Genomic DNA, 72,089 nt, shown 5'->3' on the forward strand with positions numbered 1-72,089 from the left:
CCCCTTAGAAGCTGAGTCCTAACGAAGCGGTCCTGGTCGTCGGAGCTGTAGCCGCAGAGCTGCACCTTTCTTGACAGTCTTGCATGGAAATTAACAGCGGATTCTCCGTCTTCCTGACGCATGTTTAGAAAGCTCTCATGCTCCGCAGCTGGGTCAGTCATGGACTTCAAGTAGCGATCAATGTTGTTCTTGAAGATCTCGTAGCAATTGTCACTGTCCGGTTCTGGGCGCAGCTTGGCGGCCCGAACGACGCCTTTTAGCTCCTCGCCCATGGACAACAGGAGCAACTCAACACGTCGTTTTGGATTTTTCACATTCGATAGCGATGATGCTAGTTCAAAGTCTTCGATGAAGCACATCCATGCCTCCCACATTTTGGAGGCTGGTACGTTTTTGGGGAATGGGGTGATGCTGTCCCAACGGATATTGCCTTCAGTAGCAGTAATATCAGATGACCCACGCGGTGCGCTGGCCAGAACGGTCGACGAATTTCCTGGATGACTATCATTACGATTACGCAGTACTTGGATGACGCTTTCAAGTTCCTTCAACTTGTTTGCCAGTTCCAGTTGGTTATCCGGTGCATCCAGATTACGAGATTCTTCGGACTGTCGTTCTTCGATGATGGGTCCAGGGCAAGCACTTACATACAACCCGCTTATACCTTCCGCACTAGCTAGTTCATCGGTGTCGTCGTCAGAGGAAATCGACGGAGCACGCACATACTTTCCCGATGTAGACATCTTAATTTTGGCAATCGAATTCCAGAAAATCTGAGAGTAACAATAAAGCAATACTAATTAAATTCACGTATTCATATTATTCTAACCACGCTGGCGTGTGCAACGTCAAGATGTACCATCAACTATTTCCGACTTGTAGCAACATTAGAAGTTCTTGAAATTATGTTTCAACTTTCGCGTAATTGATTGCCCATTCTTGGAGAAAAATACGTTTATGCAATTCAGTATCATAATTTATATTTTATATAACTCATTTCAGTATCATAATGACCAACTTTTCGGTACCGGTTCATAATGCAACTGAAATGAGTTGCATAATGAAAAATAGTTGCATAATGTTCATAATGCAACTCATTTGAGTTGCATTAAGAACATTATGCAACTCAAATGAGTTGCATTATGAAGAATAACATTGCATAAAATTTTGTATGGAACTCGTTGCAAAACTCGATTTTTTCAGCACTCTTCGCATTTATCCAACTCGGCAAGCCTCGTTGGATAAATGTACGACTCGTGCTGAAAAAATCAACTTTTTGCAACTCGTCACATAAATAACTATTATCTTGTTTTCCTAAATCAACAACTTCCAGCGTCCTTAAAACATGCTTCTCTTCCGTGGAATTCTTTAAGTTAAATAATGCAACGTTCCTCAAATCCGTACTTAAAACACGCTATTTTCTTCGGTCCTCAAAACACGTTTATTTCTGCGGTCCTCAAAACACGCTCATTTTTGCGGTCCTCAAAACACGCATTTCTTCTATGGTCGAAAAACAATGTCCCAGCGGTCCTCAAATCTCGCTTTCGTATCCCGTAATCAAATTTGTCAGCGGTGCTCTAAACGCGGTATTATTCCGTTTCCCCGAATCAACTTTTTCAAATAGCTTTTTTTTTGCCTGTTTTAATTCTTCCCATACACCTGCACGTCTAACTTTCCCAACACACGGACCCACGCGCACTTTTTAATTTACTTTTTCCAAGCGTAACGCTGGCGTTCCGCTATTCCGTACTCACGCGCCAAACCAAACACTATTTTCTCAACAACCACTTTGGTAGACATCTTGATTTTTGCACCCGCCGCGATTTCTCCGCCAATTGACCTGCGTAATGAGTGATTTCCTTCAAAACTGAGTTCAATTCCTGTTCGTTTTGTTTTCGCTAGGAGCGAAAAACCTGTCACGGTAGCCAAATGTGAAGATCAATCCTGCCATTAGGAAATCACCCATTGCGCTGGCCGTAATATCCCAACGGACGCGTCTTACCTGCCGGCTGCTCGCTCACACAATGAATGCTGCTCTCGGTTGGGTAGCTGTGGAACAGGCTGTGGAACAGGGTTGAGTGTGGGCTGAGTCGATATAAAGAACACACAGCATAGAGTGGCGCACGACAGATCGACTCGCGCCACACAGGATGCAGCTGCTTGCAGAGCATGTACTGTAGTAGCGTACTCCAACCATCGGGGTTCTCACCAATCTTGGTGAGCATCTGAAGGTTCTTTTCAACCCATTTACGAGTGTGCTCAACGTCTCGAAGCTTTCTTGACGAAGTGACTCAAGAGAGAACAAAGAATCAAGGTGAGTCATCATCAACAGTTTCTTATTCTCGAATGCATTTTCTAATGCCTCCCACGCAATGGCATAATTGGCGGAGGTCATCTCAATCGCGGCAATCTGCTGTAGTGCTTCGCCGGTGACGGATGTGCGTAGATAAGTAAACTTATCCATATCGGAGAGGCTGTTATCGTTGTGGATCAGGTTCTTGTAAGTGTCTCGAAATGTCACCCAATCCATCATCCTCCCACTCAAGGTGGCCAGTTTCAACTCGGGTAGTTTCACTTTGGATTGCTGCACAGCCGCCGGTTGGTGGTGTTGAGGCTGCTGCACACGGCTCGGGCCAGCTTGAAGCATACTGAACAGTGCCTTCTTCAACTGGTACACTTCATTCTCGAAATCCTTCAGAATCCTCGCATTATCACGATCATGCTGCCGCTGTAGCTTAACGATACGTTGCAGTTTTGTTTCCTCCGTCTCTTCGGTATCCGTGGAAATCTCATCATCTGCTGCGTCGTCGGTTAGCAGCTCGATTCGCATCCGCACATCGGTGAATTTCTGCCAAATTTCATCTAGCTTGGCAAGGCGTAGGTCGACGTCATGCCTATCCGCACCGGCTTGGTGGGATTGCACGAACTCCTTCAGGTTCTCAAGAGAAATTCGCACGGACCGCTCCTGCTTGCACAGAAGGCGGTAATCATCACTCACTGGCACAATTAATCACTGTTAAGTCACACTTGTGGGGCAGCAGGGACGGATGTCCTGGGGCCTGACGCACCCCCCCGCTTGCGAGTCAGCCGCGTAGTTGCCGGCTAAGAATAGGACTACTAACCCCAATTCAAGGTGTCAAGCGACCCGTGCCGAGGAATGAGTGATCGAGGGGGTGAAAAAGATGCTCGATCTTTAACGGAGCCTGTGGGGTACCTGGGCACCCCCCACAGTATGCTGTCCCTTACCGCGTTAATGCAGAGCTCTGGCGTGGTGGACATTATTTCTCGTGCAACTCGTGGGAATAAGTATGAGCAAAAATTCAAAAACAAATAACTTAGGTGGAAGTAGTGGTGCGATCAACCCCTTCGCAAGAAGCGGGTTGATGAGGTCTCCGACAAGGAGAAGCGAGGAGTCAGGTGCTGGTAGCTTACGTAGCTCAAGCGTGGGAGCTCCTGTCCACTCCACGGCAAGCCAGCCGGTGGAGGTCATGGACGGAGCGTGGCTGCTGAGGGCCATCAGCCAAGAAGTTGGAAAAGGACGGCCCGCATTAGAGGTTGCTGAGCACCAGCTTGGCAAAATCATCGACTTTGCGACAACTAAGTCGAATATAAGCAAGGACCTGAAAACGGCCTTGCTTAGACTTAGAGTGTCTGTCGATGAGGCCAAGCAGGAGCACGCGGTCGCGTTGCTGGCTGCTGCAGCGGCGGAACCCGCAAAGGAGAATGTGTCGAAGTTTACACAAACAGAGGCCTTCTCCTTCGCAGGTAGTCCGAGGAGTGTGGAAGCGAATGCTCGTGACAAACGTGACAAGCATTCGCAGAAGCGGGCGAGGCAGCCGTCAGGTGAGGAGCTGTCTGGCGGCGCCCGCAAGGCCAGGCGTATAATAACCCCGAAAGCCGGTGGTAACGCCGGAAAGTCGGACCCCAGCCAGGGTTCCCGGAATGCTGGGAAGGGTGGGCATGAAAAGGCTGGCCCGTCCCGGAATGATGGGAACAAGGGGTTGCGACCAATGGTGGGCCCTCAGCAGCCACAGAGCAGGGCGATCCAAGGAGAAGACCCTCCTTGGACAAAGGTAGAGCGGAAGAATAAGAAGAAGGTGAATCCGCAGGTAGAAGTGCAGGACGCCAAGCCAAGGCGTAGGAAGGCAGGTGCCAGGCGTGAGAAAGGCGACGCTATCGTCATCAAGACGGAACAGTCCAAGTACTCGGACGTCTTGAAGACGATGCGAAGCGACGCCAAGCTTGAGGGTCTTGGAGCCGACGTACGCAGTATTAGACGTACTCGTACGGGCGAGATGATCCTGGAGCTGAAGCGCCAGAAGGAGCACAAGGGCGCCGCCTATAAAAGGCTAGCAGAAGAGGTCCTTGGTGAAGGTGTGCAGGTGAGGGCTCTGACACATGAGGCGACTCTGAAGGTCAAAGACATTGACGAGATCACCGAAGTGGAAGAGCTCGTCACGGCACTGCGGCAACAGTGCGATGTGCAGGTGGCCGCCGCAGCCGTTAAGCTACGGAGAGGGCCAGCAGGGACACAGATAGCTTTGGTTCAGCTACCTGTGGCGGATGTTAAAAAGTCCGTTAAAGTAGGGAGTATTAAGATGGGCTGGTGTGTATGTCACCTGACATTCCACGAGCCACCTGAGGTTTGCTTCAGGTGTCTGGAACCAGGACACAAGTCGTGGGACTGCAAAGGCCCCGACAGGCGCGAACTGTGTAGGCGATGCGGCGCTGAAGGTCATAAGGCCCAAAGCTGCACGAGTCCGCCCATCTGCATGATCTGTACCGGGAAAACCTCGAAAAACAGACATCCGATGGGTGGTCCAGGGTGCCCGGCCTTTAAGAAAGCCGCAGTGAACAACAAATCACAGTGCAGGTAACGCAGCTGAACCTGAACCACTGTGATGCGGCTCAGCAACTGCTTTGTCAGGCGGTTTCTGAGTGGGAGACGGATATCGCCATCATTTCGAACCCATACCGAGTACCCGCCGGCAACGGCAACTGGGCCTCGGATGGGACCAGGAAAATGGCGGCGATATGGACGACGGGTAAATACCCCGTGCAGGAGTTGGTGTCTACTACCTACGAGGGCTTCGTGGTCGCCAAAGTAAACGGGGTCTTCTTCTGTAGCTGTTATGCGCCTCCGCGGTGGCCGATCGAGCGGTTCACGCAAATGCTGGACCGCTTAACGACCGTGCTAACAGGGCGAAGGCCGGTGGTAATAGCGGGTGACTTTAATGCCTGGGCTGTGGAATGGGGAAGCAGTTTCACGAACCAGCGGGGTCAGATCCTGCTAGAAACACTGGCCATCTTAGATGTCGACTTGGCTAACGTCGGTACCAAGAGTACCTATAGTCGAAACGGAGCGGAGTCAATTATTGACGTGACCTTTTGTAGTCCTGGCCTAACAAGTAGTCCGAACTGGAGAGTAGATGATGGCTTCACTCACAGCGACCACCTGGCGGTTCGCTACAGTATCGACTACAACAACAGCAGACAGCGGATAGAAGAAGAGGCGGCTAGGCCAAGGCCAAGCCCTCGTAGGTGGAAGACATCATACTTCGACGAAGAGGTATTTAGGGAAGCGCTCCGCCGTGAGCGGAACTTAATCGGTTTAGACGGCGACGAGCTGGTAGCGGTGCTCTCACGTGCGTGTGATGCGACCATGCCTAGGCGAGTCCACCCTAGAAATGGGAGGCCACCGGCTTACTGGTGGACCGACGCGATTGCGGACCTGCGCCGCGCCTGCCTACGGGCTAGGCGGCGGATGCAGCGAGCACGATCAGAGGAAGAGCGAAACGAACGGCGGGTGGTGTTCGCCGCTGCAAAAGCCGCGCTCAAGACCGAGATAAGAGCAAGCAAAAAGGCCTGCTTTGAGGGTCTCTGTCAGAGTGCCAATACGAACCCGTGGGGTGATGCCTACAGGATCGTTATGGCCAAGACGAGAGGTGTGATGGCTCCTACAGAGCAATCTCCAGAGATGTTGGAGGGGATCATTGGAGGACTTTTTCCGCGTCATGATCCTAGTCCTTGGCCTCCTTTCGTAGGACAGCCGGGGACTGGGGCTGGCGATGAGGAAAGGGTCACCGATGTGGAACTTGCGGGGATAGCTAAGTCCCTTAGCGTAGGTAAGGCCTCAGGTCCGGACGGAGTTCCGAACCTGGCCTTAAAAGTAGCTATTGCAAAAGCTCCCGAGATGTTCAGGTCTGCTATGCAGAAATGCCTGGACGAGGGATTTTTCCCAGAAGCTTGGAAGAGGCAGAGCCTGGTACTATTGCCAAAGGCGGGGAAACCACCCGGAGACCCGTCGGCATATAGACCAATATGCTTGATTGACACGGCGGGGAAGGTGCTCGAAAAGATCATCCTCAATAGAATGTTGCGGTTCACGGAGGGCGTAAATGGTCTTTCGAGCAACCAGTATGGCTTCCGGAAGACGCTGGATGTAAGGAATGCATTTAATAGCGCCAGTTGGGCTGCTATTGCCGATGCGCTCCTGCGTCTGGGGATACCGGAGTACTTGTACAAGATTCTCGGAAGCTACTTCCAGAATCGCGTACTAGTTTACGACACGGAGGTGGGTCGGAAGTGCTTTCACATAACCTCAGGAGTCCCGCAAGGTTCCATCCTGGGTCCGGTGTTATGGAATGTCATGTACGACGAGGTGTTGAGGTTAGAGTACCCAGTGGGAGTGGTGATTGTTGGATTTGCCGACGATATTACGCTCGAAGTCTACGGTGAAACGATCGAGGAGGTGAAGCTGACTACCGACCACTCGATCAAGGTTGTGGAGGCGTGGATGCGGTCCAGAAAACTGGAGCTGGCTCACCACAAGACAGAGGTGACGGTTGTTAACAACATGCAGTCGGCGCAGCAGACGGAGATCAGTGTAGGAGAGTGCACTATCCTGTCGAAGCGCTCCGTCAAGCACTTGGGCGTGATGATCGACGATAAGCTTACCTTCGGTAGCCATGTCGATTATGCCTGTAAAAGAGCCTCCACAGCTATTGCGGCACTGTCCCGGATGATGTCCAATAGCTCAGCGGTGTACGCCAGTAAGCGCAAGCTTCTGGCTAGTGTTGCTACGTCCATACTTAGGTATGGCGGTCCGGCGTGGGGTACCGCGCTAAGTACTGAATGCTACCGACGGAAGCTGGAAAGTACTTACAGGCTTATGTGTCTGAGGGTTGCAAGCGCGTACCGTACCGTGTCACACGACGCTCTCTGTGTCATTACTGGTATGGTGCCCATCAGCATTCTTATCAGTGAGGACATGGAGTGCTTCGAAATGCGCGGCACAAGAGGCATACGCAAGACTGTCAGGATGGCCTCTATGGTCAAATGGCAGCGCGCGTGGGACAGTTCCACCAAAGGAAGGTGGACCCATAGGTTGATACCGAGGGTAGATAGTTGGATTAATAGGCGCCATGGGGAAGTTACATTCCACCTGACACAGGTCCTTACAGGTCATGGTTGCTTCCGACAGTATCTACACCGTTTCGGGCATGCGGATTCTCCCGAATGCCCAGTGTGCAATGGTTTAGAGGAAACGGCGGAACACGTTTTGTTCGTGTGCCCGCGTTTTCGCACAATGCGTGACCGCATGCTTGCCACATGCGGGGAGGACACAACTCCGGACAACTTGGTCCAGAGAATGTGTATGGATGAGATTAGCTGGAATGCCGTTTCAACGGCTATCACCCATATCGTCTGGGAGCTACAGAGGAGGTGGCGCGTGGACTCGGAGAATGGCTAGTCCAGATGCAGTACAAGAGGTGGTCCAGGGGTTCGAAGTCGGCTTCGTAGGTCATACCGGTGCCCTGCGGTCGAGATCGACCCTTACAGCGATTAAGTGGCCGCGGAGAGGAAGTCCCGGTAGCGGTGCTGTCGTGGCGTCAGTCTACTGGGTTGGATCTGAGCCCGCGGTTGGAAAGGGGTCCCCGGCAAGGGTCGGGGTAGGTGAGACCCTGCTGTCTGCAACCTACGGGTGCATCTGATAGGGCCTGAAGGGTAGTGATACCCTTCCTTACGGGCAGGTCAGATCGGGTTGCACGTGGGCATCAGTTCTTGATGTCCGCTCAGCAGTAGGGCGCGGGCGGGGTTGACCCTGCCCGCCTTCCGAGGACAAAGGGAGTGGCGAGGACCACTCGGGAAACTGGCTAAGCGCCAGCATGCTATCGTGATGGACTCTCCAGAGCGAGTCATCGATGTTCGTTGCTGCTAGGCTACGGCAGCTAACCTTGAGGGTGCGATATGCACTAGCCCCTCTCTGAACCAATACCTTCTTGGTTGTTCCGGAGAGACGTAAGGTTTGGCGACCATAGGAATGTGTTTTAGTGGGTCGAGGAAAGAGTAGTCCTGGCTTCTACCGGCATTGTAGAAGACGGCCTTAACCCCACACTACCCTAACCTTCCTGTTAGGGTGTCTGATGAGCAGATTTATCCCCCTATGGTTTAGAAGGAAAAAAAATAAGTCACACTTGCACTTATCCACTTCACCTCACTCGATCGCGACACTCGAATCGACCACGCGGATTGACTGGACAATAGAAGCTCTTGACTGGGAATTGAACAAAGCAAACCAACCTAGAAAGCGGACAAAGCCAACAGACACGGTGGACTGGGCAGGGCTCAACTCAGCTAGAAATAATTTGGACGACACACGTGTTTCATGCAAGCAATAAGGGGAATCTTTATTAACATTCCAATTTTGATTCACTTTGGCCCATTTCTCATCGGCGGCGATCACACATGCAATAATCGCGCCACAGACAAACCTGCCCTCAGTACTTATCCTGATCTCTGGCAAATCCGTCCGGTCTCCGCAGGAAACTCCGATGACTTCGGGAACCGCCGCAGGAACGACATCAAGCGATGAACGATGGCAGCCACACTCGATGAGGACACCCGTGTCCTATTGTTCTCCCTTGTGGAGAATGATCAGCGACCACGCGGTACACCACGAATCACGAAAAAAAAGTCCACTAATCTTCCGCGTTTCCCGACGATCCGGTTCGATTCGGACCAAAATGTGTTCACTTAGTCTTAAGCACTGATTCCAGGTCTTCGGATTCAAGGAATTACGAAAAAAAAAACTCGCGGACTTTGTGGGTCGGACTGAACTTCGTTTTATTGGAACTGAGTTATTCACGTTCACAAGAGTACAATGAAGAATACACGCGACGTAATGTAAACGCGGTCTGGACGTGCGAGAGGTTTATTTGAGACTAATTTATTACAAGTTTCTGGCCTGCCTGCCGACCGTGTGCGATGTTTTTTGACCATCGTATCGCTACCCGCGGTCGGCCCTATCATCGTTCGGGAGGCGATCGATATGATACGGGATAGACTATTTGCTTCAGTTAGAGTAGTGCGACTGTATCTTTTGCTCGGACACTAGCGTAAAGCTAGTGATCTTGTAGTAATGGTAGTTGCAATGCAAATTAATGACCTAACTTGGCGATCGGCGCAAACACATGGGTTTGATTCACTTTTATGTATGTCCACTTCCAGTGGGACACCCTGAACCGGTTCCGGAAAATTTACATGGTTCACTTTTATATTTGACCAATTCCGGCGGGACACCTGAAACCGGTTGTAGAACACTACCGCGGTGGTCTCTAAAGTAATCTGAGCTGATTTTCTTGAAAACCGTTCATCAGCTTATAAAAAAAAACGCGATTTGATGAAGCGCATGCATGTAGTTCGGTTCCCTTCTACATTTGACCACATCCGGAGGGACACCGGGAACCGATTCCGGGACACTACCAGTTATCCCAAGCATGATCTGAGATATTTTTTTTTCGGTAACCGTTCATCAGGATACCTTAAAAGCCGTTTGAAAAGTCGCGAATATTTTTTTGGTTCTCTTTTACATTCAGTGAGACACCTAGAACCGATTCCGGAACACTACCAGTAGTTTCTAATGTGGGCTTAGCTTATTTTCTTGCTGATCGTACAAGTTATCGAAAAGACCACGATTTGATGTGTCGCATGTATGAAGTAGGCCACTTCCGGCGGGACATCAGGAAACTGTTCCGGGATGCTACCGGTTCAGATATGATCTGAGAATATTTTCCTGCTTACCGTTCCTCAGGTTATAGAAAAAGCGGCGATTTGATGTGTCGCATGCATGGGTTTGGTTCACTTTTATATTTCGCCACTTCCGGCGGGACCTCCAGAACCGATTCCGGAATACTACCGGATCAGATATGGTCTAAGACCATTTTCCTGTTTACCATTCATCAGGTAATAGGAATAGCGGTGATTTGATGTGTCGCATGCATGGGTTTGTTTCACTTTTATATTTGGCTACTTCCAGCGGGACACCCGGAACCGGTTCCGGTATGCTACTGGTTTAGATATGGTCTGAGACTATTTTCCTGTCTACCATTCATCAGGTTAGACAAAAAGCTGCGATTTGATGTGTCGCATGCATGGGTTTGGTTCACTTTTATATTTCGCCACTTCCGGCGGGACACTCGGAACCGGTTCTGCAACACTAGCGGTTCAGATATAGGCTGCGACTATTTTCTAGCTAACCATTCATCAAGTTATCGAAAATGCCGCAATTTGATGTGCAGCATGTATGGGTGTGTTGCAATTTCATGTCTGGCCACTTCCAGGGGTACCGGTCCGGAACACCTATATGGCCATAACTCCGGAACGGCTGGACAGACCCTAACCATTTCCAATAGGAAACAATGGGACAATATTTCGCGTCGATTGAAACCAAAAGCGTTGAAATCGGATGATATTTACACCACGAGCTCGCTGCACTCTACGGTAAGCCCAACATCCTGAAAGGGCTAAAATATAAACGACTCATAAGAAAGTGAACATTCTTCATAAATAATTCCAAAAGTCCCAGTGAAAAAACAGGGGTGTAAGCAGTAATAAATAACAAAATTTCCATAAACAAATAAAAAAAGCATAAGTAAATCAAAAGTTTCCATAAATAATTGATTTTTGAGCAATTAAAAACGTCAAAATTGCAATGAATAATTCAACTGTTGCAATAAAAAAAGCCAATTTTCCCACCAAAAAACTTCGAATTTTCCATAAATAAATTCGATTTTTCCATAATAAATTAAAAAAGTCACAATAAAAAAATATCGAAAAAGCAATAAATAATTCAAAAAGTGCAATAAACAAGAAAATAAATTATCAATAAATGTCAAAAAACGAGCAATAAACGTAAATGCATTTTGAGCCAAAAAATTATATAGACCATGCGGCGAAGCCGCATAGAGGATTGAGAAACTGAGGCGGCAGAAAGCCGGCGAAGTTTCCGAAATCCGATTCACCGCAACTGCATCGATTCGGTTCTAGGCAAACCACAGATCCAAGAATTTGCCCGGTATAATGCAAACATAGATGTTATCACTTTTTTAAGTCCGACGAGCGATAGCGAGTTCGGACAGCAAGCAATTGCTCGGTAAATTGCAATCATAGTTACGCAAGCTTTTCAGTCGTTTCAGTCATATAAGTGCGATTCAGCATTTCACTGTCTCATACTTTGGGGTGATACACAAATTACATCACGCAAAAATCGACCATTTTCAACCCCCCCTCCCCCCTATGACACTTTTTTTGTATAAGACCTCAAAAAAATGTGTATGGGTCGTCACGTTATGCAAACCACCCCCCCCCCTCCCCCTAGAAGCGTGACGTAATATGTGCATGGCCCCTTTCCTGCATTTGTTTTTCATGGGTAATTTCGTCATTTTTCATTGCATTTTTTGAATTTTTTATTGCTTTTACGATATTTTTTTATTGTGATTTTTCTAATTTATTATGGAAAAATCGGATTTATTTATGGAAAATTCAAAGTTATTTGGTGGGAAAAATGGCTTTTTTTATTGCAACAGTTGAATTATTCATTGCATTTTTGACGATTTTAATTGCTCAAAAATCAATTATTTATGGAAACTTTTGATTTATTTATGCTTTTTTTTATTTGTTTATGGAACTTTTGTTATTTATTACTGCTTACGCCCCAGTTTCTTCACTGGGACTTTTCGAATTATTTATGGGAAATTTTGTATTTATTATGGAACGTTTAATTGTCTGCCATCCTGAAAGTGGCTAAAGCTGGACGGATGCGGTGGACAGGGCATATTGCAATAATGCCGGACAGCAACCCTGCAAAGTTGGCGTTTGCTAACCATCCGGTTGGTACAAGAAGGTGTGGAGCGCAGAGAACACGATGGGCGGACCAGATGGAGCGTGATCTGGCGAGCGTTGGGCGTGACCGACGTTGGAGAGCTGCAGCTGCAAATCGAGTATTATGGCGCCAAATTGTCTATTCAGTGTTATCATGAATTTGATGTTGAACTAAATAAATGAAATGAAATAAATGATGGCTGTTTAGTGGAGTTTTAGGTTCTAAAACCATACAATAATGGCGACCAGAATATCCAAGATGGCGGCTGTTTAATGAAATTCTTGGCCCTAAAACCATGTAATATGGGTATAGGGGCTGTTCATAAACCACGTAGACCAAATTTTGGCCATCTCAGAACCCCCCTCCCCCCTCGTAGACTTTTGTCCATACAAAAATTTTGAAATTTGTATGGAGCGTAGACTTTGGCTAGACCCCCCCTCCCCCCAAGAAGTCCACGTGGTTTATGAATGGCCCCAATATTTGGTATGAGGAAAATATCCGGAGCCCAAAAATGGCGGCCAGGATATCCAAGATGGCGGTTCTAAAATCAAGATGGCGGCTGTTTAATGACGTTTTAGGCTCTAGACCATGCAATATGGGTATATTTGGTATGGAGAAGATGGCAGGAGCTAAAAAAATAGCGACCAGAATATCGAAGATGGTTTAAATCCAAAATAGCTGCTCAAAATTCAAGATAGTGGCTTTTTCTTAAGATTTTGAGGCTGAAATGGATTCTTGTTAAACGTACACTCTTAGAAAAAATCATGTAAATTTAAGTTCACTTGGATGCACATAAAAGGAGCGGCCCGTTTAACACAAATTTACGTCTTCTATCACAAATAAAGTCGAGCTAGCAATCGCTAGAGCCGAAGCGAGAGATAAAACATATGTAAGTAAAATAATGACCTGGATTTGAACTCTCGTCAGCTGATTGAGAGGCACATACTATACCTCTCGGCTGTACCACCAAGTTGTGAGATAAACGATAAATGTAAAACTGTTTCTGACACATTCTACCGTGACGTTACAACGTTTCTACGCATTCGTCGTCAGATTTTTCACTATAATTCATAAAAACGACTGTAAAACTCAAAATATTTTGTCATATTCAGATTCCTTGTAAAATTTCCGATATGTTTGACCTGTTTAACATTTTGTTTTCATTAGAAAAACTTTTTAAAATGCGTATTTGTAGCGTGACGTTACAACGCGCTAGAATTCGATCCCCTTTACCGTGCAACCAACATCTTGAAAAATTTGCTCGGATTTTTATTTTAAACTGAAAATTTCTCCCACCATTGAAATTTATTGGTTTGTTCTTCAATGCAGTGAAATAAAACATATGCATTTCGGATTCGTTTTTGGATAATCGACTTTTACATTTCGTGACGTTACAACGCCCGTTCAGTTTCAAACAGGGTTCTGCTCGCGTTGTAACGTCACGAATATGCACATCATTTTAGAATCAGAATTATCAGCCAAAATTGCCCGAATTTGTGAATATATTATTGCATTATTTTCACTGCGCCAAGAGCAACTTTATTCTATTGAAAATCCGTTTTGTTATAAATGGCTCGGAGGGCCAAGTTATTGCTATCAGCAGTATGAAAACCCCTTCATGAAGGTTAATGGTACCCATCTTCGGCCTAGTACCACCCATATTCATGTACAGGGGATACTCAAAATAACTGGAACAGGTTAAATTTTCACTTTTCAAAAAATGCTCAACTAGCTGTAACTTTTCGAAAAGGGCATCAAATATTCTCAAATTTTGACTGTAATTTCATCAACTAGTTGTGTATCTGTGGTCCAATTTTGGAAAAGATCGGGTTATTCTATACGAAGTTATAAAGGTTCTAGAAAATGGTATAATTATTCGATAGCCTACTTTGAGCTGTTATATCTCCGGAATCAATGAACCGAATGCAATCAAATTTTGATCATTTATGACTTATATAATGAGCTATTAAAAACATTTGACTAAACTTAAAATTCTTTACACGAAAGAAAATTATAACGATTAGATTATTTTTCTAATATAACACCAATTTATCCAAAACTTCATCACCGTTTCAAAATTCGAGATAGTAATTATAGTTCATTTAAATTCCCTCTTATTGACTTAAATATATCTATATTTCAAAAGAAAGCAACCAAATAGCCGGCATTAAATTGAAAAAGTAATGGGATGCATATGAAAAATGGATAAATTAACTAAAAAAACATAGAATAAATGAAATCGCTATAACTTTTTTTCTTATTAATAATTTCAAATTAAGTCAACTGTTTTTCAAAGTTCATTATATAAGTCATAAATGATCAAAATTTCTTTGCATTCGGTTCAATGAATCCGGAGATATAACAGCTCAAAGTTGGCTATCGGATAATTCTACCTTTTTCTAGAATCTTCATAACTTCGTATAGAATGGCCCGATCTTTTCCAAAATTGAACCACTGATACACAACTAGTTGATGAACTTACAGTCAAAATTTGAGAATATTTGTTGCCCTTTTCGAAAAGTTACAGCGAGTTGAACATTTTTTGAAAAGTGAAAAATTTACCTGTCCCAGTTATTTTGAGTATCCCCTGTAATATTGTCCCAAAGACTAAACCGTTGATATTCATTACTTCGCACCGCCAGATATTTAGATTTTGCAGCATAAAACTAATCACGTCGTCGAATTAAACATTTTTTCTATAATTTATGCAATGTCATTGATTCAATTAAAAACACTTTAAGATGTGCGAGCAGTTATTGAACCAAAGACATACCTGAGGATCTGCATACTACTTAGGGGCATCAATTTCTGTGATTCCAGAGACAAATAGACCTAATTCTGACAAAAAAATCCATCCTCATAATTACTTAGAGAGTAAGTGTCTTTGGCAAAGTTGTTTGATAAATCAAAAACTTATAGCTGATTTACTATTGGATGTGAGATTCAGACACACTGGGCGACGCTAATTAAAAGTTTACAATAGTTTAGAATTTCTCAAAAAGTTCTCAACAAATTTTGACTAGTTGAGAAACTTTTTTTGGCAAAATCTTTGGGCACTTTATAAGAAGTCACATGTTGAATATTTTTTGAATAAATATAAAGAGCATGATTTTTCTAAATTTTAACTGCCACTAGTCAGTTAGAAACTTGAACCAAACGGCTTTGAAACTGGAAATTTTTGACAAGATAAACAACTTTTCCAAAGACATCAACATTTTAAAAGTCTAAAGTCTAAGTAATTAGAGTCCTTAGATATATGAGTTTCAATTTCGTAGGTGTTACAACTGTATGTCGGTGATTCTCGTTATATCAAAAATAGATGTAACACTGACGTAATATCCATCCCATATATTTCAAGATCCTAACTTCCTAACGACAAAATTGTTTGGCTGGTCAAGAACTTTCAATTGATGGGCCGTATGATTTCAAATCCTTCCACTAGGAGGCGCTAGAGGGCATACACATTTTTAGTTTTACTTATCTCAGGATCGTGATTAATTGGGAGAATGGTTGCTTCATTAAGGACAAGGTATTTGGAGTACATTGCTCAAAATTTCTAGAGCACCGTTTTTTAGAACCGTTGAACGGATTTGGATTAAAACGCATCACGCTGTTGACAACCACTGAACAATTAGCGTGATGCATTTTCATCCAAATGCGTTCAACAATTCCAAAAAACGGTGCTCTAGAAATATTGAGCTATGTACTCTAAATACCTTGTCCTTAAAGCGCTCCATCTTTGTTTAAAGCTAACCAATCAAGTCCAAAACCCAGATAACAAGATGAGGAACTATCAGTCAAAATTTGAGAATTTTTGATATATTTTATAAAAAGTTACGGCTTTTTGAATGTGTTTTGGGTAATTAATAAAATTGGCATGCTTTTGAAAATTTGCAGAAATTAATACCATACAGCTATTAAACTGAAAGTCCTTAATCTACCAAACAACTTTAAGGACAAGGTATTTAGAGTACATAGCTCAATATTTCTAGAGCACCGTTTTTTGGAATTGTTGAACGCATTTGGATGAAAATGCATCACGCTAATTGTTCAGTGGTTGTCAACAGCGTGATGCGTTTTAATCCAAATCCGTTCAACGGTTCTAAAAAACGGTGCTCTAGAAATTTTGAGCAATGTACTCCAAATACCTTGTCCTTAAGCAGAATCATATTTTTGACTGTTGTTCTATTAACTCTTGTATCTAAGGAATAAGTGAATCAAATCAAATTAAATTTTGAAAGTTAAGAATTATATATTGATCTTTGATTACAATTTGATTTGAATACAAGATGTCCAAAGTGAAAAAAGTTCCAGCTTGTAGAATACTTTTCAAGAAATTCTAATCCCTTGCCTGCTTTTGTAAAATGGAAACTAACGCCTTCTAATGGCAAAATCTTGCATCTATTGGTAAATCAACTGCAAGTCCTTTACTTACCAATCAACTTTGCCGAAGAAATCTTATTTCTATGTAATAGGGATTCTGAGATGTATGAAATTTAAAATTTGTAAGTTCTCTAGCGCCGCCTGTTGGTGGAACTTTAAATCAAACTATCCATCAACTGTAAGTCTTTGACCAACTTAATAACTTTGTAATTTCGTCAGTGTTTCGTCTGTTAGCCACTGATATCACAGAAATTTTCGGTTTGAGTGGTATTTGATTACGATTAAAAAATTTTACAATATCGTAGTACAATCACCGACGAACCGACGTGACAGTGGTGTTTCAACTGTCAACTGTCCCCCTCAATTTAACGGTCGACCAGCAAAGCGAGCGAACCCTTCTGTCAAATCAACGCAGACACGAACCTCTTCCTATTTGAACACACGGGGGTTTGGGGTCAACCTAGCAAATCAGCGCGAACCATTATAGAGGTGGCGGTAGTGTTCGGCTATTTTTCATCATGGCGTCGCGGACAACAAATTTGAATTTGTTTGTTCTAGCTGTCACGTCGGTTCGTCGGTGGTACAATTACATGGTAGATTTTGGCCAAACACCATCTCCCCCGTCCTTTTTTTTTTTTTTTTTAAACCCTCCACTGACCCCCATACCAAAGAGCTCTCACATCGAGCCCCCTGGTAATGGACACTTGCTAAAAAAAAAGTTAATATTCGCGGAGATAAGTAATACTAATAAAGTGAAATCCCAGTGGAACTTAGTTCCTTTGAAGGGATTCACATAGCAGTAAAAAAAATTAAGACTACAAAAAACAACTAAATATTTACTTAATTCGTGATAACGAGTGTGGCTACAGTATTCAAATGACTAAATTAAAATAACTAAAATAACTAAAATGTAGGGAAAAACTAGCAGGAGCCAGAAAAACCTACATATGCTAATTGGTTGACACGTTAAAATATATGTTCATTTACCTTCTGTGATATGTACTGTTTCAGTTTGCTTTTGAATAATATGCAGTTATGAATTACTTTTAAATCGCTAGGAAGTGCGTTAAACTTTGATGGACCATAATGTTTAATACGTGTGAGACCTATATTCGTGTATGCTCTACTTTTCACTAATTCGTTTGCATGTCTAGTATTCTGTAGAGTAGCCCTTGTTGAGAATATTATGTTTTTGCGAAAACTATGGTTGAATAAAGAATTATGTACATACATGATTGTTTGACAATCGCGCAACCCTAGAATAGGAATTATTTTGTGATGTTGACTTGTGTAAAGTAAGGTTGTCGGATACAAGTGAGGAAGATTGAAGATTACTTTTACACATCTGTTCTGCAACGTCTGCACTCTTTTTAATTTTGACTTAGCGGCATGACCCCAAACAATAATTAAATACTGAATTATGGAATGAATGCATGCATTATAAAATTGTAGCAAAACTTCGTTGGGCACGAAAGATCGCACTCTTTTCATAAGACCACATAAGGATGAGATTTTGTTAGAAACATGCTTAATATGAGTGTCCCAAGTAAGACATGAATCTATGTGCAAACCTAAGTATTTAAAAGATAGCACTTTTTCAATATGAAAGCTATTAATACATGGATCAGAGTGTTGAGGAATGGATTTGCGTAAAGAATGAAAAACCATATATTTTGTTTTGCTGAGATTTAAAGAGAGATGATTGCCATTGAAAAACTCCAGGAGGGTAGCCAGATCTGATTCAATGTCTTTTATTATGGATTGTATTCTAAAATGAGGGTAGAAAAGAGCTGTGTCGTCTGCAAAGAGTCTAGGGGTTCCATAAAGTTTCAAATTGCCTAAATCATTAATGAAAATTAAAAATAAAAGGGGACCAATGTTACTCCCTTGAGGAACTCCAATATCAATGGTGCGTAAGCTGCTTCGAACACCATTTAGAACAACAAATTGTTTTCGTTCTGAGAGATAACTTTTGATCAGGTCATTGGCCAAACCTCTTATGCCATACCGCTCGAGTTTTTTAAGCAAAATGTCATGGTTGATGGTATCAAATGCCTTCTTTAGGTCAATAAACAATCCCCCACTATCTTTTTTTGATCAATTTTACAAATCAGATCATCTATCAACTCAAATGTATTTGACATTAAGCAATTCTTTCGATTCTCTAAGCTCTTTGAGCAGTTCCAATGATAAAGGACTTAACTCGTCACGCAAGGTCACTGTTGTTGCTTTCCCATTCACCGCCAATTTTGAATCAATCACAGTAGACATTAGATTCCCATACTGCTTTTTCTTATTGAACACGACTTCTTTTGATTCCTTATCAGCGAACACAATTCTGATAGGAATCACAGCATTGCTGGCTTTGTTATTAGCAAACATTCGCTCAGCAGAAATGACTAATCCACAGTTTTCACGCAGTCCTAAAGAAAGAAGAAATTTATCAACCAGTAGAGGTACGCTTTCATCTGGAGCAGTAGGAATACCCCACACCACCGCATTATTGCCCAAGGCAGCTTTATCGGTCTTATCGACATTGGCTTCTAATTTATAAACCGTACCCTGTAAAAGATTTTGCGATTTTTTCAAGTTTTCGATTTCGGCTTTCATTCTCTCGTTCTCATGTTTCAGTTCATTAAAATCAGTTACAATGTCATCGAATTTGGATGACAAAAAATCTTGAGAGTTTTCGATAGCGGTAGTGATTTGTGTCATTTTAGTTGTAACCGTTTGCATTTCCTTGGCAACAGAGGCTGAAATAGTATTTTTCATCTCTGCAGCAAGGGAGGACATCAATGAACGACTGCTGTTTTGCATCGTCACAATTCGTTGGTAAGTTGCAGAGCAGTCAGAAGAGCAAAAGTAGTCAGTTTCCTTCATTCGACGTCTGGCAGAACCGATAAGATTTTTGCACTTAAAGTGGGCACTCGAAAAGCAGTACATACACGTTAACACCTCCGAGGCATTGGTCTCAGTTTTCTTGCAAATACTACATAAAGTTTCATCGTCACTGTCCATTTTGGCTTATTACGGAAAAAACAAGCTGAAACTTAATTTGATAAAGAGAAACAGAATGGTAAATAAACAACATACACTATGAGGCAACACGCACTAAGACCAAGCCCACTCATGGGCTCCATTAAGCGTTTTAACGTTAAGTAGAACCCCGAGCAAAGAAGCGAACCGCACCGGTCGCTGCTAAGTAGGGCTCGAAAGCGAAAAGTTTACGTACGGTTCGTAGCAGGGCTTAGATTATAGAGACACGCAAAGTACGGTCTCTATCTGTAGGCTCGTGCGCTCTCTCGCGTTTAGCTCTCTGGGTAGCGTAAAGAGGAGACGAAAGAACATGAGTATGGATTTGTTGCCAGGTAGGGTAAGTGTACCAATTATGGCTATAGTACCAATTATTGGCCATAGTTAATTTTCACCCTTTAACGATGTAAATCAACAAGAAAAATTTTGTGAACAACAGACCACGTTCACAAAAGATAGTCGCACTCATTTTAACTCCACATTTTCCTCAAATCATGGTAGAAATAAATCATTTTCCTTAAAATTTCGGCTTCCTTGCACCCTTTTTCGCCATAGTGTACCAGTTATGGCTAACCCCATAAGGAATGCATGCAAATAGTGCGAAAAGGAACCGAAGTTAAGAAATGTATCCATAACTGGTACAGGGTTCCTATCATTGGCTCACGCTGTAATCAATACTAAAAGTATTTTTGGCTCCATCTCTATATTTTTCATGTAAAGTATGGAAACTAAGCTGTCTTTTAACTTATTGATGACATTCGTTGGTCTTCTCGTTATTTTTGTATAAATAGCTTTCCTTAGGTAGTGCCATAATTGGTACACCCACCCTATATAGTTTCTAGAGAATGATTTTCTTGTTTTGTATAGGTAAGAATTTATTTTAGTTTTCATCAAATATTTAAAAAAATTATTTTTACTTGCTTTGAAATTTTCAACCAAATAATATCATAGATCGTTACACGAATAACACAACAAATTGTCTGACATACAATTGTGATAGAGTGACAATACAAACGCAGAAAAATAATTGACAAGCTTTGCTTAAGTATGTTATGAATAAAGTTTTCCCTTCTTCGCCAATTTTAGGATCGTGCATATCAAAAATGTAATGATTTTCTCTTAAAAATAGTTACGATTGTTCATAATCGCACCTTTAGTTTTTGATTCGGCCAATCGTTACGAAACTAATATTTGAAGAAATGTATAGTGATTCAGTGAGTTTGGCTATTTTAACACGTACATGTTTGAGCCGGGGTTTCTAAAGTCTAAAGTTTGGTTTCGCACATTTAGAAAAATGTCCAAATGAATAACTCGCGAAGTTCGTTCCGACAAGTTCCAAAATTTTCGTCATCCGTCGCAGATTCCGGTGAGAAGATGTGCGTATTTTCTAACCCGAAAAGATACCGTTTGACGGTAATAAGTGACCACAAGGTTTTCTTTCTTCACTTTCCGGGCTGAGATCCCCCGCTTTTAAAGAGCTGTGCCTCGCGTTTCATTTTGTCGTGTATATTTCGAAAAAGGCAAAGGAGTTTTGGTTTGATTGCTGTTTTTGAAAATGGTGGTCGTCAGTGGGTGGTTTATTAAATATAAATTTAAAATTATAAATTAAATAAACGAGACATTAGGAAGAAAGTGTGCGAAATGGGTAACTTCACCCTTGTAGAAACAATAGGGCAAAGCAGAAAAAAAATCTGCGAAGACCCCATGTGAATGTGATCATACAGAATAGGAGGTTCGACATTAGATCTATAAAAACAACCCAACAATTGGGGAGATCTTTCCAATATTGCACATTTATTCATAGCTCTATTATACACATTTTCATATAATTAAAACATATTCATTAACATGTAATCTGGATCGTTTGGTACAATATGTCCACGCAGCCTTCCTCCACTGTAAATTCGAGAAGTACCTTGCCGAAAGAAAATATTATGTACTCCAAGTATTTCGAAGAATCATCTTTGCGCGTAAATACAACGCAGTAGACCTGGCCGCTTTGATGCATGTGTCATATCTCTGATATGCTGCAAGCATCAATATTGACTAGAAAAGTAACACGATTGCTTTCCAGGGTGATTTCGCATACTGGTTGCGTATGTATGAGATTAGATAAGAGTAGTTAAAATTTTTCAAAGATGCTTTGACTGTACCTAACTCTATTCAGATATCATAGAAACATTACAGTTATTTTTTTTTTTTTTGTAAAAACAAACTTCAATCATACCGATAAAAATCTAAAAAAATGTAGTCGAGCTGTCAAGTTTCATCAATTAAAATAGGCGGTGTGCAGGGCTGCCATATTGTAGGTTCCTCGTTGTAGAAAAAGCAAGCAAAATATTCATATACCAGCATCCAAAAGATCGCAATATATATTACGATTTCCAATTGATGCTTTGTAACTAAAAGGTTGTGACTGAGTATAGAATTAGCTGATGTTAAAATAAACGTTAATGAAGAAAGGTTGCGCAAACTTATCGCAGATTGTTAGAAGACAGCTTCTACTATGACCAGGATTTGCCCGTGTAGCTGCCGGCTTAGAATAACACTACGGACCACCTGTTCCGGTGGTAAAAGTATACCAAACAGGTAACCCCAATCCAAGGTGTCAGGCGACCCGTGCTGAGGGATGAATGGTTGAGGGGGTTTAAAATATGCTCGATCTTTAACGGAGCCCGTAGCGTGGGTAGATCGCCTTTTTGGGTTGCGTTGCGGTGAAAGATCTACCAAGCCGAACCCTAGTCCTAACTGCTTCCAACTAGTGGAACAGCATAACTTAGTAATCAAAGGAAAACACTTTGGTCCTTATTACATTTTACACCTTGTTGAAAGTGATAGGTCTCGGTTTTAGGTGTGGCCGAGATAGACCTTGAAACAGGGACAAATGGATTAGTATTCCTAATATTTTATTCGGTGTTCACTAGTTTGGTAAGGACTAGGGTTCCGATGCATGGTCAATATCGGTATCATTTCTTGACTTTATCGTTAGGGGATCCGATTTTGACTGAAAAAGGAGCGTGTTCAAAGCGGAACCTATCAATCAGAATCCTCCCTTGCGATCAAGTTGAAAATGACTACTGTAATAAAACCGAATACTTTATAACTTCTCAATGGTGATAAAGTAATACGACATGCACTATACAAATGACACGGGATATGCCACAATAGATCAAATATTGGTCGCAGTGGTTTATGTTCCGAACAGAGAAAAAAAAAATGACCAGGATTCAAGAACCTTGACCTACGCGAAGTTGTAAAGGAGACAACTACGTTATAAATGTGTTGAAAATGCAAGGGATGTAATTATTCAATTAACCTTATTATTAAAAAAGATGCTCAAAATCTCAAATTCAGATCAATTTCTTGCGAGAAACGCAACATGGATATCGAAGAGATGGATATTATTTTAGATAAAAATTCAACCTACAAGTGATACAGTAAGCAACAAACAATTAATTTAAAAAAAGATTGCTTGAATTCCGGGATTAAATACAATCATACATTATTGAGAAAATTATATCTTTAAACGCACCAAAACTGGAACAAATCTTCAAGGGAATTATTTATTTGAGTTCAATTTTTACTAACAGTTTTCAGTCTTATCCAAAACCCCTTCTTTCAAAATATGAGCACAGATTATTATGCTGAATAAGATTTGCAATAACACCACAGAAATACACAAAATATTGCGATGATTTACAGAAGTGCAAAAAACCGATGGTACGGATAGAATAGAGACCACCGGTGCGCAAAGGCGACCGATCATTATTTTACTCACATGGAAACGAACGACCGGTGCGAAAATGGGTGAATAACGAAATTAAAAATCGTTAACGACGTGCTGTTGCGTATGTAGTATGAAGCCCACGAGTGGGCTTGGTCTAATACAACTAAGCAAAAGCCACAACAAAATTTACAATGAACAAGATTAGTCAATGGTAATGAAGTACTAGAATAAAACCATATGCAATCGCCAAACTCCCAGTAGAATCCAATCAAAACAGTCCTTATTGGTTTGAGTGAGTAAATGGATTTACAGCTGCAATGTCAGGAGATGCTATGTATGAGATCAGATCCAGTGGGTACTCAGTAAAACGAATGTTGAAGTCTGTTTTCGGGCCTACCAGACTAAACTCACTCAACCACAACAGAAGCGAGTTGTTCGTCTAGTAACCGTTTGGGCGGCAGTGTGTATCACAAGTGCAATGCTTCGATCGCGGGAGCGAGACCACAATATGTATCAACCAAGTTTCGATCAATTGTTTTTACGCTTGTCAAAAGGCCGTTTGGGCGGCAGGGGATAGCACGATAAAAACTATCAAAAGAAGCAGCGATAACACAGAGTGTATCTATAGGCGTACTCACAGTTTACTTCTACTTAGTTCGTAATAATTTTCACCAAACGGGCTCTTTCACTCCAACACAGCAGCAACAGCACAACAACAACAGCAACCACCAGCAACGTACAAGTAGTACAAATGGTACACGAAAATGGACCTTTTATTCTTGGATACGAATGGGTTGACCAGGATTTTTATTTGGTTCTGTAGGGTAATTCTAATAACTTTTCACCATATACACTATTCTAGTTGAAGCACAAAACGTTATCACTATCATGAAAAGCAAATTAAAAATTTAAAGAGGAAATGATTCACTACTTATTAACAATAATTTACGGACGGATTAAAACTTATGTCAACCAGAACAACAGTGTTCCCAATTACGTCCTTGAAAAGTCTACGTAGTTTATGAACGGGCAATGGTACGCAATTTATAAACGATATCTTGAAAAAGAGCTCATACACAACGAGAACGAAACTGTTTTGAATATAGAACTACGTTTGTCCAATTCAGAAGCCGTCCAAGCCAGAAAGATTTGGTCTTTTCCACAGAACTTTTTTCGTGACGTTACAACGCAAACTTCAACCAGGTGAAACTCAGGATTCCGTGAACCGATTTACTTTCTTTTAGTCTCATTTGAAAGATCTTTTCGAGTACAAAGAGCATATAAAATTTCATATATGTAACGTTTTCCGTATTTGAATAAAATTTGAAAATGTTGATTTTTCGTGACGTTACAACGCAATAAAAACCCATACTATGATCAGCCATATTTCAGAATTGTAATGTCTTCCGATTAAAAATCTTTTTATGCTAAAAAATCTTCATACCTACATTTATCTACAAATGATCGAAGACTTTTGAAAAATCAGTGTGTTGGTGTTTAAAATACGACAGTTTGGATGAAAAGTGTGCCTAAAAGACTTAAAATCACGATTTTAATGTTAATCTTTATCGTCGTTCAATTTATATTTATTGTCACACTAATATCATGTCGAATACATTTTTGGATGCCAAAAGTAATGTAGAATGTGATAAAAATGTCAAATATGCCATAACTGAACTTTGAAAAATTGCTATTGATGATACGGGGCCCGTAGAATGTGTCTTCTACGTGTCTGGTCAGATGAGTTTGTTGACATCTTGTGCAACCAACTCGAACTTACATGATGGATGTAAAATTGAGTCAAATTTGCCATTCAGTCATGAAATGTTTACGTACGTTGATGGTTTACGTCACGTGTAAATTCCTAATTTTTCAAGAGTGTATGAAAGTGCGACATTCATCAACATTTCACTTGAGTTTTGTTGAAATGGGTTTTGGAAGGCACGAGGAAGGTGTGATCACCGCTAGGTGAATTAATTAGGTTTTTTTGAAAAACGAATACAGTAATGTTCCGATTTTATCACGGCGTCCTCGCTTCAGTCCTTTACTTTTCATTCATTTGCTATTAGATTTGAGAGCAACTGTTTCCCCTCTTCTTTAAGGTGAATGTTGATGGCGCGTTTTGCAATGTTAAAACTATCAAATATGCGTATAGATTTTGTAGAATATTTAAAAGCATTTTTGAAAAAGGGCGTGATAAAATCGGAACAATACTGTAATAAAAATATTGTAACAATAAAGAAAGAAAAAAATGGCAAGCAGATAGCAAACGAATGGTATCTGGAATATCTACACTACATTTATTCTTTTTTTTTTGCATCGCTGAGCCAGAACCGACATACTAAAACCGCTCAATCATCCATTTGATATTTCCGACGTACATATAATTATGTATATGTACCCGTACATTTTTATGCAAATATCACCTCCCTTCTGAAAACCCAGCTGATATTCTCCGCTCCTTCCAATGCGTTCTCACCATTCGATCCTCAACACTTTGCTACCCGGCGAAATCTCTCAGTTCTTGCGATTTATTCAGGGGGAATTCCTTGGATTGGCGCCACAACGTCACGCCGGAGTATTAATTCGGGTTATCGCCGAATTTGAACCCATGCGAAATTTTTGTTTTCATTTTGTTTGTCTCTTCAGAAGCGCCAGCGATTGTGTACTCATCATCAGAGCAAGGATTACCTCTATGGCTGCATATTAATACCGGGACCGGAAAGGAATGAATCCTCGAATTCTGTACAAGAAACATTTCAACCCTCGAGCGATCGCGCTGTTGTATTTTGTACAGCACGTTGAAAAAATCTCGCTTTTTGTACTCTGCATTACCGCGCAAGTTACGGTTAACGTTCCGTTAAATTCCTAAAAACCCAAATTAATCCACCTAGCGGTGATAGTGCCTTTCTCGTCGAATATGTTCTCACAATCTCTCCGTCGACGTAAGTCAAAGTGTTCCTGAATCCTGATATTTTTCATCATTGACTTAAAACTTATTGATAGAACATAGTCCGACGTTATGTTCATGGTATAGGCAGAGCTGCATAATATCAGACTTCTCGGTTGACTGATTGAGCACCTTCACTAGCACTGTCTGGAGGCTGACCAATATCAAGACGATACTGACAAGCTAAGATATGTTTCTTCACACAATCACAGATCACTTTGCGGTCTTCAGCATAGTTTTTTTTTGCACATTTTAGGCTATTTTTTATTGACCGTTGAAAGCAAGAACGATAGGTAGTGAGTATAGTGAGACGTCTGTTTGTATGTGAGTTTAGTTTGTCAAGATTTTGCCCTCTTGCACATATTTATCGCCTGCATTGATTTTATTTACTTTCGTAGTTCCGGAGAAGCACCAAACGCTGGTTGTGCAACCCTACCGGTAGTCTCTAATGTTGTATGAGCCTATATTCAAGTTAACCGTTCCTCTGGTTATTAAAAAGACCCTGATGTGATGTGTTGCATGGTACATTTGATTAATTTCGATGCGGTACCGTAACAGGTCTCCCAAATATAGTTTGATACTATTTCATTGCTAACGTTCATTGGGTTACCTATAAAACCACGATTTGATTTATCTCATGCATGGGTTGGGTATGAATCAATTTTACATTTGACCACTTCCAGTGGGACACCCAGAACTGGTTTCGGGACACTACCGGTTGCTAAAATATGGTCTGAGGCTATGTTCTTACGAATCGATCATCGTGTTATTAAAAAAGCTGCTATTTGATGTACAGTCATACCCCGCGTATTCATTACTCTTTAATACGACACATTCTAATTCGGACCCCTCTCATTCAACATTTGTCGAGTTAAGAAATGATCAAATGTCACAGTATAATACACTGTAAATACGAATGATCCGATATTGTGCTATTACTCACACCCGCAGTGGCTCCTCGTGCAATTGCTACTTCCGGAAGTTCAGATTTGGTGCATCCCGACACCTGATCCGTTTGGTGATCAACCGCAGTGAACTTTGGAAGCCAACAATCGTAAAACGAACAAGCTATCAATTCGTACCACCACAATATCTGTAGGATTTGTGTTCAAAAACAAATCCTACAATAGAGTAAGATTATTGAATTTCTAGTTTACCCAGGTAAATTGACAGCAATTATTGTCGAACTAGCGTGATTTTATGGTACCACACGCATGGGTTTGATTCAATTTCACATTTTACCACTTTCAAGGCAATTTCGGTTCACATTTTACCACTTACCGATTGTCCCTGATGTGGTCTTAGACTAGTTTCATGCAAATTGTTAATAAGTTTTCCAAAAAGTCGAGAATTGACGGTTTGGTTTCGTTCTACATTTGACCAGTTCCGGTGGGGGACCTGGAACCGGTTTCGGCACACTATTGGTTTTCCAAAGTGTGGTCTATGATTGCTTTTCTTGTTAACCGTAGATCAGGATATCTAAAAAGTCATTTAATTTGTCGAATTTATGGGTTTGGTTCTCCTTTACATTTGACCACTTCCGATGGGGCACCCGTAATCGATTGTGGAACACTACCGGTTGTCCCAAATATGGCCGGAAACTCATATTTCAAGATACCTAAACATCCGCGATTTGATGTGTAGCATGCAAAGGTTTGGTTCATTTTTTTATTTGGTCATTTGCGGTGGGACACGCGGAACCGGTTCCGGGTCATTACCGGTTCAGATATGTACTGAGAATATTTTCCTGCCTACCGTTCATCAGGATATGAAAAAAGCCACTATTTGATATATCGCATGCATGAGTTTGGTTAACTTTTATACTTGACCACCTCCAGCGGGACATTTGGGTCAGGTTCCGGAACACTACTCGTTCCGATATGGTATGAGAATGCTTTCCTGCTTATTGTTCATCAGGTTGTCGAAAAAACCGCGGTTTGATATGTCGCATGCATGGTTTTAGTTCAATTTTATATTTGGCCACTTCCGGCGAGACACCCGGAACCGATTCCGGAACACAACCGCTTCAAATATGGTCTGAGAATATTTTCCTGCTTATCGTTCATCAGGATGTCAAAAAAGCCACTATTTGACATGTCGCATGCATGGGTTTGGTTAACTTTTATACTTGGCCACCTCTGGCGGGACATCTGGAACTGGTTCCGATATGGTCTGAGAATTTTTTCCTTCTCACTGTTCATCGGATTATAGAAAAAAAACCGAGGTTTGATATGTCGCATGCATGGGTTTAGTTCACATTTATGTTTGGCCACTTCCGGCGGGACACCCGGAACCGGTTCCGGGACACTACCGGTTCAGATATGGTCTGAGACCATTTTTCTGCTTACCGTTCATCAAGTTGTCGAAAATGCCGTTGTTTGATGTGTCGCATGCATGGGTTTGTTGCGTTTTCATATCTGGTCCCTTCCTGGGGTACCGGTCCGGAACGCCTAAATGGCCATAACTCCAGAACGACTGGACCGATCCGAACCATTTTCAATAGGAAACAGTGGGACCAGATTCCGCGTCGAATGAACCGTCGGTCATTAAAATCGGTTGAGGTTTAGTTCAAAAAAGTTATGTGAGTTTTTTTTATCCACACACATTGCACACATACACACACACATACTTCGACACGAACACCTACTATGATAAAGTGTCGTAAATAATAATAAATAATAATAAGATAATAAACACACACATACACACACACATACACACATACAGACATCACCTCAACTCGTCGAGCTGAGTTGATTGGTATATGTGACTCGACCCTCCGGGCCTCCTATCAAAATGTCAATTTTGGAGTGAACATACACTAAATCCTTTTTTTACGCGATGGATGCGTCCGCGCAAAAAAAGATCGTGTAAAAAAAGTTCGCGTAACTTCGTGAAATCGCGTAAAAAAAATCAAAGGGAAATCTTTTTTTACGCGATTTGCCCTCCGCAAATAACCAAAATCGCGTAAAAAAAAGTCGCGTAACTTCGAGAAAATCACGTAAAAAAATCGTGCAAAATAAAATCGCGTTAAAAAAAGTCCTGTAAAAAAAGGATTTAGTGTATAGCCTTTCCAGTACACTTGGTGTACGAGAAAGGCAAAAAATGGTAATTGAAAAACTTATAAGCATTTTCCAACAGGAACAAGAAAAATACAGGAGATACCTTACTTCTTTCTTTTAATGTATTGCTCCCTTGTTTAATTATAAATCAACTCTTAAAAAAATGAGCAGTTTGCTTTTAATTCAATGCCTGTGTTATCAAAACAAAACAAAACAAAACTGTTATCAAATTGAGTTTTGTTTTTATTTCGGCGAAATCGTTTAAAACTAAATCTGGTGTAGGGTGCTGAACCACTTGGGCAGTGGCTGATGTTTTGGGAACATTTCCGCTAGAAATCAGTCAATATCAAACCAATCGACTTGAATTTTTGTACACGACTAGATGCTATACGTATCTCACCACGCACAACAATCGATGTGAATTGGTTCAAAATTGACTGAGTTACAGCGGAAAAGTGCCAACAATAGAAACCCTGCCGAGATGGTTGTACGATGTGGACATCGATTAAAAATAATCGGGGGAATCCCAAAGTTCTCCTCTCGCAAGCAACTCTACGAAAGCTGAGTCACTGATTTGATGAGGGCTTGCCTTCCGCATGGCATGAAGCGTAATAATAAATAAATAAAACAAATCATGCACTCTCCGAGCGAAAGTGATCAGAGTTGAAGAAACAGCCTTTCAGAACGTTTCGTGCATCTGGACCGGAAAACGGGAGCGATGGTTCAAGTGTACAAAGTGACTGTTCTACTGCTATTAGTGCTTGTTTTGCAATGTGAGAAACAGTCTTCCGGATTTATTTGCGTGTCAGTGCTAACGTTAGTTTCGACTTCCGTCCAGGTTTTGCTAGGAATTGCTCCAAGGACGAAGTTTGCGTACCGGTGCGGTACTGTCCGCACGTTCAGGATGCCATCCAATCGGAAGCAGTTTACCGAAATCGAACTTGGAATGAGTATCGATGGTGCCATCAATCCGGCCAAGAGCTACGGGTTTGCTGCGACCAGGAAAGCACCAGTGCTGGGAAGCGATGTCTCACAGCAGCGGGACAACCGCAGCAAGGACGATGCGTAGATCCCGAACACTGTGGCATTGCTGGGCGTTTCCTGACGAAAAGTTTGCAACTCGACGCCTCCTTTGCTTCGGAGAAGAATGTTTGTTACCATAGCGATGCCGATGGAAAGGTGAGTTACTGAGTTCAGAGAGGTACATTTTGCATCTTGGTTCCCCAAAAGGTCGAAAGTTTTCAGCAGAAAATATGAAATATGGATATGATGATTAAGAATAGTTATGTGATACCTCTACTATTTGTCGGGATACCCGAGCAAATGCGGATAACAAAGTGCTTTCAATTACTCACACTCTCACTGAGTCTCATTGGTATAGGGGCTATCGGCTGCGACCGGCAATCACTCGACCAGGGCTCGAGACTCGCTGGGCGCAATAGTTGAAAACATGGGTTGTGAATTATAAGAAACTTTTTTTTTCAATAACTGACGATGTCCACAGAAAAGAAAGTGTAATTAAAATTCAGCGAGAAATCATGCACATACCCGAGCAAAGGAGAATATCAAAATAATAAAAACGAAATCACAAAACCTGTTTTTATATCTTGGTTTGTTATTATTAACTTATTGAGGTATCACCATTCCATAACATGTTTTGTTAGACAATCTTATTTTGTTATGATCATGCTATTGTAATATTTTCTCCATATTACACTTCAATAACATGTTTTATTGTGGCACAACGCAAGTAACAAAATTAATTTTATAATGCTTTTGAAGTATTCTTCAACACCTGTTCTTTAAAACCATGCATAAACCAAATTGCTCTGCAAAACGACATCCACTCAACCATAAACCCGCTATAAGACAAAAGAGGCCCATCCTATGATGCTCTTGGAGAGTTGTTTTTAAATTTCTCTTAAAACTTGTTGTACTTCCCAAGTTGTCCTCAAGGCGAATTGCTCACTCCTTGTAGAATTCTTCAAGTGTACGATAAAACGATAATAAATTTATCAGTGTTGTTGCTGATGCAGCTTTTATGTCGACAGAAAAGTTTGGTAAATTAAATTGAAAAAAAAAAAACACAATGAAAATGACACATTATTGTAATCGAGATTAGTTTATTACACAAACTGAAAATATTTTCGTGGTGTAACAAGGATGCCAAATGCCACGCAAAATTCGTCGTATATATTTTGCAAGATACTTCCAAAAATTGCAACGCGCTCCCATTATAATGCACTAATAAAATAGTTAAAAATATTATTCCTGGTCATGAGAACATTGTTCATGAGTTTTCTCAACATGGCTTCCATTGAAATTTAGGCCGGTGGTCGGTCCATTATCGATGGTTTTAATCAACATCAGCATAAGATCGTCTTAAATTTCTTTCAACTCATGCCAGAGCTAAAAGCATAACTCAAGAATACTAGGATTTATAACGTTCTCAATGCAGCCTGATTACTCTTCATCAAGAACGTCTTAAATTTATTTCATCTTAAGCAAGGGTAAGAAGTATTACTCAAGAGTACCCAGGTTTATAACGTTCTTGATGTAGGTTTATGCAAACTCCGCCGAGAACGTCATAAATCTGTATGCCAAATTGTAAACAAACAATAAATTATCGCACCGCGGTGGATTTTGTGAACTTCGTGCGATAATTTTAATCATCAGCCCGGTACCGTTGCCAACCAGGCAGACCTTTTCGATAACCGGCCTTGATGTGGTGCAGTGCCTCATTCCTCCGGTCAGCATTTCCAACAGGTAAGTAGTTGTTGATTTTGAAGATCGATGATTGGAACACCGATTGCACGGGAATCGACGTCCTGGATGACCAAACCCACCTCATTTCGGATGATGCAACCGGAGGAATTTGGCACTGAACCGCGTCGTGGTTGGGTTCCCGGGTAGGTGTTCTTGATTGGCAGCAATAATGGAACGATAAGAATCAAAATCTGATGTTTGAGTTTTTTCTTGTATTTTTCATGCATCAAACTGTTCTCATGCAAGAACAGTTGCTCTTGATCAAGAACGGATGATTGAAGATAACTACAAGAACCTCATAAAACTGAAAATAAGTTCAACAGTTCTTGTTGTGTTTATGGTTTTATGAACTGAACCTCAAGTATTCTTGGAGGTGTTTTTAATACCACATATTGTCGAAGAATAGTTGTGCTCAGCTGAAACTACGATAAGATCAACTAGAATATGCAATGTTCCGATAAAACTATCATAAAAAAACAAATAAAACCAAATAGAATCAAGAATGTTACTTGGGAAGTTCAGTTATTTTTGTTTTATTGAGACTGTTCACATATTTGATCATTAATAGCACAACAATAATAAACTTTGCATGTTGTTCACAGCATTCCGTGAGGAACTGGAGAGAAAATATCATTTTCTTATCAGTTCCTCTTCCCAAGGATGTTTTAGATCACTTGGCAATCGTTTGACTCATTTATTTATATCTCAATCCAGAAGCCTAATATTAAAATTATGTGTTCTGAAAAGTTGTAGATAGTATTTTTCCTATATTCCTACAATCATTCTGACTATAATATTCATGGCGCAAACGTGTTAATACCACCTATTCATACTTAACGATCAGATTTTTCGATCGTTTAGTATGATTAGGTGCTACTAGCGCTCTAGCGCGTATATATGAGAATAAGAATATGGCGTCCTTGGTGATAATTGTAAGAAAAATACTAATCTACAACTTTGCCAAACACCACATTTCAATATTAAGCTACTGAACTGGGTTATAGATAAATGAGTCTAACGATTGCCAGGTGATCGAAAACATCCTGGCTCTTCCTTTTTTTTACAATACATTCTAACTGTAACAGGGCCAACTTTTCAGTCTTTAGTTTTAGAAGCACTTAGATAAGCATATCTGTTTTTCCAGTTCCAGTTGGGTACGAGTCCGTATTTAGAAAGCGCAATAGAGTGTTAGCCATTTACGTTTTGGATCAGCTGGTGGAATTCCAGGATTTAAACAACAAACAACAAACGGACGAAAATGTCCTAAAAGAAGTGAACTCATTTTATTTTCTGATTGTTATCAATAACAATAACTTATGAATTTCAAAATTTGTTATTGAAGTATTTTACAAATTCGCTATTATTAAGTTGTTATTGAAACTAACAAAACGTGTTATTTAACTGGTCTTTCACGAACATTTTTTTGTTATGATTTTTGTTATTTTGCCGCTTATGACAGACAAGCTTATAACATAATATGTTATGTTAATAACATGATAATAACTATTTCCGTTACTCAGTTATTTTACCAAAACAACATATTTTATTATTCTGTTGCTATTTCCTTCTGCTCGGGTAAAGGGAATGCTAAAGTTAGTGCACTTTTACATGAGATATAATGTAAATAGTAGTTTACGCAACAAGGTGCAGAATGAAGATTTTTACAGCACGAGTCGTACATTTATCCAACGAGGCTTGCCGAGTTGGATAATTACGACGAGTGCTGTAAAAATCGAGTTCTGCACCGAGTTGCGTACAACGTTTTTTGCACCTTCATAAATTACCACTTGAGGATAGTTTTTAACTAAACTTTTTCATCAGACTGCACACCGATGTTCATAGCTATGATTAAGGAAGTCTGATCATAGCAGGTTATACTGTGCAGTTGTCACAATTTTTCAAACCTGCGTCCAGAAAGCATCAATAAGTTGATCAAAACTGAAAACAGTGCTGTAATGGTTCATTACGCAACGCAAATCAGTGCTGTAATGAACCATTACAGCACTGTTAATTTTTTGTGGGAAAGTAGGCCTTTTCCTGTCAGATTTGCGTGAGGTAAAATGGCCTATTACGATGAGAAGTTGCAAAAATTACATTACCATCGTGTAAATTTCCGCCAACCATCGCGTAAACCATCATGGACACTAATAGATTACGCGACTATTAGCGGAAATTTACACGAACGTAACGTAATTTTACATGATATCTCATGTAAATATGCACTAACTCTAGCATTCCCTTTATGTGCATGATTTTTCGATGCATTTTGCATGAATATTTTTTTCTGTGTCGGTAATAGTAGTTTACGCAACAAGGTGCAGAATGATGATTTTTACAGCACGAGCCGTACATCCGAGTTGGATAATTACAATGAGTGCTGTAAAAATCGAGTTCTGCACCGAGTTGCGTACAACGTTTTTTGCCACTTCATAAATTACCACTTGAGGGCAGTTTTAACAAAACTTTTTCATCAGACTGCACACTGATGTTCATAGTCATGAGTAAGGAAGTCTGATCATAGCAGGTTATAGGGTATATGTACCATTCCTTGGCCTAATTTGCAAGCTGCCTTGACAATTTTGACCATAACTCATGAATTAATAGCACTAGAAATAATATGTTGAGCATATTACACACTCTAGGCGGTGTATGTTTCACCATTTGGAAGTAAACTAACGTAAATATTCAAGAATTTACTTAAAGAAGTTGAAAAGATTCGATGCGATGGTATGCAACGTTGGTCTATGGTACAAAAATTGGCCTATTAGTGGATACATCGTTGGCCTGTTGCTTTCTACGCACTAGAACCACTAATTATCTCATTTTTCAATATTTCTGCTGAAGTATTATCTCAGTTTGTTCACCAGTCTTACCTTCAAATTACATTTTCGGAACTCAATTTTTCAAAAAACTATAAATAAATCACTCAACTAAAGTTTTTTCTTAATTTAATAACGAAAACAACGTAACCCTACTATTGTGTTATATTTTTATAGTCACCGCACCCAAAATCTTTCTTCCTATTCGTTCTTTCTGGTTCTTACGCAAACAATGTTGTGACGTCACTTTACTGATGGGCCAAGATTTGGGTACATAGTGAAAAAAAAAATGTCCTCAATATTCGGCCCACATTCAATTTGTGAAATAGTTATTATTCGTTGAAAACAAATACACAACTTCAAAATAGCGCCTTTGACCGTCACATCAAATGTTCAGTTATTGAAAAGTCAATTCGAAATGTTACAGAATCATGCCATTTATGATCATGTGTATAGACTACCCACTAAGCCGAAGAATCATGGCGTCTACAAAAGCTAAACAAAGTGACATTTTCATTCAATTTTAATGCTCCAAAGTGCTAAAATTGAAACGAAATGTTACAGTTGTTTGGCGTATAGCTTTTCCGATATCCAGTTATGCGTGTTTGTTTGAGTTTTTGGTTTACGTTGAGATAGGCCGAACGAGGGGACTATGCCAACGAAGCATCCTGATACCCTACAGTGCAGTTGTCACAATTTTTCAAACCTGCGTCCAGAAAGCATCAATAAGTTGATCAAAACTGAAAATAGTGCTGTAATGGTTCATTACGCAACGCAAATCAGTGCTGTAATGAACCATTACAGCACTGTTAATTTGGTGTGGGAAAGTAGGCCTTTTCCTGTCAGATTTGCGTGAGGTAAAATGGCCTATTACGATGAGAAGTTGCAAAATGTATATTTTTACTATTTTGGTCGATAAAATAGCTCTGAATGATAACTAATTGATAACAAAACCTGTTATCAATCAGCTGTATTTTTTCATGTGGTTATCTTAATGCAATGTTGAACAAAATATTGTATAACATAACTAGTTATCGACTTGAACTCAATGATAACTTATCTTTCTATCATGTTGGTATTCGAGAAGTAAATTAGAGTTATCATTTTTGTTATGTTGGCTCTTGATTCAACCTAAATGATAACAAATTCAATTATCAAACGAATGATAACCAGGTAACAGAACTTGTTATAATTTTGTTATTCGCCTTTGCTCGGGTATTAAGGCAGAACAGGATGCATTTCCTCATCTTTTTTAAACATTTTCTTTTGATTAACAGTGAAAACGTAGTGGTTGAAATTAAGTAAGAATCTTTTATGGTCTGTTCTTAAGAAGAGTTTCTTCTTTTTCTTCTTCTTCTACTTCTGATTGTGCGTGGTTGTCAACCACCCACTGCTAAATGGCACAGCACATTCGCTATAACGCCAGTCGGTTTCTTGTTATGGGAGCAAATTTGTTTTGATTGTCATTTTAGTGCATCATATGTTGGGACATCATTTGTTTATTTTGGTTTCTTTGAGAAAGTAACATGACACATTCTACCGTGACGTTACAACGTTTTAACGCTTTTTTTTGTCAAATTTTTCACTATAACTCGTAAATTCGACCGTAAACCCTCAAATATTATTCCATATTCGGAATCCTTGTCAAATTTCCAATAAGTTTGACCTGTTAAACAGTTAATTTTCATCGAAAAAGTTTGTAACAAAAATGGAAATGAGTAGCGTGACATTACAACGTTGTAACGTCACGCTACTAATTCCCATTTATACAATACTTTTCCAATGAAAACCAACTGTTAACAGATCATACTTATTGGAAATTTTACAAGGATTCTGAATATGCAATAATATTTGAGGGTTTACGGTCGAGTTTACGAGTTATAGTAAAAAATCTGACCAAAATGCGTCAATACGCTTGTTGGATTGAGTAAAAAGGGTCAAGATTGTGTTTATCTCTGAGTATTACGTGTTTCACATATTGGAAAATTATGTGCTCCGAAGTGTTGAGCAGTCACACAAATCGAAGAACATCTCGTCTTTGATCATCATCTTACTCAGCCAGAAAGGCGAGTAGTCATGACCCGCAAGCAGTCGGTTGCGGGTCCTTGTTTCGGTGTTGGTGAGTGGTAGGTTGTGAAACCACGATTTGGTGTTGATTGTGGTTTGAATCTTAAAGAATTTTATTCCTTTACCGTTCTCTTGGGTGTAGTTCACGTACCACTGTTGGACGTCTGTAGAAATGGCTTGTTTGATCCAGTTGTAGGCGTCGTAAGGTAGAATCCTATTTTGAATGATTTCGTTAGCATGGAGTCCCGCCTTGGCCAGACTGTCTGCGATCTCATTGCCCTCCAGTCCAACGTGTATGCAAGTATTTTGTGAGGCTGCTTTCTCTATGATTGCTTGTATGATCTCGTCTCTTTCGGTCTCTTCCAGCTGACTACTGACGAGTTCGCTACCCGACTTTGAGTCAGTTAGAATAACCGCATTCTCAATATCGTTTTTTTTTCAGGTACTGTAGTGCTATCAGGATTGCCTGCAGCTCCGCTGTCATTGTACAAACAGTGTTCTGTAGTTTCAAGCTGAGTTTAAAACTACTTGTTGCGTCGTGGATTCCTATGCCACAAAGTTTGTCGTCCTTTGAGGCATCCGTGTAGATTTTTCTATGGTTTTTATACAGTACATGTATTTTTCCCAGAGCCAGCTGTTTAAGTATTCTTGGGGACGTATTCCTATTCGACCATGCACCGTCGTCTATTTCTTCTTCGATCCTCACGGTAGTCTTTGCTGCACCGACTTCGTATGTGTCACTTTGTCGAAAATATTCTTGCATTTTTCGAAGATCTCCTCTTGGTTCGTCAGCTTTTCCCCGTTTCCAGCATTCAACTCAAGTAGTTGTTTCCAGACCAGGGATTGAAATTGAAATTTATTAGCTTTTTGGCGGTTGTTAGCTTCCTACGGAACTCCAAAGGAGGCTGACTCGCAATGGCACATAGCGTGTTGATTGGCGTCGTTTTAGAGCAGCCTGTGACCCTTCTTAGGCATACGTTGTTAAATAGTTACAGTCAGTTTGTTTAAGTTGCTCTTTGCCACGTTTGCATATGCCGAAGCACCGTAGTCGAGATAACTCCGTACTATAGAATTGTACAGCAGGTTCAGTGTTTGCGGGTGTCCTCCGCATTTTGTGGCACTAATGACCTAAAACATGTTTATCCTGTCAGTTGCTCCCCTTTTCAATTCCCGGATGTGAGCTCCAAACGCTAAGCTCCGATCCATAGTCAGCCCTAGGTATTTGTGAGTGTTCACAGTTTCTATGTTCATGCTCCCGATTTTCAGGTTCAAGGTCTTTTGGTTCTTTTGAAAGAGAACAACTTTGGTTTTGTTCTCATTTATTTTAAGGTTCAATTGCTCAGAACTGGTTTTAAAGGTGTCAAGAAACCTTTGAGCCCGACATTGTAGCTGTTCCCTAGTTTCCCCTGCTACAATTGCCATGAAATCATCGACGAATTGTACCAGGATGACTTCTTCTGTTGCTGCTTCGTGTAGTTGTGCCGTGTAGATGTTGAACAACATCGGTGACAGCACGTCCCCTTGTGGCAGTCCGTCACCGACGCTTCTTTCGACTAACCGCTTTCCTACCTGAAATTGCACAATTCTGTCTTGGAGGAAGTTCACAATCCAATTTGTGCCATACAGTATACTTTCCAGAGTCTCTGTTTTGACCGTATTATAGGCGTTTGACAGATCAATGAAGATTGCCCCTGTGACTTTTCCTTCCCTTTTTAATGAGTTTACACTGTTAATAACATAGTTCAAACATGTTGTAGTGGAGCTTTGCTTCCTAAAACCGAACGATGCCGCTGGCAGAATTGAGTTTTCTTGTACGAATTTGGTTAGTTCTGCTAAGACCGCTGAGTTGATCACCTTCAATGAGCAGTTAAGCATTGATATTGGACGCAGGTTTTCCACAATATTAGGGTCCTTCCCCGGCTTGGGTATCGCGATCACCTTAATCTTTTTCGTGTCGGAATCGATTCTTCCCTCCTTTCACATACGATTCAAATCTTCTATCAGCTTGTCTCTAATCTCCCTTTGGACGCTCCTTAGTACCTCGTAGCTGATTCCATCCGGACCAGCTGGCGATGCTTTCTTTTTTCTACTTAAGATATCGTTCCACTTCATCACATTCAAAATGTCGTAATCTACCTGCACACTTATTTGTTGTTCCACTGGTTCACTAAACGGAAAGTTTTTATTCAGAAATTGAGTAGCTGCTTCTTCCTCTTCATGTACAATGTTAGGTTGACTTCGTTTCTTCCTTTTTCCCGTTAACCCATTAACTTTTTACCATAACTCTTTACTGTACTTTATCGTACTGGGATCTATTTCTTTGACAAATTCTTTAAACTTTTCTCTCATTGCCTTGTTTTTTTTCCCTCGTGAACAATCCTTCTAGTCTTTTCATTTCTATCAGGTCACTTAACGTTCCACTCCGGTTAAACTTTGCTCTAGCTTCGTTTTTACACTTCCAAGCTTCTTCTACTGCTTCATTCCTCCAAAACATTGGCTCAAAGCAATTTTTCTGTTTTTCCTGTTTCAGAATTGTTTTCATCTCCTCATCTACTCGCGTTTTGTCTAACTTCTCTATTTTCTCTTTCACTTTCTTCCGGTTTAAGAAAAAACTAACCTTTGGCTGTTGGTCCCTCGAGATGACGATGTGGACTTCCAGATGTCTGCTACCTATCCGGTATTGCAAGATTGCCATGCTCGTGTCCTGATACAGACCCGGAGACAGCATAACCAGGTCGATCGTCGATGGTCTTTTATTCAGTTGCGCTGGTATGAAAGTTGGTTCGCCGTTGTTTAGTAAGATGATACCTTCGCCGTTGATGAAATCAAACAGCACTCCTCCTTTTGCGTCCGAGTGATGTTGATCCCACAGTCTGTGATGTCAGTTTAGGTCTCCCCCAATCAACACCGATCTAAACCTCTTCCATTTTCTTTGCCAAACTTGTTAAGAAACTTTTCAGTTCATTCGCCGAAGTATTTGGTGCTACATATATAGTGCTATAACCACTAAATCCATGTTTTTGATGAATCTACCCACGCACTGGATGTTATCCGTCGAATCCGCCTCAAAATCTTTACTTTTGACCGACTAGTGTATGATGATCATAGCTCCACCATACCCATCGAATCTTGAACAATAGTAGAATTTTGTACTTGCTGTTCTCGCATTCTTTCTTCGTCCAGCTTTCTGATATCAATCCAAACATATATTGTTCTTTTATTAGTACCCTTGCAAGCTCTGCTTTATTTTTCTCTATACTCTGAATATTGCACTGTATGATTTTACGTGACATCAGTTCTGTTCATTTATTTAGTTCTGTTCTGTTCTCTTATTTTTTCGTGTTTGCTCCCTACCGACTGGCTTACCTGTTCTTGTCCTGTGTGACCGCCACAAGCGAGGCTGTATGCGCCACTTTCATCGCTGTCACTGGTGACTTCCATGTTCTGTTGTGCTTCTTCCCGTGTCTTTTGTGTCGCCATTTGAATTTGGTGTAGTTTCCACTGGAATTTTTTGAACTCATCTGTCTTGTAACGATTGAAGAGGGCCGTTCCATTCCTCGTTACTTCGTCGTCTGTCCTTCGCTTTTTGCCGTTGCACACTTCTACCTCGTTGTCTATGATTTTGTTGGACGCCTCCTCTGACGTACGTTTTGGGTTGTGTTGTTTGCGTGTTCTGTCCGTTGTTTTTGGTTTGTCCGTGGGATTCGTCCGGATGTTCATATTGCTTGGTCGATGCGCCACTTTTGCGTACGAGTTGATTAGCGTGGGGAAGTCCTCTGTATTTTCCAGTAGGTTGAACCGATTCTGAATGTAGATAGGGAATTGCTCCTGCGCTTCGAGTGCCGTAAGATTCGTTTTCGCCAATATGACCTTCAAATTGTTTTGTCGGATTCGTTCAGGGCAATTTGCATCTCCTGACTTATGTCCCTCTTGCTTGCAGTGCGCGCACCTTGCCGGCAACGTGCATTGCCCGTATCCTTGCCGCGACCGACAGTTGTTGGTGCGCTGGCTGTATCGAAGGCAATTTTGTGCAGTCTGGAAACGCCCAGGATTGGCACTTTGCAGGTTATGCTTTCCATAATCTCCTCCGGTGTCATCTCCATCGGGACGCTGGTAACAACAGTTCTGCATCCGCAGTGATTTGTCCGCTTGGATTTTGTTCGCCGTCTGTGGAGTCCTAACCAGAACCAGCACCTAGTTACGTCCCAACGGTTTGAGGTTAAGTACGTTTTCTTTGTGCTCCTTCGATTTGGCCAGAATTTTTCCTACTGCGAGCTTGTTGATTTGTGTACAACTGTACAATAACTCTGTATGGTCCCGCGTCGGTTTCTTCATACTCGTATGTCAACCATTGTCTCTCGTCTAGGCCAGATTTCGGCGTTCCGCCTCCTGGGTCGAGACTCCCCGGTCCCGTCATTTCTCCCGTGTTTCTACTTCCTTTTGGTTTTGCAAAACTTTCTTCACTCTAGCCTCAAAAAATCACTTCACACAAACTCCAATATTCCACTCGCTAAACTCTCGAAAAATCACTTTCTCAAAACCACGTGTGTTTTCGTCGGAGGTTTTCGACTGAATGGGAAGAAGAAGAGTTTGAATGGGAAGAAGAAGAGTTTTCTTAGTTTGTAGCTAGGTTTGTAGCAACAACATGTTGTTTAGTACATCCAAGTAACCAACGGTGTCTTTAACCCTTTGAAGCCGTAATTTTTCCAAGCGTTATTACAAAGTTTTTTCTACGTTTTTCTGTAGTTTTGGAGCTCAACAGCGTAAAAAGGGTAGAATATGATATCTGGATATCCTAGGTCATCCAAGCTGTTCATGAGTTTAGATCCAAAAGTCTACAGGTGTAAAGGCAACTTCTTCCATTATGCAAAGCTACGATTTGTAATCTATCATGTCCAGAAAGTGTCTCGAATGTTCAAAAGACAGTATCAGGTCAGACGGGTCATCCAAAGAATACGCCAAAGATGGTCCAAAGCATTCCGCGCTGGAATGCTTTAAGTGCTTGCACGTCCTACTCGAGTCTCGGCCTCGTGTCCGTGCTTGAGAAACTACTGTCAGCGCCATAGGTTTTATAGAAGTGAGCTCCAGGAAACCCACAAATTTCTAACAGTGCCTTGTGTTCGTCAACTATTTAGTGAACATGATTGCTTATGTGGGGTTACTCTTTGTACCGGGAAAGATTTGGATGTGACACAACTGTTAATTGGAAGTTCTTAGCTGTAGGGAAGTTTGTTAATCCAGAAATATCTCAAACGTAAATTGGAATGGCTCTGGGTTTCACAGAAGTTCACGGATCTGGGTAGGTTAAACTAGGTAACGTAACTTTCCATAGCACAAACAATGACTACAACAAATGCAAATTAAGTTTGTACAACCTTAAATATTTCAAAGGTACAGAACAATACATACTAGCCTTTGAAGAATATCAGTAAATATGATTCTTTATGTATCATTATTCAATGTAGAAGGCAGTCATTGCAAGTGTAGATATGAAGTTGTGTACTCCATGAAAGTTTGGATAACCTTAATTATCACAAAACTATCATGGAGTGGTTTGAGACAAGGTTTGAGAGTTAAGACGTTCAGAATCCTATTTGGTTCTGGGAGAATCCTCCCTAGAATACTGGGAAAATCCTCCCCAGGATTCTTCCAAAATCCTGAGCAGGATTCTTCCAAAACCCTGAGCAGGATTCTTCCAAAATCCTGAGCAGGATTCTTCCAGAATCCCGAGCAGGATTCTTCCAGAATCCCGAGCAGGATTCTTCCAGAATCCCGAGCAGGATTCTTCCAGAATCCCGAGCAGGATTCTTCCAGAATCCCGAGCAGGATTATCAAAGAATCCTGGGCAAGATTCTCCCAGAATCCTGAGCAGGATTCTCCCAGAATCCTGAGCAGGATTCTCCCAGAATCCTGAGCAGGATTCTCCCAGAATCCTGAGCAAGATTCTCCCAGAATCCTGAGCAGGATTCTCCCAGAATCCTGAGCAGGATTCTCCCAGAATCCTGAGCAGGATTCTCCCAGAATCCTGAGCAGGATTCTCCCAGAATCCTGAGCAGGATTCTCCCAGAACCCTAAGCAGGATTTTCCCAGAATCCCGGGCAGGATTCTCCCAGAATCCTGGGGAGGATTCTCCCAGAATCCTGGGGAGGATTCTCCCAGAATCCTGGGAAGGATTCTCCCAGAATTCTCCCAGAATCCTGAGCAGGATTCTCCCAGAAACCTGAGCAGGATTCTCCCAGAATCCTGAGCAGGATTGTCCCAGAATCCTGAGCAGGATTCTCCCAGAATCCTGAGCAGGATTCTCCCAGAATCCTGAGCAGGATTCTCCCAGAATCCTGAGCAGGATTCTCCCAGAATCCTGAGCAGGATTCTCCCAGAATCCTGAGCAGGATTCTCCCAGAATCCTGAGCAGGATTCTCCCAGAATCCTGAGCAGGATTCTCCCAGAATCCTGAGCAGGATTCTCCCAGAATCCTGAGCAGGATTCTCCCAGAATCCTGAGCAGGATTCTCCCAGAATCCTGAGCCGGATTCTCCCAGAATCCTGAGCCGGATTCTCCCAGAATCCTGAGCAGGATTCTCCCAGAATCCTGAGCAGGATTCTCCCAGAATCCTGAGCAGGATTCTCCCAGAATCCTGAGCAGGATTCTCCCAGAATCCTGAGCAGGATTCTCCCAGAATCCTGAGCAGGATTCTCCCAGAATCCTGAGCAGGATTCTCCCAGAATCCTGAGCAGGATTCTCCCAGAATCCTGAGCAGGATTCTCCCAGAATCCTGAGCAGGATTCTCCCAGAATCCTGAGCAGGATTCTCCCAGAATCCTGAGCAGGATTCTCCCAGAATCCTGAGCAGGATTCTCCCAGAATCCTGAGCAGGATTCTCCCAGAATCCTGAGCAGGATTCTCCCAGAATCCTGAGCAGGATTCTCCCAGAATCCTGAGCAGGATTCTCCCAGATACCTGGGGAAGATTCTCCCAGAATCCTGGGGAGGATTCTCCCAGAATCCTGGGGAGGATTCTCCCAGAATCCTGGGGAGAATTCTCCCAGAATCCTGGGGAGGATGCTCCCAGAATCCTGGGGGGGATTCTCCCAGAATCCTGGGGAGGATTCTCCCAGAATCCTGGGGAGGATTCTCCCAAAATCCTGAGCAGGATTCTCCCAGAATCCTGAGCAGGATTCTCCCAGAATCCTGAGCAGGATTCTCCCAGAATCCTGAGCAGGATTCTCCCAGAATCCTGAGCAGGATTCTCCCAGAATCCTGAGTAGGATTCTCCCAGAGTCCTGAGCAGGATTCTCCCAGAATCCTGAGCAGGATTATCCCAGAATCCTGGGGAGGATTTTCCCAGAATCCTGGGAAGGATTCTCCCAGATACCTGGGGAAGATTCTCCCAGAATCCTGGGGAGGATTCTCCCAGAATCCTGGGGAGGATTCTCCCAGAATCCTGGGGAGAATTCTCCCAGAATCCTGGGGAGGATTCTCCCAGAATCCTGGGGAGGATTCTCCCAGAATCCTGGGGAGGATTCTCCCAGAATCCTGGGAAGGATTCTCCCAGATACCTGGGGAGGATTCTCCCAAAATCCTGAGCAGGATTCTCCCAGAATCCTGAGCAGGATTCTCCCAGAATCCTGAGCAGGATTCTCCCAGAATCCTGAGCAGGATTCTCCCAGAATCCTGAGCAGGATTCTCCCAGAATCCTGAGCAGGATTCTCCCAGAATCCTGAGCAGGATTCTCCCAGAATCCTGAGCAGGATTCTCCCAGAATCCTGAGCAGGATTCTCCCAGAATCCTGAGCAGGATTCTCCCAGAATCCAGAGCAGGATTCTCCCAGAATCCTGAGCAGGATTCTCCCAGAATCCTGAGCAGGATTCTCCCAGAATCCTGAGCAGGATTCTCCCAGAATCCTGAGCAGGATTCTCCCAGTTTGAACGATCCTGAATGTCCCGAAGGATTATAATAATATCTAGTATACTTCAAATTGGTCCAGTAGCCGCGGATGATCACGCAACGTTACTCAGTATAACAGATATGACTACTGTTACGAATGTAGACCTAAAATTCTGAACTCCAAGGTAGTTTGGCTGACCTGGAATATCCTTATAGTGTCTCTGAATTACAATATAGACTTCAAGAGCATCACAGATCCCAGTAGATTATGTAATGCTATTATTTATGGCTAAACCACATAAAATTATTCTTGTAGATTTGTAGGACTTCACTATCGGACATTTTGGAACATCTAGAACATCGTAAACTACAAAACACCTTTTGATATTCTTGACGAAGGTTAAATGAACACATACGAACGTAACCCATATCCAAATTCAACTTTTTGAACGACTGGTATGTCATTTGTTTCGTTTCTCCCAACTTTAGAACATCCTGAACACTTCTAGGTTGTCTATAAAGTATCAAATACAAATATTCCCATTTTTCCTTAATATAGCACTCAATTTGCAACAACTTTGCCGAAGATAGTGTTCTGTTTTATTAAATGTGTGAATTCAGACAGCCGTTTCTATGTTGGGGTCATATATGGCCCCTCCGGCTCCAAAGGCTTAATGCCGATAACTTCCTCTTAAACGATCAATCCGAGGACTGTTTTGAAAATGACTAGTATCAAGTGCTTTTGTGAACACATCTGCTAGCCTACTCGACGGGATTGGTTCAATCTTTACCGTTCCTTTGAACACTTGGTTCCGCAAGAAATTCAGCTTGACATCGACGTGTTTTGCTCGCTTACATTCGGAGGTCTTCGACTCGACGGGCTTGGTGGCCTAATAGCTACCGCTTCTGATTCGTATGCGGAAGGTCCTGGGTTCAATCCCTAGCCCGTCCCTTTCGTCCTCTTTAAGTCTTTCTATATACTTTCTCCTTCCTCTCTACATATACAACTCAAGTATATTCATATGTTCATAGCCATCAATAGAACAGAAACGGATTGTAAAATCCGTTTCCCCCTTCCAGCTTCTACAGCAATTAAGCGGAGTGTGCCGCATTATCTTCAGTGTAATAAGCACACTAATCTTTAAAATTACGCCTCTCATCCACGCACCAATGGGTGAACCCTTTGCCAACTATATACCATCAACACTTCGACATCCGCAAAAATTGTGCAGACGCTGAGGTATATTCGGTCTGCTGTGCATGCAAACGAATGCAATCATCACTTCCTTCTCCTCGTTGCAGGCGCTATTGTTGCCCAAAAATAGAAGATCATCAACACTCACACACTGGAAGATGCCTGCTAGTCCCCAACAGATATCGCATTGGCTCCTTATGTGAGTGTAGTTGATCTGGCGATACTGGAGTAGCATCCACGGGTGATCAATCAAGCTCAAGCTCAAACTCAAGCTTACATTCGGAGGTCTTCGACTCTTTCAAGTAACGAGCAGTCCCCTTCAAGGCTTGACAATGACAATTTTTTTCGGGTTTTGCTGATATCCACCAAGGTATCCAACAGAATAGCTAATACTGTCCTTTATGACTGGGTCGCGGGAACTTCATCAGCAGTTGGCAGCTGGTCAAAAATGCTGATTCCGGCGAGCGCTTCCAAAACCATGGGAGGGTGAAGCGGTACCATCTGTAGTCACGCCATTGCTAATCTAAAAACTCCAGGTGAACTTTGGATGAAGCGTACACTATATATTTGGTTAAACTTCAGGTATTGGAATTCAAAGCTTTCGCATGTATACCGTTACTACTGAGGAAGAAGCCTGGACCCGAAGTCTTTGTCTGAAGTCTGTGGGTCGTAGAAACCATACAGCTGTTCATATTCCGGGACGTCATTTGGGTCCAGGAAAATGACACCCATATGGACGACGTGTAAATAAGCCGTCCAGGAGTTGGTGTCTATGTCTACTACCTATGAGGGCTTAGTGGTCGCCCAAGTAAACGGCGTCTTCTTCTATAGTTGTTAAGTGTCTTCGCGGTGGTCGATCGAGCAGTTCACGCAGATGCTGGACTGTATGCCGACCGTGCCGACAGGGCGACGGCCGGTGGTAATAGCGGATGACTTCATTGCCTGGGCCGTGGAATGCGGACGCCGTTTCACGAACCAGCGGGGCCAGATCCTGCTAGAGACACTGGCCATAGTAGATGTTGACCTGGCTAATGTCGGTATCAAGAATACCTACAGTCGGAACGGTGCAGAGTCAGTCAATCATTGACGTTACTTTTTTGTAGTCCTGGCCTTATAAGTAGTTCGAACTGGAGGGTAGACGATGGATACACTCATAGCGATCACCTGGCGGTTCGCTACAGTATCGACTACAATAACAGCAGGCAGCGGGTAGAGGAAGAGGCGGCTAGGCCAAGGCCAAGCCCTCGCTGGTGGAAGACATCATACTTCGACGAAGGGGTGTGGACGGCGACGAGCGGAGCTCTCGCGTACTTGCGATGCGACCATGCTGACAGAGTCCACCCTAGAAATGGGAGACCACCAAATTACTGGTGGACTCAAGCGATTGCGGATCTGCGCCACGCCTGCCTATAGGCTAGGTGGCGGATGCAGCCAGCACGATCTGAGGAAGAGCGAAACGAACGGTGGGTGGTGTTTGCCGCTGCAATAGCCACGCTGAAGATCGAGATAAGGGCAGGCAAAAAGGCCTGCTTCGAGGCTCTCAGTCAGAGTGCCAATGCGAATCCGTGGGTTGATGTCTAGAGGATCGTTATGGCCAAAACGAGAGGGGTAATGGCTTCTACAGAGCAATCTCCAGAGATGTTGGAGGGGATCATCGAAGGGTTTTCCGCGTCATGATCCTAGTCCTTGGCCTCCTTTCGTAGGACAGCCGGGGACTGGGGCTGGCGATGAGGAGAGGGTCACCGATGTGGAACTTGCGGGGAAAGCAAAGTCCCTTAGCGTAGGTAAGGCCGCAGGTCCGGACGGAGTTCCAAACCTGGCCTTAAAAGTAACTATTGCAGACGCTCCCGAGATGTTCAGGTCTGCTATGTAGAAATACCTGGACGAGGGAGTTCTTCCAGAAGCTTGGAAAAGACTGAGCCTGGTTCTATTGCCAAAGGCGGGGAAACCACCCGGAGGCCCGTCAGCATATAGACCAATATGCTTGCTAGACACGGCGGGGAAGGTGCTCGAAAAGATCATCCTCAATAGAATGTTGAGGTTCACCGAGGGCGAAAATGGTGTTTCGAGTAACCAGTACGGCTTCCGGTAGGAGAGGTCCACCGTAAACGCTATCTTGTCGGTTACAAAAACCGCCGAGAAAGCACTCGAGCCTAAGAGGAGGGGAACTCGTTTCTGTGCGGTAGTGACTCTGGATGTTAGGAATGCGTTTTATAACGCCAGCTGGTCCGCTATTGCCCATGCGCTCTTGCGTCTGGGGATACCGGGTTACCTGTATTCTCGAAAGTTACTTTCAGAATCGAATACTAGTTTACGACACGGAGGTGGGCCGGAAATGCTTTCACATAACCTCAGGAGTCCCGCAAGGTTCCATCCTGGGTCCGGTGTTACGGAATGTCATGTACGACGTGGTGTTGAGGTTAGAGTACCCAGTGGGAGTGGGGATTGTCGGATTTGCTGACGATATTACCCTCGAAGTCTACGGTGAAACGATCGAGGAGGTGAAGTTGACTATCGAACACTCGATCAAGGTTGTGGAGGCGTAGATGCAGTCCAGGAAACTGGAGCTGGCTCACCACAAGACTGAGGTGACGGTTGTTAACATCCGGAAGTCGAAGCAGCAGGCGGAGATCAGTGTAGACTAGTGCACTGCACTATCCTGTCAAAGCGCTCAGTCAAACACTTGGGCGTGATGATCGACGATAAGCTTACCTTTGGTAGCAACGTCGATGAAGCCTGTAAAAGAGCCTCCACAGCTATTGCTGCACTGTCCCGTATGATGTCCAATAGCTCTGTGGTGTACACCAGCAAGCGCAAGCTTCTGGATAGTGTCGCTTTTACTTTTGTTGTAGAAGACGTCCTTAACCCCACACCACCTGGACGTTTCTGTTTAGGTGTCAATTGAGCAGATTTACCCTAGCTGATGTTTGCGTTTCCAGTCAGAATTAAGTCTAATTAATAATGCAATTATATTCTTTTCGTAGGATTACTATTGCTGTCCGGACCCTTACGTAAACGAGCTCCAGAAGGACCAAACACCTACAAAAAGGGAAAAGCGAAGTTCGAAGGTTGAAAATGGTGAGTAGACAACAATGTTCCAGTATAGCGAGTACACCGAAGGAATTAACATATACATGCGAAGTTACTACGGAGAACTTCTCCATCGGAGAAGCTACTGGATTCACCAGCCCAGGCCAAACAACAAATAGCATGGAAACAGAAAGACAATGAGAGAAACGCTGTTGGGAACAGCATAAACAATAATAATTTGAGTTGCATTTTGTCCTGGTCGACGAAGGGTAAAATATTTATAGGCTTGACGATTGCGAGGATGATATAAGTGAAAGGTCCCGTTTCACGACGCGTTTTGTGAATACACTGAATCCTCCATTTAAGTCGATGCATGGCTGATCGAAAATAATTTTTTTGCAATTTCTCATCGTAATAGGCTGTTTTACCTCACCCAAATCTGACAGGAAAAGGCCTACTTTCCCACACCAAATTAACAGTGCGGTAATGGTTCATTACAGCACTGATTTGCGTTGCGTAATGAACCATTACAGCACTGGTTTCAGTTTTGGTCAACTTATTGATGCTTTCTGGACGCAGTTTTGAAAAATTGTGACAACTGCACAGCATAACCTGTTATGATCAGATTTTCTTGAACATCAGTGTGCAGTTTGATGAAAAAGTTTTGTTTAAAACTATCCTCAAGGGTAATTTATGAAATTGCAAAAAACGTTGTACGCAACTCGGCGCAGAACTCGATTTTTCCAGCACTTGTCGTAATTATCCAACTCGGCAAGCCTCGTTGGATAAATGTACGACTCGTGCTGTAAAAATCGTCATTCTGCACCTTGTTGCGTAAAGTACTATTACCGTGCAAGGAATGACAAAATTATAGACTTTTATATTTTTTAACATTTCGCATGACAAAGGAGATTTGTCAAAAAATATAAAACTGTATAGTTTAGTCATTGCCGGCGCGGTAAAAATTATTTTCGATCAGCCATGCATCGACTTAAATGGAGGTTTCAGTGTAGTAACTCCGTATATATTTCAATTTCTAAGTGTATTTACGTTCCTCTTGTAAGCGTTGCATTGATTCAATTTACGCATCCTCGGTTTTCTTCGTAAAAAGTTGCTCATCTCGATTCTCTTTCTTACAGAGTATCCTAGCTGCAGTCGAACAGATGGTTCTACCGGCTACTGCGTACCGATGCGTCTCTGCGACAGATTCGGTGCCAAGGTTTTGGATAGAGAGCCGAACTTCAAGTACGAACAACTCCCACACCATTACCGATGTCCTTCGGATGCCTCCGACAGCACTGCCTTTTGTTGCCCCCATCGGGACCCGCCTCATGATTTTATCAGATTCGCAAAGGCCAGGAAGTTGGATCCGGAAAATTGTGGCATGATTGGGACGCCCGATCGTGTGCTAGGCGGTGACGAAGCTGGCCTCGGGGAGTTTCCGTGGATGGCCAATCTGATGGGCTTTCGGCAATTTATCAAAATATCAGTCTGCGGTGGTACGTTGATCCACGCTCGGTACGTTCTGACGGCTGCGCATTGTGTCAAATTTGCAGAGCCGGTTTCCGTTCGATTGGGGGAACATGACCTCAGCAAGGAAGAAGATTGCGTAGAAAATGATTGTACCAAGTACATGGAGTATGGGATAGCAAGCTGGACCAGTCACGAAAACTTTCAAAACAAAACAGGAGAATACGACATCGCTTTGGTAAAACTGAGCGAGCCGGCAGAGATCATCATAGATCGAGTCTATCCCATCTGCCTTCCGATAACGAATGAGTGGCTTATGATGAAACCCTCCAAGCTGATTGTTTCGGGTTGGGGTGGTATGGAGAACCGATGGAGATCAGATGTGCTGCGACATGCCACTTTGCAGACTTTGAAGGATCGGCCGTACTACTGCAAGCAAGAGCAAATGATTTGCGCGCGAGGAGTCAACGGGGAAACGAATTGTAAAGGTGACTCCGGAGGACCCTTACAACAGATTGTACGTTACAAACACCAATATCGAATGGTGCAATTTGGAGTGATCTCTGCGGGGATTAGGTTTTGCAATGTGTATGACAAAAAAGCAGGAGTGTCAGTTTCGGTTGGATATCACATTAAGTGGATTTTGGATAATATGGAAATTTAGATTTTATGGCAATGATAGCAGCATGAAGGTGTGTTTTAAGAAATATATGAAACTACTATCGAACTATCAAAAAGATTTTCCTGGTTTGTATCACTGCATCATGAGAGGGACTTAAAATCGAAAACTGGCTTTATTCGATTTCATTCTATTTCACTTTCGTTCGAATACAAATTCTCCTTTTTCTTTTATCTTACCTAGCATACCTCCTTCACCCTACTTCATTTCACCCACTTTCCTAATCTAATTCGACACACTTTCTTCTTCTTCAAACTCGATTCTGTACCGATCCTCCTTCTTTTTTCATATTCTTTGCGGCCTTTGCCAATCGAACTGGAATATCTTGCGCATTCGGAGAACGAGCTCCAGGTTAGTCTATTGCCGGTATTGCCGGAACTTCATCGGAAATTGTTCAAGGAGTTCATCGATTATTTCCCTAGGAATTTCTCGCGAATTTCTCTGAAAATTCCACAGAAATTCCTGCATGAGTTCCTCGAGAATTCCTCCTAGAGTTCCTCGGCAAATTCTCCAGGAGTTTCTCGGGAATTCCCCAGATGTTTCACAGGGATTGCTCTAGAAGTTCCCCAAAAATTCATTCGCATACCTCCAACGAACTCCGGAAACCCCTACAGGAGTTTCCTCCTGGAGTTCCTCGGATATTTATACAGTACTTTCTCGTGAGTTCCTACAGAAGTTCACTGGGAACTCCTCCATGAGTTCCCGAGCATTGCTGCAGGAGTTTCTCGGAAATTTCTTCAGGACTTCCTCCAGGAGCTCCTTGGGAATTCCTCAAGGAATTCCTCCTTCAGAAGTTCCTCAGAAATTCCTCCAGGAGCTCCTTAATAATCCCTTCAGGATTTCCTCAGAAATTTTTCCAGGAATTCCCCAGGAGTTCCTCCATAAGTTCCTCGGATATTCCTCCAGGAGAACTCCTCCAGAAGTCCCGCAGGAATTCCTCCAGGAGTTCTTCGAGAGCACCTTGGGAGCTTCTTCAGGACTGTCTCGGAAATTCCCCAGGAGCTCCTCGGGATTCCCTCCATGAGTTCCTCGATAATTCCTCCAGGAGTTCCCCGGAAATTCCACCTTGAGTTCCTTGGGAATTCCTTGTGGAGTTCCTCGGAATTTCCTTCAGGAGTTCCGTGGAAATTCCTTCATGAGATTCTTGGGAATTTCTCGGGAATTCCTCCAGGAGTTGCTCGGAAATTTCTCCAGGAGATCCTCGAGAATTCTTTCAGGAGTTCTTTAGAAATTTCTCCAGGAATTTCCTCCTGGAGTACCTAGAGAATTCCTCCAGGAGTTGCTCAGGAATTCCTCCAGGAATTCCCCGTGAATATCTCCAGGAGTTGCTCGGAAATTCCTCCAGAAGTTCCTTGGAAATTCCTGCAGAAGTTTCACGGGAATTCTCCCATATGAGTTCCTTGAGATTTCCTCCAGAAGTTTCTCGGGAATTCCTCCAGGAGTTGCTCGGGAATTCCTTTAGGAGTTCCTCGGAAATTCCTCCAGTAGTTTCTCGGGAATTTCTCTAGAAGTTCTTCGGCAAATCCTCCAGGGGTTCCTCAAAATTTCCTCCAGGAGTTTTTTCGGGAATTCCTTCAAGATTTCTTCGGAGGTTCCTCCAGAAGTTCCTCGGACATTCCTCCAGGAGCACTCCTGCAGAAGACCCTCAGGAATTCCACCAGGAGTTTCTCGGGATCTCCTTGCGAGCTTCTTCAAGAGTGTATCGGAAATTCCTCCCGGATCACATCGGGATGTCCTTCATAAGTTCCTCGGAAATTCCTCCAGGAGTTCCTCCGAAATTCCTCCAGGAGTTCCTTAATAATCCCTTCAGGAGTTTCTCGAAAATTTCTCCAGGAATTTCTCAGGAGTTCCCCCAGAAGTTCCTCAAAATTCCTCCAAGGTTTCTTCGGAGATTCCCTCAGAAGTTCCTTAGACAATCCTCCAGGAGAACTTCTTAAGAATTCCCCTAGGAGTTCTTCAGGAGTTCCTTGGGAGCTTCTTCAGGACTGTCTCGGAAATTCCTCCAGGAGCTCCTCGGGATTTCCTTCATGAGTTACTCGAGAATTCCTCCAGGAGTTCCTCGGAAATTCCTCCTTGAGTTTCTTGGGAATTCCTCTTGGAGTTCCTCGGGATTTTCTTCAGGAGTTCTTCGGAAATTCCTTCGTGAGGATCTTGAGAATTTCTGGGGAATTCCTCCAGGAGATTCTCGAGAATTCTTTCAGGATTTCTTCAGGAATTTCTCTAGGAGTTTCTCGGAAATCCCTCCGGGAATACCTAGAGAATTCCTCCAGGAGTTGCTCGGAAATTCCTCCAGGAGTTCCTAGGAAATTCCTGCAGAAGTTTCTTGGGAAATCCTCCAGGTGTTCTTTGAGAATTCCTTCAGGAGTACCTGGAGATTTCCTCCAGGAGTACTTCAGAAATCCCTCCAGAAGTTCCGCGGGAATTCCTCCAGGAGTTCCTCGAGATTTCCTCCAGGAGTTTCTCCGGGATTCCTTCAAGATTTCTTCGGAGATTCCTCAGAAGTTCCTCGGACATTCCTCCAGGAGAAATCCTGCAGTAGTCCCTCAGGAATTCCTCCAGCAGTTCCTCGGGAGCTCCTTGTGAGCTTCTTCAGGACTGTTTCGGAAATTCCTCCAGGAGCACCTCGGGGTTTCCTCAATGAGTTCCTCTGGAAATCCTCCAGGAGATCTACAGAATTTCCTTCAGGAGCTCCGTGGAAATTCCTCCATGAAATTCTCGGGAATGTCTCGGGAATTCTTCCAGGAGTTGCTCAGAAATTTCTCCAGAAGATCCTCGAGAATTCCTTTAGGAGTTCTTCAGAAATTTCTCCAGGAGTTCCTCAGAAATTCCTAGGGAGTTCCTAGAGAATTCCTCGAGGAGTTGTTCAGGAATTCTTCCAGGAGTTCCTTGGGATTTCCTCCAGGAGTTCCCCAGAAATACCTTCAGGAGTTCTGTGGAAATTCCTGCAGATGTTCCTCGTGAATTCCTCCAGGAGTGCCTCGAGATTTTCTCCAGGAGTTCTTCGGAAATTCTTTCAGGAGTTCCTAGTAAGTTCCTCGGGAAGTCCTCCAGGAGATCTTAGAGATTTCCTCCAGGAGTTTTTCGGTAATTCCTTCAAGATTTCTTCGGAGATTCCTCTAGAAGCTCCTCAGACATTCCTCTATCAGCACTCCTCCAGAAGTCCCTCAGGAATTCCTCCAGGAGTTCTTTGGGAGCTCCTAGGGAGCTTCTACAGGACTGTATCGGACATTTCTCCAGGAGCTCCTCGGGAATACCTCCAGGAGTTTCTCGTGATTTCCTTCAGGAGTTCCGTGGAAATTTCGTCATGAGATTCTCAGGAATTTCTCGGGAATTACGCCAGGTGTTCCTCGAGAATTCCTCCAGAAGTTCCTCGGGACTTCCTCCAGGAGTTCCTCGGGATTTCCCTCAGAAGTTCCGTGGAAATTACTCCATGAGATTCTCGAGAATTTCTCGGGAATTCCTCCTGGAGTTGCTTGGGAGTTCCTCTTCAGACATTTCTCCAGGAGTTCCTTGGAAATTCCTCCGGGAGTTCCTAGAGAATTCCTGCAGGAGGTACTCAGGAATTCCTCTAGGATTTCCTCGAGAATTCCTCCAGGAGTACATCGGGATTTCCTCCAGGAGTTTCTCGGGAATTCCTCCAGAAACTGCTGGAAAAAATCTTGAAATTCTTTTGAAGGAATTCCTGAGTAATTTCCTAGAACTCTTGGAAGAAATCGCGAAGAATTCCTGGAGGAATTATCGTAAAATTACGGGAGAAATTTACGAATAGCCACTGAAGAAATTACCGAGATACTCCATGAGGATTTTTTTTGGGGAATTGCTGAGTAATTCCTGGAAAAAATCTTGAGGAATCTATGGAGTAACTTCAGAGGAACTTCTGGAAGAATTCCCAAGGAACGAGAAAATCTCGTGCAACTGCTGAAATTCTTGAGGATTTCTTGGAGAAATTCCTTGGGATCTCCTAGATAAATCTTCGAGGAACTCTTGCACTAACTTTCGGCGAATTCCTGGAAAAAATTACGGGGAACTTCTGAAGAAATTCCTGAAGATTTTCTGGGGAATTTACCTGAACAATTTGCCTGGAGGAATTTCCTAGGAAATCCTGGAAAAAATCTAGAAGAACTCCTAAGGGAATAGCTTGTCGAACGCACAAGGAACTTTTGAAAAAAAAAAATCCTTAGCATCTTCTGTGGAAATTTTCTGTGATCTCTTGAAGGAATTTCCTGGAAGTATACCCGAGGAGCTCCTGAAGAAATTTCCGATGAACTTCTGGATGAATCCTTGAGGAACTTCTGAAGACAATTCCCGGTGAACTCCATTTTTCCGGAATTCCTTCAGAAGTTCCTCGGACATGCCTCCAGGAGAACTCCTTCAGAAGTTCCTCAGGAATTTGTCGATGAGTTCCTCGAGAGCAATTCCATGAGTTCCCGAGAATTACTGCAGGAGTTTCTAGGAAATTTCTTTAGGTTTTCCTGAACAATTTCTCTTGGAATGTCTCCACTAGTTTTTCGGATATATTTGCAGGAGTTTCCCAAAAAATTCTCCAGGAGTTCCTCGGAAATTCTCCTAGGAGTTCCTCGGGCATTGCTGCAGAAGTTCCTTAGGAACTCCTGCAGGAGCTACTAGGGAATTCCTCCAGAAGTTACTCAGGAACCCCTTCAGGAGCTGCTTGGAAATTCCTCCAGGAATTCCTCAGAATTTTTTCCAGAAGTTCCTCAGGAATTTCTTCAGAAGTTTCTTGAAATTCTTTCAAGATTTCTTCGGAAATTCCTCCAAAAGTTCATCGGACATTCCTCCAGCAGAACTCCTCCAAAAGTTCTTCGGGAATTCCTCCAAGAGCACCTTGCGACCTCCTTGGGAGCTTCTCCAGGACTTTCAGGAGTTCGTTAGGAATTCCTCCAGGAATTCTGGAGAAATTTCCGATGAACTACTGGATGAATCCTTGAGGAATCCTTGAGACAGTCAATTCCCGGTGAACTCCTGAAGAAATTTCCGATGAGCCACTGCAGGAATTTTCAATTCGTGGTACAATTTTCGGGGAACTCCTGAAGGAAATTTTCAGGAACTCCTGGAAAAAATCTTGAAGAACTTCTGGAAGATTTCCCGAAGAACTCCTGGACGAATTCCAGAGGCACTTCTGGTGAAATTCCCTAGAAAACCCTGGAGTAATTTCTGGCGGAATTTCGCGGAAATCGTGGAGGAATTTCCGGGGAACTCCTGGATGAATTGCGAAAAACTCCGACGCTATACCTATATTCAAACTCGATTCCAATTCGAACCACGATCAGCCCCCCCCCCCTCTGGCTTGAAGCCCCCTCCTCCTCGAAGCTTTCTTGTCCGTTAGCACCCGATCTCTACCTGGCCACCGTACTCCTCCTGGACCCTGCTACTGCTGCTTAGCTCCTTTTGGCTCCTCTGAGATTCTTCTGACATCGAGTAGCTTCTGCCATCCAGCTTCTGCGTCCGCTGACCAGCCAGCAGTATTCCAGTTGATCTTGATCGCCTTTCGCTCCCATGCGGCTCCGTGGATTATGCGGCCGATCCTTTTCTAGGACGATACGTGCTGTGGGTCCATAACCTGTTGGAAACGACACATAAAACACAGGGAGGCTTTTGTTCCAACCCGCAGGTACTGACTGATATCGCCACCAGCTCAGTGCCTCTTCTTTATTCAATCTAGATACAAGCATATTTACATATGAGATGTGTGATGTACATACCTCAAGGATAACCTACTCCAACACTCCTCCTCATCACACCCTCAGATCCGATGCGTCTCGAGCTCTACCTGGCCACCGTACTCCTTCTGGATCCCAAGCTATTGCCTACACAGGTTCTTCGCTATCGAGCTGCTTCAGCTCCTCCTGGCACTAAGCTTCTTTCGCCACCGAGAACCTTCTGTCATCGCGCTTCAACGTCTACAGATCAGCCGGCACCGCACCGCCTCGACCACTTCAGTTCCCAGCGTAGGACCCTCAAGATCCTAAATCCTCAACGAGTGTTAGTCCTCTCACCAGCTCTCGATACGGCAACGCCACCCAGTCGCATCGTCTGTTGGTATCTCGTCGGATATTGGATTGTTTCGCATCTTGGTCTCCTCGCTTCCCAAACCACCGATTGGGCGTCCCTGGGCCTATAACCTGTTGGAAGCGACAAAGAAAACATAGGAGTGGCTTTCGTCCACTCCGCAGACCATAGGATTTTCAGTGAGTTTCTGAGGCGTTAAATTACCGTTTTCGGGGGTTTTGGAAGGTCTCAGGTGCAATCCAGGGAGTTTTCAGAGGCATTTCAGGAAGTTTCAAAGGATGTTCAGCGGGATTTGGAGGCGTTACAGTAACGTTTTCGGGTTTTGGAGGGGTCTCAGAAGCATTACAGGAGTCTGGTGGGATCTCAGAGAGTTCTCCGAGGTGTTACATTGGCATTTTCGAGGGTTCTCAGAGGTTTTCGGAGGAAATTTAGGGCGTTTCAGAGGGTTTTCAGCGGGCTTCGGTGGCCTTACAGGGACATTTTCTGGGATTTTGGTGGGGTCTCCGGTGCGTTACAGGGGGGGGTCCGACGGTGTTTCAGGGAGTTGTCGAAGGCATTTGCAGAAGTTTTAGAGGATTTGCAAAATTTCAGAGATTTTTAGAGGATTTGGAGAGGATTTTGGAGGCATTACAGGGATGTTTTTGGGGGTATCTGAGGGGTAACAGTTGCGTTACAACAGCGGGTTGGACGCGTTTTCAGGGGACTCTCGGAGACATCCTTAGAAGTTCTGGAGGAATTTCCGGGGGTTTTGTAGGCGTTTCCGGGGGTTTAGCGTTTTTTTTGGAGACATTTCAGGAAGTCTCAACGGGCTTTGGAGGCGTTTTTTTTTATTCTTGAACCACTTGACCTAATTTACAGATCTTTTTTGTCCACCAGGGCACTGCATGAGTGATTCCAATTGACATCACGTTACAGGGGTATTCCGGAAGCACTTCTCGAAGTTTTAGATGAATTTCAGAGCGCTTCGGGGGGTTGCAGGTGCGTTTTCAGGGGTTTCAGAGGGTCTCAAGTACGTTACAGGGTATTTGGGGCGTTCGCGAAGGCATTTTAGGAAATTGCTGATGATTTTTAGTGCGTTTCGGAGGCGTTTTTGGGGATTTCGGATGGTCCCAGATGCTTTACATGAGGTCCGACGGGATTTCTGAGATTTCTCGAAAGCATTTCAAGAAGTTTCAGATGACTTTCGGAGGACTTCGGAGGTGTTACATTGGCATTTTCGGGGGTCCCAGCTGCATTATAACGAGTCCGACGGGATTACATGGTTTTTTTTAAATGCATTTCTAGAAATTTCAGATGATTTTGAGTGGGTTTCGGAGGTGTTACTGTGACATTTTCGGGGATATCGGAGGGTTTCAGGTGCGTTACAGTAGGTCCGAGGGGGTTTCATGGGACTACTTAAGGTATTTCAGGAAGTATCAGAGGATTTTCAGCGGGTCTCAGCGACGTTTTGGGGAATTTTGGAGGGTCTCAGGGGCGTTACATGCGTTTTGAGCGAGTTTCAGGGGACCTACAGTTATTGACAATACAGTTTAGATCTCTTTTCTCTGCTTCTCTGATTTTTTGGATCATTTAGTTGGCAAAGATCGCATTTGAACCATGGATCAAGAAGGAGGTGGAGCGCAGAACGACAGAAGATGGCAGCAAGAGTAAAGGACTTGGAGAAATTAGCGAAAAAGACAGATTAGCTTTAAGAAAGTGGGTGAAGTAGAGTGAAAAAGGTAGAAAACTAGGGAAAGGGGCTGTTCATTAATTACGTAAGGGAATTTTTACGATTTTTCGACACCCCCTCCCCCCCTTGTAAGATTTTTTGTATGACAACCTAAAATTTTTTGTATGACGCGTAAGATTTCTCAAACCCCCCCTCCCTCCATAAACCCTTACGTAATTAATGGACAGCCCCAAAGAGAGGCAGAAAGTGCACAAATATCAAATATACAGAAGTTTGAAAAAGACAATGTAATTGTTTTCCTGAATAGCTAAGATAAGCGTGCCATCTCAAGAGATTGTTGTCTAATACAGAGTCTCGTTAGCCGCTGGGATGGATCACCTTCTGTGACCCAATCCTCTGGTCAAACGTAGTTGTGGTAAACTGCCGTAAGTTACAGATGCTATGGTCTATACTAAAGGGAGTTCTAGGAGATTCTCAAGCAATCGTTGAACTCACCACTTGACAGTACATAATTGCATGAAGCTGTGTTGGCATGAATTTTGTTCAAACACACTAGTTATGCTTGTAGGTCCAATGGCCTATGCTCAAGCAAATTTCCGGGAAATTTGAAATAATAACGCCCCTCCCCCCTCTTTCACCCCTGAACATACGCAAAACTCCTCTTAGACGCTACGTAGACTCAGACCACCGTCTCCCTCCCCTCTCGTCTTTTGTCCACAGACAATTTTCGAAATTGGAATTGACCGAAGACTTTGACCAGAACACCTCACACCCACCCCCTTAGAGTCTACACTGTTTATGGACGGTCCCCTAACTCCACTCGTTGCTTCTTTCCCGTATCCAAACTTATCTCTAATCTTAAGTACTGCAGCTGTTTTGAACACAACCAAATTCCAATTAGATTACGTTACCTATAACATACATACTTACCGATGAGCAGCTGATGATTAATTATCGTTCGTTGGCAGCTATAAAACTGGGTGTTACAATTCAAGCTGACCTAACCGGTTCCACTTCCGCTTCCGCCTACCTACAGTTTTTTGTAGACCGCAGTTACAATAAGCTGCCGGAAAGCTGTGTTCCAATAGGGTCTTTCTGAAAACAATGTTTATGCTTTTCCCAGCATTTAACAGCCAGTTGGCATTTTTCCTAATTGATTCAATCATCCGCCAGTGCGGTGGAATGCCTCTGTTAGGAGGAACCAACCCGAATCACAGATTCCACCGAAACACTTGTTTATTGCACGCCATTGGATTCTTAGCACCCTGATTGCTAATCAATGTTTCATTTGCACTTCTGAATGCCGCTAATAGCCACTTAACGATGCTGTCCAGCACCTCCCAGCTTCTGTGCGAAAGAAAACGAAACAAAACAAACCGCCAGAAAAACAAATACCTACCTCAGCTCAGACTGTGAATGAATCACCACCCCGAAAGAGGCGGCGAGCAATTGCTTTGGTCTCTTCTGCATTATTTACAAAACTGGACCACGCACCGCACCGGCCAACAAGCAACGAACCGATCAACGACAGCGATCCACTCGTCAGCGAACGCGAACCGGATAGCCATCGCATAATTGATCCGAACTAATCATGAGTCACCCGATGTGCGATGGGGGTCCATGCACCACCACCGAACACCGATCGATCGCGCGCGATCTCTTCGTGCAAGTCATGGTGCGCTCCGATCCGATCCGATGAATGACGATGATGACGACGACGACGATCATTGATCACGAGGATCAAGCGCGCGGCGCGCGCCAAGGGCTTCGCGTTCGGATCGACGTCATACACGCGCGCGCAGCTCACGTTGAAAGTATTCTCCATCAACATGGCGAAAGGTCTTCTAGGCTGCTGCTGGTGCGGTTCAAGATCCTCCCATGTCTACCTATAGCTATTGCACCATAAAACGAAACATGATTCAGAAGTTGCACGCACCTTCGTCGTCGGACCACCCCGCGCCGAGGAGAATGGAAGTGCGAGAACGGACCGCTACACACGGATCTTGAGGAGTTTGCGTCCGTTTCACGTCGTTCGCCCTCGGCATAGACAAGACACATGCTAACCAAGTCGAAAGCTCAGTGGCGTTCGTTATAGACGCTTGAGCGGGGGTGTAGTGGAGACGCAAGGTGATTGCTTTGATTGTTTTGGCTTTGATGCAGCATGCGGACAGCAGTAGTCAGCAGCAGCAGTAGCAACGCGAACGAACGCGCTAGCACAAGAATGGACCAATCAACAACGATGGGACGATGATCATCATCAACGCGATCGGTCCAGGTGCGACAACAACGATGCTCTTCAGAGGTAGCGTGTGAGGCGACACCGGAATAAAGGAAGAAAATATCGGGACCAAATACGTCATCTGGGGCACATGGAGACCTTGAATTTATAACTTGTTCATCTTTGAGCATACCCACATTAAATATTGTTGATACTCCTAAAACACACAAACAGACAGACAGACAGACAGACAGACAGACAGACAGACAGACAGACAGACAGACAGACAGACAGACAGACAGACAGACAGACAGACAGACAGACAGACAGACAGACAGACAGACAGACAGACAGACAGACAGACAGACAGACAGACAGACAGACAGACAGACAGACAGACAGACAGACAGACAGACAGACAGACAGACAGACAGACAGACAGACAGACAGACAGACAGACAGACAGACAGACAGACAGACAGACAGACAGACAGACAGACAGACAGACAGACAGACAGACAGACAGACAGACAGACAGACAGACAGACAGACAGACAGACAGACAGACAGACAGACAGACAGACAGACAGACAGACAGACAGACAGACAGACAGACAGACAGACAGACAGACAGACAGACAGACAGACAGACAGACAGACAGACAGACAGACAGACAGACAGACAGACAGACAGACAGACAGACAGACAGACAGACAGACAGACAGACAGACAGACAGACAGACAGACAGACAGACAGACAGACAGACAGACAGACAGACAGACAGACAGACAGACAGACAGACAGACAGACAGACAGACAGACAGACAGACAGACAGACAGACAGACAGACAGACAGACAGACAGACAGACAGACAGACAGACAGACAGACAGACAGACAGACAGACAGACAGACAGACAGACAGACAGACAGACAGACAGACAGACAGACAGACAGACAGACAGACAGACAGACAGACAGACAGACAGACAGACAGACAGACAGACAGACAGACAGACAGACAGACAGACAGACAGACAGACAGACAGACAGACAGACAGACAGACAGACAGACAGACAGACAGACAGACAGACAGACAGACAGACAGACAGACAGACAGACAGACAGACAGACAGACAGACAGACAGACAGACAGACAGACAGACAGACAGACAGACAGACAGACAGACAGACAGACAGACAGACAGACAGACAGACAGACAGACAGACAGACAGACAGACAGACAGACAGACAGACAGACAGACAGACAGACAGACAGACAGACAGACAGACAGACAGACAGACAGACAGACAGACAGACAGACAGACAGACAGACAGACAGACAGACAGACAGACAGACAGACAGACAGACAGACAGACAGACAGACAGACAGACAGACAGACAGACAGACAGACAGACAGACAGACAGACAGACAGACAGACAGACAGACAGACAGACAGACAGACAGACAGACAGACAGACAGACAGACAGACAGACAGACAGACAGACAGACAGACAGACAGACAGACAGACAGACAGACAGACAGACAGACAGACAGACAGACAGACAGACAGACAGACAGACAGACAGACAGACAGACAGACAGACAGACAGACAGACAGACAGACAGACAGACAGACAGACAGACAGACAGACAGACAGACAGACAGACAGACAGACAGACAGACAGACAGACAGACAGACAGACAGACAGACAGACAGACAGACAGACAGACAGACAGACAGACAGACAGACAGACAGACAGACAGACAGACAGACAGACAGACAGACAGACAGACAGACAGACAGACAGACAGACAGACAGACAGACAGACAGACAGACAGACAGACAGACAGACAGACAGACAGACAGACAGACAGACAGACAGACAGACAGACAGACAGACAGACAGACAGACAGACAGACAGACAGACAGACAGACAGACAGACAGACAGACAGACAGACAGACAGACAGACAGACAGACAGACAGACAGACAGACAGACAGACAGACAGACAGACAGACAGACAGACAGACAGACAGACAGACAGACAGACAGACAGACAGACAGACAGACAGACAGACAGACAGACAGACAGACAGACAGACAGACAGACAGACAGACAGACAGACAGACAGACAGACAGACAGACAGACAGACAGACAGACAGACAGACAGACAGACAGACAGACAGACAGACAGACAGACAGACAGACAGACAGACAGACAGACAGACAGACAGACAGACAGACAGACAGACAGACAGACAGACAGATTGAATGGTGGAAGCAGCACCCCGACGAACACCTGCACGTTGGGCAGAATCTGTAACACAGAATGAGAAAGGATATGGTGGCAAGACGTTTGCAGCCATGAACCAAGTGTTAATGCGATGAATAAGTGTTGTTTGTGGCTCACTTTTATCATAATTGTGGTGTTGTCAAATAAATAACACCGACTATTTTAATGTCTTAATTTGTTACCGGAATCTCACATAAATCACTCGGCACCATGATCTTTGATGGAACAGTTTGCCCCTTAAAACTGCCAACCATTTCCGGTAATTTTCTCTCGTCTCGTTGCTGGTGTGAGTCATACGCGCAAACGATTTCTTTGACCTTTTCATGTATGGTGAAATGGAACGTGTCTGCGTTAGCCAATGAGCGAAACGTTCTTTTTTTTTTTTTTGTTTCGGACAAGTTTTTGTTTTGATACTTCATTTGGCTTTTTATTGCTTCAATTCATGTTCTGAATACGTATTTCAAGAACGAAACTTTAACCAGTTTTATTATAAGTCCAACACCGGTTAAAACCGATTCATAAGTCATGTGAGAAGTTCCACTCCGCCACGCAAACACCCCTCATCCAGCCATCCCTAATAACTCAAATATTGTAAATGCCATGCAAATGATCCAAAGCATGTGATTCGCTCATCAAATCTCGTTTGAACGTTTGATCTTCCAAATTCCCGGCATTCGGCCGTCCGTCCGTCGCGTCGTCCATCAATAACAACACCAAACACGCAAGTCATTCATTCACCTGTTGAACCGGCCCCTCTCTCGATCACCCCATCCCATAGATACAGCTAGCCACAGTGACGACGGCAACGATCAGCGACGACGACGACGCAGCTTTCTTCCACTACCTCACCCTAGCATCGCAACCCAACCCGTCGTCATCGTCATCGTCATCGTCGACGTCGTTTCCATCGCATCGTCAGAGCTTTCGACTCGGGCAACTTCAACCACCCGCAGCAGCAACCACAACCTCACTCAACGTTGGAGCATGCGATTGCTCTCACACCCTCTCGAAGCCGAAAGCGCGGCTTTGGTGCAAAGAGGAGCATACTGGCCAAACTGCTGGTTAAATGGCAAGTAATTTATATGGTTTCTTATTCACTAAACAGCGTCAACTGCTGCATTCACGTTTTTTTTTGCGTAAACGTCGTGTTCACCAAGGTTATTTTTGATTATTTCATTCGCAAATTGATTAAACATGTCAAAAGCAGAAAAAAAATCATGGCTCACGCAGCTAATTTTCGCTGTTTAATGAATCTTCTTTATGTGTTCTATTTTTGGGAACGTTAAATTGTTTTCTTTGGCACTATCATCTTATTCTTCTTCTTATTTTATTACCTTTCAGCTGTTAAAAGTAAGATGTGCAGGTATTATTAAGCTCAAAGTTCTCGTATTTCTCATTAACTGAAGTTTGCTGTAAAGATATCGAGGTGACTTATTGTCAATAACGGCACCAATATATATGGCATGCTCTATAGCTATTAAACTTTGAAAAAGAACATCCTAATAAAACTTTTTGTTAGTGAGACACATATGAGTATCTAGAAATATTGCAAACGTATCTAACACATGAGTTTAGTGCTACTCGTAGTCTATTAAGCGATGAAACTGACGCATTACTAAAAACAAAATTTCCATACATCAAATGAGGAAATATGAGTGATTTGAAAAGTTTGATTTTCATTGTTGTGTCTAGATGTTTGATAACTAAATCAAGTTTGTTCAAGGGGCCAAAACCTTACCGCATTGGGCATTTGTATAAGCACCGCAACATAAATTTGAAAAGAAAATTACCCATAAATTTTCCAATGCCTCGTAAAACAGAACTCTTTCTCATTCAAAACATATTGAAGAAGGGTAGGTTCTAAACTTACAAAGAAAACATAACTTTAGTTTTCGATATGTTAACAGTCAAAAGATTGTTCTGAGACCAACGTTATATATTATTTTGGCCGTGATTAATTTTCCAGGCTATATAATTAATGTCTACTAATGACAAAAGTAAGAGAAATTCGAAATTTGTGTCACCCTAAGCTAGATTTCTATTTATGATAACATAAGAAATATCATTGTTGAATCAAGGAGTTCTATATTACTTTTAGCGACGGAATTCGTCGTGAAGCTTGAGAAAGGGTTGTATAATAAAGTTTAGCATATCGTCTGGGTCATCCATCTGGAAGAAAACATTCCAATCGACACAATAGAAACCTTACAGTAAAGCACCAGAATCAAAATTTACGTAAAACCTGTATCCGCAATAATCGGGGCATAGCTGTAACTCTGCAATGAATCAAAAAATTGGTCGAAGAACTGACTCAGAACTCTTCGGTGTATGTTTATTATTTGTTTCATAAAAATTGATGCATTACTTTTACCTGTGGATAAAAAACAAAACGACGTGCTTTTAAACATTTTGTACAATCATGGCCAATTTTCATTCGTAATGGATGGTTCTTTTGCGCTACAGTTCAAAGTTCTATAAGGATAGTTATGAAATTTTGTCAGCAGTTATCATACTTACTTGCACTTACTTGCAAAATTCCAATAACATTGATCAATTTGTTTGAAAACTTTTCGTGTGCGATGTTTTCCTATTCATAGTTTTTGAATGCCTCGCTTATTTAGTTGGTTATGTTTATATTATGGTTGCAAAATTTCACTTTCAACAAAACAATCGAAACTATAAGGGATGCTCACTTATTGCTGTAGGTATGAGGAGCTAAAATCACGGTTAGTCCCAATACATGTTTTGACTATAAAATTGTTGAAACCCTACATTACGGAGAGAAAAGTTCCTCGTTTTAAGGTAACGCGAATAAAATTCGTCCCTGGCGTTTTGAACGTTGATAGAAGTTCACTACTATTGTTCTATTTTGTAAACTAGTGTATCCGGGCCAACCAACTGAACAGTTAAAAATAGACTACCCGAGCAGAGGAGAATATCAAATTAATAACTACGAAATCACATAACCTGTTTTTATATCTTGTTTTGTTATTATTTAATTATCAAGGCATTGCTTTTCTTTAACCCTAAAAGGGATACCTGGGGTCCATTGGACCCCAGGTGCCTTTCAGAGCTCGTCTTTGATGGAACACACTCAGCGAGGTGACGAAACTGAGGCCATGAAGGTATCCCTTTTAGGGTTAAAAAACTTTGCTGGACAACCTCATTTTGTCATAATCAAGCTATTTATATACTTTCACTCAATTACATTTCAATAACATGTTTTGTTGAAGTACAAGATTTGTTATTGTTGAACTTTTGATCAACTTATAAACAATAACACAACAGTAACAAGCTTTGAAATCAAAGCAACCTGTCATTTTGTTTTGTTCCATTTTTTGTATACAGTTAGGACGGAAATTCCTGAACTAATCCTCAGAAAATTCCTTAAATAATATTCGGAAAAGCACTTGAAAGTTCTGGAGGAACCCTTCGATACCCTGGAAAAGTCTTCAAAAGAACTCCTGGCGCAAGTTTCTTAGAAATTCCAAAAGTAATTCTTCTGAGCAATTATTAGTATTGTTGGCAAATTTTTTTGAAAAAATCCTGAAGAATTCTTCGGAAAAAAACTCCTGGTAAAATTCTCAAAGAAATTTTCAGAGAACTCTTATGATGAAATTCGAGACAAATAATCACGGGAAATTCTGAAGGCATCCTTGATGGGTTTCTGTTCATATTTCTGGTGGAATTTCCAGAGGAGTCTTTGGAAATCTGTGAATGATTTCGTGGAAGAACTATCGGAGAAATTTCTGGAAGATTTTTCTTTTACATTCTCTTGGAATGAATTAAAAACTGAATATGGTATTTTTAGATCATTTAAAGTATTGTTACTCATGTAATTGGTGAGTTTGTAAGACAAAGTGAATAATTTTATATAAAAAGTATCATAATTTACTTAGTTACGATTTTAATATCATAACAAATTTTGCTATCCGATTATTATCCATAACATATTAATATCAAAATTTGTTATTGAAATATTTTCCAAATTTACTGTTATTAAGTTGTTATTGATACTAAAAGTTATTAAAATGGTTTTCCAAGAACTTTTTTTTATGATATTTGTTATTTTGCCGCTTATGACAGACAAGTTTATAACATAATATGTTATGTTAATAACTTAAAAATAATAGATTCTATGTCTCAGTTATTTTACCCAAATAACACAGCTCCTTATGCTGTTGTTATTTCCTTCTGCTAGGGTAGTTCATCATCTTGAAGTTTAGATCATTCAGTAATGATACCAATCAAACAAACTTTGAATCAACTAGCTTATCATCGGATTGCTTTTAATATCCTGATCAATTTTGCCGAGTACGGAGTTTGAAGTAAAATTTCTAAATCTCATAAGCGTCATCCAGCGGATAGCATAGCATAGAGTGAATTCTTGCACAAATCTTGGATGGAGTTGCAAAGTTGAATATATTCATTGACATTGCTGATGTCGCTACTATCTACAACGATGTAATAACATCACTTAGCTCCACACATCTGGCCAAGTCCATGCATGTATTTTTATTTCATCAGTCCAATCATCAATTTAGAAAGAGCCCAGAACTGGAGCAGCTTCCAATAGATGAAAGGATGTTGAAAATAGGGATGTTGGATAGAAGTTTCGGATATAGAATCGCACCAGGAGTTACTGTTCTAAACTCTTAAAGCTAAGAAAAGACTTAATTAGTTATGCTATCCCACATAAATATGCGAACCACTTACAACTGGTGCTCTCTTGTTTCAGTCTAGCCCAAAAAATAATTATTACCGGTCTTCGATTGGATGACGATCGGTGTGCCTATAAAGTGGTTCAACCTAGGTGGTCAGGATTAATTAATATAAACGAATTTAACTTACTGTGTATCAATCACGACCACTGAATTATAGGGGTTAATAATTCTATCCGAACCTTTGAGGTTACGTTAGCCTGAGCTGAAAATGCATTTTAGTTAAACATTTCATATAACTTTAACATCACAATTCAACCTACTATAAAACTATAAGCTCAAAATATCCAACTCAGGCTGTAATCGCGCAGGTTTCGGTAAACAATATATGTAGTACTATTATTGCAGTAGTAAGTAATCGACAACAAGTGTTCATTCTCATATAGCATACGAATGATCAGCATTTTTCCCTGTCTCTGCTTTGACATTTTCATCTGTCACGATCGATGACATCCGTAATCGATGCCCATTCTTTACATACGGAGTTCAATTGGGTTTGATACAGATTCGTTATCGACTACAGTGCTGCCAGAGTCGTCACCAATCCCCGGCCCGTAACGCACTTCCGGTTCCGCTGTTGCTTCTGCGTCACTCTTGTCTCTTACTTGGAGCACGGCTAGTTTTGGACGGTAGACTCCTTTTGCAGTCTGTACAATCGCCTGACGAATGCGTCCATCTCTGCCTTGTATGAGGGACAGAACCTATCTTCTGGTCCATCCACTGCGCTAGCTATCGTTCACAATTAGCACTAAATCGTTCACTGCATCTTCTTTTTGCTCTTCGAACCATTTAGTTCTTCTAGCTATCGTCGGCAAGTACTCCTTGATCCAGCGCTTCCAAAACATATCAACAAGTTGACGGTTCTTGTTTGTTGTTTGTTCGAGCTACCTTCTACGGTTCGGCCAACTTTTTTAGGGGGCTGTACCACACCACTAGAATTCAGTAACAGGAAGTGGTTCGGCGTTAAATCTTCTTGAGTCGAATTGTCCGTTAGAGGTCTGAAATTGATCACCGATTCAGCTTTTACGACGACGGTTGCCAGGGTCTCTTCGTCTGGGTTTCGCTCCGAGAATAATGATCCCATTGCCAGTGTCACAGACCTCACAAGGCACTCCCAGGAACCACCAATATGAGGCGCAGAGGGTGGAATGAAGATCCACTTAGTGTTTGTGTTAGTGAATGGCTCCCCCAGCTGCTTGCCGATGATTTCAATTTCCTCCTGGAGTTCCCTGCTGGCGCCTTGAAAATTAGTACCGTAGAGGACGTCCATAATAACGTACCTTTTTTTGACGGGGTGGGGGGGGGGGGGAGGGGGGTTAGAGGTGTATTTGTGATTTTGTGACGAAGAGTGATGACTGGGGGGTATGGGTTTATGATATGCTACAAAACCTATTGAAACAAAAGTATTTCGTGATAAATAAAATTTGCATTGAGTATCATCCAGTAAACCCAAAATGATAGGGCAGGATCTTGGATTCACCACACAAAAAACTACTACTGTTCACTTCGCAATCACTTTATTGGCTTGGAAAGGAATTAAACTTTATTTCTCGAAGGTTCGATTCTTATATTTTATATATACATGAATGCTTGCTTCTTTTCATAAGACATACAGATATCGGACGCAACAACTGTATCTGAGAAAAAGGTTTTGCGTAAAGTATAATGAATAATGAAAGTATAATGTGTATGCAGTCAAAAACCAATTTCGCTCAAATGCTTCTCATGACCAATAGCTAGCTGCTTGCTATAGGACACTGCACGCCGCTAAGGTTGCAAAGGAAAAAGAAATTGACATTAGATATGGCATTATTTCATAATTATATATAATTTCTACTGGACTTCCTCGAAGGATTCCTCCAACAATTTCTTGAGGAGCTTCTCTAGCACTTCTACTCCTACTGGGAATCCCAGAAAAAAAAACTTCTGAAAGCATTCTAAAAGGATTTTAAATAATCTCAGAAGTAATCACTGAAGAAACTTTCAGAAGAATTTCAGGATGAACTACTAAAGGAATCTTGAAAGGAAATCATAGAGAAATTCCAAAAGAAATTCCGTGGCGAGTTTCTGAAGCAATTCTAGACAGAACTTAAGGAAAAATCTTGAATAAACTTTAACTATAAAATCTCAGAAGGAGCTATTTGTAGAGTCTAAGAAGGAACTCCTGGTTCTATTTCTGAAGAAAACACGGAAGTTGAAGGAACCCCGGATGATATTTCTGAAGGAATCCCAAAAATAACTTTTGAGGAATCTCGAAAGATATCCAGATAGAACTCCTGGTGAAATCTAAGAAAGAAAATCCTGGAGGAATTCCAGAAGGGACTATGGGAGGTATCCGTGAAGAGATTCCTCGAGGGATTCTGAAAGATTTTCAAGGAATCTTGGAAGCAGTAAATGGAGGGATGCCGGAAGAAGTTCATGGAGGAGTCCCGGGAAAAATAATGCTGGAGAAATCCTAGAAAGAAGTCCTCGAGAAATCCCAGAAGAATCCCGGAAATAATTCCTGAAGGAATCCGAAAAAGAAATCCTGGAGGAATCCCAGAAGCAACTCCTGGAGGGGTTTTGAAGGAATGCCGAAGGGGTTTCCTGCAGAGATCTCGGAGTGAATATCTGAGTGAATTCCCGAAGAAAACCAAGAAAAAACTCCTGTAGGAAACCCAAAAGGAACTTCTTTGGGAAACCCAGAAAGAAGTTCTGATGAAATCACAAAAGAAATTCCGGTTGAAATCTTTGACGAGATGTCCGAAAAAACTGCTGGTGGAAGAGAGGAGAAGAAAACCTTGAAAGAACTCCTGAAGGAAGCCATGGTTGAACTTTTAGAAAAACCTTAGAAAGAAAAAACTCTCGTAGTAATCTCAGAAGGAACTTTTGATGGAATCTGAGAAGGAACTCCGGAAGGAATTCTTGGAGAGATCTCTGAAGGAATACAAGAAGGAGGAAATCTTAGATGAAATCCCAAAGAAAAGTCTTGGAGAAATCCCAGAAAGAAAATGCTGGAGGAATTAAAAAGGGAGGAATTCTCAAAAATAGGAATCCCAAAAAAAAACTGCAGGGTCCTTCAAATGTCGTGGTAAATTTCATTCAGATGAAACCAATGTGATATTCTTAACAGATTCATTAGTAAGCAAACTAATATTTTGGATAGAGCTGCTAGGCTAATATGGTGTTTAACTAAAGCGTCAACTTCCTGTTCTCTGCATTAAGCAGAACGATGGGTGGTTTATTGAGCCATTAGCTTTGGTGATAATCTCCACTGGTTGGCAGTTCGGGATCTCCCAAAAAATGATCACGTGGTGAATGGACAGCCCCTGTCACTCTAATTTGAAGAAAAGAGGATCTATGAAGAAAAATCACTTTCATTCAAGCACAATCCAGAATTTTACGATGGAAGGTAATAATGCTTTTTGACCACGATTTTGCTCCGCTTACTCCTATGCGTCACTGCTCCACTGAGAGGGTGGTTTCGTTCGGTGATTCTACCTACCTGCCTCCCCGCACGCTACACGACGCGACGCTCTCGCACGCGCCAATGATTGACGGACTGACTGACTGACCGAAGAATGAATGACTCGGCGTCGCGTCGCGTCGGTCGACTGATGACGGACGACGATGACGATCGCGTGAAGCTTGAAGCTCGAAGCTTGTCTGGCACTGTGGTTGGCTGGCTGGCTGGGCGATCGATCGATGATGTGACGTCGCCGTTGCGTTGTTCGGCGTTTGGTGCTTGTCGAATGTTGCGCCGCGTCTGTTGGAAGGCCGGCAATGGCATCGCGGCATGGCGTGGTGCAGCCTCAACCCTCAACTGAACGCCAAAAATGAATCATTTCAAACTGGTAATTCGACGAGTACTGACACGAGTTTGGTTTGGTGCTCACGACCAGAAGGTAGTGCTGAAGAAGTTTTGAAACAACGAGA

The 72,089-nt window shown here is 42.6% G+C and overlaps 2 protein-coding genes across 2 annotated transcripts in view; both read left to right on the forward strand.

The window, feature by feature from the left end:
* The first annotated feature begins 29,948 nt into the window (after nt 1-29,948).
* On the forward strand, nt 29,949-51,752 carry LOC115264085 (serine protease grass). Its single transcript, XM_029867403.2, has 4 exons — nt 29,949-30,091; nt 30,157-30,497; nt 49,032-49,125; nt 50,217-51,752. The coding sequence occupies exons 1-4, from the start codon at nt 30,037-30,039 to the stop codon at nt 51,209-51,211; spliced, it is 1,485 nt and encodes a 494-aa protein (XP_029723263.1). The 5' UTR covers nt 29,949-30,036; the 3' UTR covers nt 51,212-51,752.
* Nucleotides 51,753-71,914: 20,162 nt separating this feature from the next.
* The window catches only part of LOC109423578 (serine protease snake), a 1,523-nt gene continuing 1,348 nt past the window's right edge, over nt 71,915-72,089 (forward strand). The window contains exon 1 of the mRNA XM_062850251.1: nt 71,915-72,089. This exon is cut by the window's right edge and continues 285 nt beyond it. Coding sequence (XP_062706235.1) covers nt 71,950-72,089 — 140 coding nt within the window. The 5' untranslated portion in view covers nt 71,915-71,949.

Source organism: Aedes albopictus, chromosome 1 (genome assembly GCF_035046485.1).
Source record: "Aedes albopictus strain Foshan chromosome 1, AalbF5, whole genome shotgun sequence".
Classification (NCBI taxonomy): domain Eukaryota; kingdom Metazoa; phylum Arthropoda; class Insecta; order Diptera; family Culicidae; genus Aedes; species Aedes albopictus.

Bases quoted from the DNA above. Each gene is read 5' to 3' on its own strand.
- LOC115264085 (XM_029867403.2), top strand. From the start codon at position 30,037: ATGGTTCAAGTGTACAAAGTGACTGTTCTACTGCTATTAGTGCTTGTT. The intron at 30,498-49,031 runs GTGAGTTACTGA...TTCTTTTCGTAG, and splicing joins ATAGCGATGCCGATGGAAAG to GATTACTATTGCTGTCCGGA. The intron at 49,126-50,216 runs GTGAGTAGACAA...TCTTTCTTACAG, and splicing joins AAGTTCGAAGGTTGAAAATG to AGTATCCTAGCTGCAGTCGA.